The sequence below is a fragment of the Scylla paramamosain genome, chromosome 6 (genome assembly GCF_035594125.1).
Source record: "Scylla paramamosain isolate STU-SP2022 chromosome 6, ASM3559412v1, whole genome shotgun sequence".
In the NCBI taxonomy this organism is placed as follows: Eukaryota; Metazoa; Arthropoda; class Malacostraca; order Decapoda; family Portunidae; genus Scylla; species Scylla paramamosain.
The window spans coordinates 16099428-16171516 of record NC_087156.1 but is presented as its reverse complement, the minus strand read 5'-3'; the positions used below and the strand labels follow the sequence as shown (position 1 = coordinate 16171516).

At 46.9% G+C, this 72089-nt stretch overlaps 1 long non-coding RNA gene across 1 annotated transcript; it reads right to left on the bottom strand.

The window, feature by feature from the left end:
• Window positions 1-15538: 15538 nt before the first annotated feature.
• Window positions 15539-50684, bottom strand: LOC135101106 (uncharacterized). The gene is made up of 3 exons (XR_010269027.1): window positions 50597-50684; window positions 37591-37637; window positions 15539-16923 (listed from the first exon to the last, which is right to left on the bottom strand). It is a non-coding gene; the product is annotated as an uncharacterized LOC135101106 (long non-coding RNA).
• Window positions 50685-72089: the final 21405 nt, after the last annotated feature.

Below are 72089 nucleotides of genomic sequence, written 5' to 3'. Positions count from 1 at the left end.
CACACACACACACACACACACACACACAACAAAATTTCCATACACACACATACACACACATACACACACACACACACACACACACACACACACACACACACACACACACACACACACACACACACACACACACAACAAAATTTCCATGTCCCTCGGGCCATGATCCATCACCATTAAGGGGTTGAAACACACACACACACACACACACACACACACACACACACACACCTGAGTGCCATAAAATTACAATAAAAATACACAAGGTCGAATACTTTTTAAAACTGATACTAATAAAAAAACGTCGAGGTGAACATGATTCTCTCTCTCTCTCTCTCTCTCTCTCTCTCTCTCTCTCTCTCTCTCTCTCTCTCTCTCTCTCTCTCTCTCTCTCTCTCTCTCTCTCTCTCTCTCTCTCTTCATTAGTAACCTGTCCTGAGAGTCGCAGGCCATTATGAACTTTGCGAAGGACGTGTTAATAAGGTGACCCAACATTCCCGGAGTCTCCTGAGGGCTCTTCCTTCCCTTCCTCTATCCCTTTTGAGCCTCGCCTTCCTTTCCTCCATACCTACAAACAATGCCCTGTCCTCCTCCTCCCTTTCAAGGCCTTCTGGTGTTTCCTTCCCCCCTGCAAAGCCTGAGAAGCACCAGTGTGTATAGGAGTAAGAGAAATTGTTATGGAAGTACAGGAGTTGTAAAAAAAATTGAGGTACGCTTTACTGTAACTTATAATTAGGGTAAGTTTATGTTTCATATAGTGATATGGGAGTATTTTTCTTGTCTCTCTCTCTCTCTCTCTCTCTCTCTCTCTCTCTCTCTCTCTCTCTCTCTCTCTCTCTCTCTGTAGGACACATGGAATTATTGGTTCCTTCTTGACTTAACATACATTTTGGGTTTGCTGTTAAGTGGATCGTCTCCTCACGCACCACCCTGACGACAACGTGGTCCTAGTAACTCTTATTATTCCGCCCCCTCCCTCTTCTCTTCCTCCTCCTCCCGCGGCTCGTTAGTCCTGGAGGCTGGTAACATTTGGAGTCCCGGGTGGCTGTGTCCTCCCTCCAGCCTCTCATTAGCACCGGACAGATAACACAAAACTTTCACAAAACAAATGTAGTCAACTTTTTAGAGCCGAGATTAGACGTACTTAGCGCGGCGATCACAGAAATGTACATTCAAGGTGTAATAATTAAAAACTTTCAGCGCGGGGGTTTGAAATATTTAAGTAGGACCTTTGCGGGTATTCATGTGAAGGTAAAATAGGGAATTATAGGCTTGGTATGTACTTAGTTTCTCAGTCGGCGAGGGTCGGTTCTCGAATTATGCGTGGAAAGGGTATAAAAATCACACCTTTTAGTTTTTTCTCTTCTTGTTTTCTTCTTTTCCCGCGTCGCACGGATTGACACCGACTTAATGCTGCGCGTGCTGTGAATTTCTACAACTTTTGACTGAGAAACACTCGGGGAAGTTAAATTAGAGAGAGAGAGAGAGAGAGAGAGAGAGAGAGAGAGAGAGAGAGAGAGAGAGAGAGAGAGAGAGAGAGAGAGAGAGAGAGAGAGAGAGAGAGAGAGAGAGAGAGAGAGAGAGAGAGAGAGAGAGAGAGAGAGAGAGAGAGAGAGAGAGAGAGAGAGAGAGAGAGAGAGAGAGAGAGAGAGAGAGAGAGAGTACAAAAAATAATCACAGACGACCTCGGCCTCAGGGAGATGAGATGCGGCACCGGGACCAAGACGCATAATGTTATTCGTCGCCGTGCACTCCATTAAGGGAACATTATTCAGTAACTCCATGTTTTATGTATGCCGCGGCTGTCATTTCATCACATCGCGGGGAAAGAATCAGCATCAGGTCACCTCCGAGTTTGATATTCAATGTGAATTCTGCCTTTTCTCGTATTTTTGATTAATTTTAATTGTTGCCGTGTTGATTTCTCCTTTATTGTCTCCCCATTCTCTCTTTCAGTTGTATTAGAAAATGTTCCGCTATTCGTTTCTAGAGGACACTAATTCGTTACACAGAACAACGATATATTTTTTTCGTACTTTTATTAATATATTCACATCTTGACTTTCTCTCTTGTATTAATTCAGAACACTTGAAGGAACATTCTGTCATGTATAAAATGGTACGACTCATTTCTTTTCAGAGAGAACACTAACAGTGTTAATTGTCTCAAGTTCCTGAACGTTGTGGCGTTATACCCCGACTACTTTCAACAGGTTCTAACGGGAGTCACTGGTGTTTTAAGGGTGTTTCCATGATTGCAAGGATAGTTCAACAAGGATCCCGTAACGCCATTAGGGAAAACACCCATGAGATTTCAACTTATCACCTCTGCAGCCTTTGAAAGTTGTCCATAAGAGAGAACAATACATTTAAGAATCCCTTCACTTTCTCTACGGTACTCCATTTTCATCCCTATAAGTCTCAATCCAGTTCTATGAGGAAAAGGAGCAGGATATCCCGGAGTGAAAGCTGGGTAGATAGACTGACTGAATTAATGGCACTGCTGCAAGAGAGCAAGGGGATCATATAGCGGGGTCAGATAGTAAGGACAGCACTCAATGTACTCGTACCTGACACAAATAGCTGGCGGGGAGGCTGAGCTAGCTGACGAGGGAGCCAAGAGAGGAGGCTGTCAACGGTGATGGACTGACTGCCTCATCTGTGACTGCCGGGCTGACTGTGTACTATAGTGGTGGTGGTGGTGGTGGAGGCGGTGCATGAAGGCCAAGGAAAACCAGAGGTGATGATGGTGATAATATTGCTGTTGTTGTTAGTAGTGGTGGTGGTGGTGGTGGTGGAGGTGATGATGAGAGCAGCGACGGTATTTACGACGAAAGACGCAGTTCAGGGCCACAAGGGCAGAAGGCGGCGGTGAGGGAGGCCAATTAATGGAACCCTTTTAGTGCCGGTCGACATAAGGAAACACTGGGAGGAGTAAGTGACGTGGAAGTGGCGATGACGGCCCAGATAGCGGACAAGGCAGAGGCGGCGGTGGAGGAAGAGGAGAAGGAGAAGGAGGAGGTGGTGGTGGTGGATGAGGCGGAGGTGATGGCATGTGACGATTACTGGTGAATGGCTCAGGGTGGGTCTTGTCTTCAGTCCCCGCCGCGTCCTTCTGCGTCCTCTAACAAGGTTTCCAGCCGCGTCCTGGACCCTAATGAGCCGCCAGAGCAATGCGTGTTGTGCTCGGGGGACTGGCCAAACTCACAGGCAAATGAGCGGGGGTTATGAGGCGGCGAGGAGGAGAGGAATGAAGGAACCAGGTGTGGCCTTCTCGGGGGTTAATCAACCTGAAAATAACCCTTTATTACTACCAGAGATGTATTTAAGATTTTGTCTGGTATCATTAATGTACCACGAGTACTTGCATAAAAACCCTCGCTTTCCCCGCCCGTCAGATGTTATCTCGCCGCCACCGAGGAAACGTTAGAAAATCTTCCCGTAGTGAGGAAGGGTCGGTCAAAAGTGCCATAACCTCAAAGCGGTGGCGCTGAGGGTGCTGGGGCTGGCGTGGGACCGTCTTAGGTGACACGGGGATTACAAAACCACATGTTGCTGGTGATGCGCGTCTCACACAAAGCACTCTTGTACAGACATGGATGCAACGAACAAAAGAGAAAGGAAGGGAAGAAAGAAGGATTTATAAGGATTTATGGACAATTCATCTCCATGTCACCAACCCCGGCGGCTGTCCCAACACCTGGACGGAACAGGTTCTCGACTTGAGCCTCAATCATGGTTTAAAACACCGCCTCGGAGGGTCACAGGGGCACGCAGCCCTCAGGGGGGGCCATTGCCACTTTTCACACCTTCCCTCATCGTGCTGGTAAACATTTATTGGAGAGAAACCAAGATGTTGTTGCTTATTTTGGCGGAACGTGGAGTTTTACACTTATTTATGTATCAACTCGCACGGGGTCCTTTGCCCTCTGGCGGCCTAGAGGGTAAGGTGCGATTCTAATCTTGTGCGATGTTTAAGTGTGATTGCAGCTGTGTGTGTGTGTATGTGTGTGTGTGTGTGTGTGTGTGTGTGTGTGTGTGTGTGTGTGTGTGTGTGTGTGTGTGTGTGTGTGTGTGTGTGTGTGTGTGTGTGTACTTGCAGACACCTTGTCTCGACAACCCGTCATTCGAAAAAAAACAAAAAAAAACAGTCATCCTGATATATACATAAGTACTCGTACACTGATGGACTGATCATCTGTACATCTTTTCCACAAACTACTACTGTGAAGGAGTCAAGTGAACATGATTTATGGAAAGCATTATATAGAAGAGTATGTACGTATATGACAAAAATATGCGTATGATGAATTTAATGTATTTACGGGGAGATATGTACACAAGAGGACAAAGCTGGCGTAATGTGGGGCACTATTAACGGGAGAGAATACTGGTAGTGGATGAAATATGAGTGCCAGTGTAAACAGCTGACGTGTATTAGTAGCGGAGGGAGTATGTAAGTGTGTAACGATGAATAGAGGTAAGTCAGAGTGACGTTAACCTTACAGTGTTGTTCATTAACGTCCTTGATGTGACAATGGCGCCTCAGGATCACCCGACGAACAAACAAAGTGAACAAATGAGGCGCGTTACCTTCACCGTTTCCGCATCCATTATGAGAACCTCTCGTGGGTTCCTCTCCAGTAGATTCTCCCACACGCCCCCCATTCACTCCCTCCCCCTTCCTCCTCCTCCACCTCCAGCTCCTTATTCTCACAGCTTTCTCTCCACTCCCTTCCTCTCGTCTTCACTGCAAATATCTTTCTACTTCCTACAATATCTTCCTTCTTTCTTGTAACATATTCCTGATCACACCTTCTCCACTCTCATAAATCTTTCCTCTTCCCTCTCTCCTCTCACCTCATTCTCGCCTTCCCCGTACGCGACACTCCCTCTCAACCACCACTCTCTCTGCTCCTTTAACCTCTACATCTCTCCACTCCTTTCTGCTACCCCTGCTTCTCCCCTCCCAGCCCAGGCCTGCAGTGATCCCCGCGCCCTCTCACGATCCTTCATCAGATTGCTATAATAAGACGCCATCATTAGCCATCGTCGCTCCGCCCGCGTGTCTGCAAAATATAGACAAATTCATTTAATGCTTCTCCTCAATGCAGTCTCCGCCATCGTTACCGTCCCTACGCTGTCCCTGCGTCGTCCCTCCTTCAGTTGGTCAGTGGCGTCCCTCTCTCGGCCTTTCCTACACAATGCACGAAGAGGAGGTGGGCATTACAATTCAGTGTATTCTTTCGGGTCACGACCTAAACGCCTTCTGAAAGCCTCTCTTTTGCCACACTCCCTCATTTTCACTCAGGGCTTCTCCCCTTGCACCTTCTCCTCCCTCTACTCTTTTGATTCTCCTTCTTCTCATCCTCCTTCTCCTTTCCCAGATGCTCTTCAACGTGGGCCCTTTATCTGCACTTCAGTCTTATCCCTCGCACCCTCTCCTTGGACATGACTCTCTTATGATGGGTTTCTCTCTCTCTTATCGCCCTTTCATTCTCCCTCTCTCTCCATTCTCCCTCCCTCCCGCCTTCCTTCCCTCCCTCCCTCTCTTCCTCTTCACGACATTTCCATATCTTTCTTTTCTCACAGTCCTTCTCTCCCTCTCTCTCCTCCCACTCAGTCTCCGGCAAATCTCCACACCTTCCTCCTCCTTCTCCTCCTCCTCCTCCTCCTCCTCCTCCACACATGCCGCATCCCTGACACACACTCCCTCACACCCAATGCGTCTCTCTCTCTCTCTCTCTCTCTCTCTCTCTCTCTCTCTCTCTCTCTCTCTCTCTCTCTCTCTCTCTCTCTCTCTCTCTCTCTCTCTCTCTCTCTCTCTCTCATTTCTTATGCTGGAGGACACCTGTGCTTAGTGTATGTCTCTACATCCTTAAGCAAGCAAACATGTGTGTGTGTGTGTGTGTGTGTGTGTGGATGGGGATCCTTCATGGCGGGTTAAATCATTTGCATTGAGGCGCTGCAAGCATTTACATTCAACCTTTTAAGAAAATAAATAAATGTTAAATCTAACTCTGTGTGGTGGTGGTGGTGGTGGTGGTGGTGGTGCGGAATGGAGCTGCTAAATAACATAAACTAGCAGATGTAAACAAGATGGAGATAACGTCTAGGAGGAGAGGTGTTTAGGGAGAGGGAGATGAATGCGTTGCTTTACGTATATGGCTCACACTCCCCGCCCGCCCCCCGGCTATACAAAGGCGACGTCACGAAGCGTTTGTTATGGGCAGCAGCGGCCAGTGTTGTGAGCGTAGGGGGCGGGAGTGTCAGGGTGGCCATATATCGTACACGGGTGTCGGGGCCGCGTGAATGAAGGCGGGAGGTGGAGAGTGGGACGGTGCTAGTGGTGGTGGTGGGGGTGCAGCCTGGGCGGCGAGTGGTGGTGGTGATGGTGGTGAAGTAGGAATGAAATTATACCAGTAACATTATCATAACGCATGCTGCCTTAGAACAGTCACCAGTCGAAAGAATCACTAGGAAAATAAGGAAAGCTGCAATAAGTCACCTATCCTACAAGCGGCAGTCTCTTTAAGTCATGTGTATTTCTGAAGACCACTACACAAGCACTTCCTCAGATTAAGAAAAAAGAAAAACATAAATAAATAAAAGGTAATGCATTCTTAAACCTTCCGCCAGCTTATTTTTACAACATTTAACAGCCTGCAGTGAAGTTATTGTAGATTTTCATTGCTACTTCCAAGGGTCTGCTGTTAGTTTAGCAAGGACTCTGCATCATTAATGGAAGAATACCCTTGTAAACCCGAATAACCATCTCTGTGGATCCTGAAAAAGTCATTATGAGAGACCAAAATGTTTAAGAATATAGGGTAGTCGTGCATTATCATCATCATCACCGGCCTTCATATCACGTGCGTCACCAAATCATCGGGGGCATTAAGATTTAGAGAGAGCTTTTCCTCAAGTTAATCTGAACGGACTGGTGTGAGCGAGGGGCGTGTGACGGAGGGCATGGCGCGGCAGGCAGTGCGGGGCGGCTCTATAGCGAGCGAGGCCACAGTCTGAGAGAAGGGGAGGGATTAGGGGAGTGGTCACTGGGTCATGTTTCAGTCCAGTCGAGTCTAATCACCGTATTGCAAAGCGGGGAGGCATGGGAAGGAGGGGGCGGTGCAACGTCAAGACATTCTGGTCGAGTATTTAACAGAGCAGTTAGGACGGCGGCCCGGAGAAGGGAAGGGACTGGCACGAGGCAGGGCGTGTGATGTGGAGTGGAAGTCCCCTTTGATTGCACTACATGCCAGGCGATTATAGATGGCAGACGACAGATCGCTTATAGGGATGAACTGCTGGCTTTGAAAAAAAAAAAAAACGGGGGGAGCATTAGTGGCTACGAGTCTGCTGGGAGGTTAGACAGGGAACTACAAGGCAGCTTTTCAGCCGCCCGATGTTTGTCTGGCCCGCAGGGAGGGTGTGGGATGGAGGCCAGGCTAGGACTGCTAAGGAAAACAAGGAAGGGGCAGGGAAGGTATGTTTGAGGCAAGGGAATATGGAGTAGGAAGTGGAAGACAAGCAGCGGATTAGGAGAGATAGGGACAAGGTACTGTGTGTGTGTGTGTGTGTGTGTGTGTTGTGTGTGTGTGTGTGTGTGTGTGTGTGTGTGTGTGTGTGTGTGTGTGTGTGTGTGTGTGTGTGTGTGTGTGTGTATTGCAAGGGAGAAGGAAAGAAAAAAAAAAAGTGTGGGGACAGGAATGATGCAAGAACCGGGGTCAGGGTTAAGAGGTAGGTAGGGTAAAAGAAAGCAGGGCAGACAAAGAACGTGATGGGGAGATAAGATAATAAGTTTTGCGAGGATGGCTTGGAATAAACGGCCAGCAGACATAAATGAGTGGATGAGGCTTGGGAAGGTCTTTGCCCGGACTCATGGAGGCTGATGATGGTGGTGGTGGTGGTGGTGGTGAGTGCAGGGCAAGTGTAAGAAGGCAAAGGGCATGGGACAGATTAAGTTGTTAAAGGGAATGAATAAATTAAGAGCGTACAAATAAAGAAATACAACAACGTAAACTCTGAATTTTTTATTTTACTTTTTTTTTTTTTTTGTGGAGAAGAAAAAAAACAAGAATTAGTGAGACCTGAATTCTTCTTCGCTTATTTTCTCTCTTGTCTATAAAACAAAACAAAAAAAATAACACTAATAATAAAGATTCAAATAGGACACTAACAAATAAAAGGATACGATACACAAAATAAATAACAGGTGAGTGAGTGAATAAAATTGATGAACGAGAAAACACCACACCTGAAAATACTGCTAACGACCTTAAGACCTTAACAGAACGCTTTGTTGCAGGTAAAAGATTTTAAAAATGTTTCCATAATCTTTAGAGGTAAAAGAATCAAATAGTAGCAGAACATGAATATAAGAAAAAAAATCACGAGTAATGATATGGTTTTAGATTCACTTCCCGACATCCTGTTTGCACCAAATTACTATGAACAGAAAATGCGTATACATATAAGGAGAGAGAGAGAGAGAGAGAGGGAGAGAGAGAGAGAGAGAGAGAGAGAGAGAGAGAGAGAGAGAGAGAGAGAGAGAGAGAGAGAGAGAGAGAGAGAGAGAGAAATTATCTTAGCCACTACCATGAGAACACTGAGCTTTCAATACTCATTCCATCTCTCTCTCTCTCTCTCTCTCTCTCTCTCTCTCTCTCTCTCTCCTCTCTCTCTCTCTCTCTCTCCTCTCTCTCTCTCTCTCTATCTCTCTCTCTTTCTCAGTAATAAAAAAAAACATCATTAACTTTTACAGATGGCGGCGTTTTATTACTTCACAATATTTTTTTCATTGATAACCTGAGAAATTTACTTGAGAGAGAGAGAGAGAGAGAGAGAGAGAGAGAGAGAGAGAGGAGAGAGAGAGAGGAGAGAGAGAGAGAGAGAGAGAGAGAGAGAGAGAGAGAGAGAGAGAGAGAGAGAGACGCAGGCATAAAATACAAATAGGAATAAAAAAAGTGTGTCAGTTTGAGAAGAGACCGCAAGGCACGACCGACAGAAAAGGAAAATATACCTGGACTTTTATTTATTTTTTTTTTCTTCTACATTCCGCGTGCACCTGTGATCTGGGGCTGATTACAGTATACTCGCACCGGCACAACATCATAACCGAGCCGCCGCCAGCCTCGGCCTCAGCTTGGCGAGAGTAAGACGCCCCCGGGAGCCAGAGAGTGCACCCCGCTACTCTACGTATAACCTGTCTTTGAGGTGAGCCCGCCCAGCCGCCCCAGTTTGTCAGACAACAGGCGATAAGGAAGCTTAAGGTAAATGAAGATTCTGTTAGCGAGGCACGTATGGTCACTCGTCTTCAATTATCGATACAGAGATGAATGCCTCGATTCACTGTAGGGAGATTAGCGGCGGTGGTTTTTGCAGTTTTCTACAGAGAGCCACGGGGTGCAGCTCTGCGGGTTAATTGGTCCAGCCCCGCGTCGAGTCTGTTATCAGCGGCCGCCGGTCCACACACGCTAATTAGTATGTGCAAGATGTGCTCACTCTCAAACCTTAGTCTAAGATTAGGCGAGATTAATGACCATTAACAGTTGGTGTCTACATGACAAATCAACACCGTCGTAAGAGTTTGATAAGTATTGTCGGAGAGGAAAAAAATTTGGTTCACCTGCTGTATTAGGGAGGCGGAGCGGCGAGGGAGGGAGCCGCCCGCCGCGACCTCACACTGTTACACCACAAACACTTTCCTTGTTCCTCGGCGCTCGCTCTGTATCTCTAATTCTTGGCATTAGCAAATCTCAAGGGGAGTACCCAGGCCATTAACAAATGCGTACTAACTTCCACTTTGCCCTCAACATGTCTCTGTGTCGCATTTAGCTCAATTCACGTCTTGTTGTCATTAATTCAGCAGCAACTGGTTCTGGCGAGCGAGACACGCCACGCCTGGCCGCCCGCTCCCTCCCCTGTTTATTACGCTGCACGGCCCGGACACTGCGAACACCTCCTGATGGTAAAGAAAGCTGTTTGCATTTCGCTCATGCCGGCTAGAACACATCCGAATGGGAGTCAATCACAGAGTAGGTTCCTCGTTAGAGCAAATTTCATGAGGCGCTGAGTTACACGACACGAATACAAAGCATCTCATTTGTTTAAAACACACTATCCTCGCTGAAAAGATAATGCAACACTGACATAAAACAAGGAGATAAAAACAATACTATCTCTCTGCTATAAACAGACAGCAAGGAGCTGGTTATCATAACCGAGCCCCGGATATGCTCTGGAAACTAAACAAACCAAGATCGAAGTGCTGATGATGAAGATGTTCAGATACAAACGCCCTCAGATCAAGACATGAAGATGCTACATTAGATAGAGGTTGCGGACTCTCTGAAGCTGCCTGGATGCTGATGCTATCCTCATCTGGCCCAGTCTGCATAATAACAATCCGACCAACAGACTTTCGGTTACGCCTCTATCTTCGACTGCTTGCCACCGTCAGGTAGATAACACGCAGGCGCAGGGAGTCATTAGCGTATACGCCCATACGGATGATAAACACGGCCATAAAATCTCCTTTTCACCGCGTCCCTAATCAGCAGGCGGTTGGCGCAAGGGAGGCGATGCTTATTATGCTAGATTACATTACTGACTTGCCGATGCACGTCCTTACGCCCTTGTGGTGGCCTCTCCACTGCACGAGAGGATGATGATGGGAGGATGCCGAGTCCTTATCGCGTCTCAAACCCGAATGAGACAAGCACAGTGAGAGATCATCGGAACGAATAGCACATTTTTTTTATAATCTCAAGTTTTTGCGGCAGTTTTTCACGTGTATCTTTCCTATGTCCACCAATGTAACAGCAACAGCCGCCTGAGAGACAGAACACTCAAGCAGCTCTCAAGGACGAGACACTGGCGATGTAGTACAAGTTCATATTTTCGAAATGGTGGGATGGTGCAGATGTTACCAGAGGGGCGACCCGCTGACCTTCCTCCACCTGGCGCACAACACGCCGCGCAGGCACCCGAGGGAAGGAGGGAGGAACGACTTCGGCCGGAGGGAAAAGGCGGCCACAGGATAGGAGTGAGGCAGAAAAGATTGTGGTGTGGCGTGTTGTGTTGAGATGTGGTGATTGTGGTGATGATGTTGTGGCGGCAGGGATGATGGTGGTGCAAGGGAGTGGCGGCGGCGCTGAGGTGTGGCGGGACAGGAAAAAGAAGAAGAAAAGAAAGGCACTGAGCTGTAGCACATGGCGGATAAAACTTAAGCCCTAAGCCGGTTTGGTTTAAAGGAAACTTGCTGTGTAAAATAAGTGTGAGCGAATCAGCATCTATAAAGTGATTACCGCCTCCGTCTGAATTGAAAACGCAGAAAATTTCCCCGTCGCACAAAGCAACAGGCGATAAAGGACAGTAAGAATAAGAACAATAATACTAATTCTAATAAAAGTGAAGTATTATCTGAAAAAAAAAAGCTGAAAAAGCATCACAGTACAGTATTCGTGGATGTAAATACTTCTCATTCTGCAGGACTTATTTTGTAGCTACACCAAATCTCATCTAAAGTGGTTTTCAATTCTTTGACTTCATCCATTTCAAATAAGCCTTTTAACTTCAAAATTCGGTGTATAAAATAAATAACAATAAAATACTGCAAATACAAAATCAAATACATAATAATTTTCCTTTCCCTTGTACTTCCTCCATTTTCTAGTGAGGTGAACAATCAAGAGAATAAAGTTTCATGCAGGGACTGCCACGTGTAGGTCTGACGGCTTGTTGCAGCTTCCCTTATTTTCTTGTATTCTTGTGTTATGTTCAGGTGAGCTGAGATGCAGGCGAGAAAGAGGTGAGGCTAAGGTGAGAGCAGGTGGGAGGCGAGTGAGTGGGAAGGAGGCGACCCGTGATGTACAGTGGTCATCCAATTACTGGGCTGGGGTGCGTATCGCTGACAGAAGAAATGGATGCACCGGAGCGCCGCGATAAGTTTGCACCAGGATCTGATTACGGCGTCTTGGAATACCTATCAGATCCCCAGCGGCCTTACGTGTCCTCCAGCAGACCAATGGCTCACCTGACCTTTCCCCGGCCCACCCTTGCGATGACCCACGCTGCAGACGATCATTAACCTGGTGCCCCACGCGTAATCTGGCCCGTCCATCGCTCCCTCTGACCTGCGCTCCGTAGAATCTCTCGAGTCTTCGTCCGCTTTAATACAGTAAAGACTTATCGACGTTCATCTTTATATTACGGGATGAGTAATGCCTCGCTTGCTGATGGTGATGGTGGTGGTGGTGGTGGTGGTGGTGGATACGATACAGCAGGGAATGAAATGGAAGTGCTAATTGTGGTGAGTGAAGTTGTGGGGAAAATAATATTGAAGAGATAGAACAAACTGGCATGGTGAGTAGTGGTACTGGAGGTGGTGGATGTGTATGATGATGATGATGATGATGATGATGATGATGATGATGATGATAATGATGATGATGATGGTGGTGGCGGTGGTGGTGGTGGTGTTGGTGGAAGTGGATGATGAGGATGATGATGAGTAAGAGGAGGAGGAAGAGGAGGAGGAGTAACAGCAGCAGTACCAGCAGCAACAGAAGGGGAAGAAAGAAGAGGAGGAGGAGATGGTGGAGGAAAAGGAGTAGGAGAACCTCAGCAATGATTAAAAGAGATAGAAATGAAGGTTGGAGCAAGAAGATACAAAGGAAAGTGGAGGAGACGTGTGTGTATGTTGGTGTGTGCGTGTGCGTGTGTGTATATACAGACAGGGATGTATTTCAGCAAGGGCGGTCCGCACACTGCCATCCACCACCCGCGTTGCCGTTCCTCTAAAAGCCACAGAAAAAAAAAAAAAAAAAAGAGGGGCATAACCCAAGCCTACACAAAACTCCACTTCCCTTCCGTGGCAGCGCCGCGTAAATCTTGGCCGTGGTAGATAAATGTTATAATTAAATCCGCTCTAAGAGGTGGAGAGCAAACAATGGAATAATACATTGCATCACTTCAGCTTCTTAAATAATATCCCGCTCAAAGTACGTAATTCATATAAGGCATAATTGGTTTAAGTAAATTAGAAAGTCCGATCTACATTTTTCCCTTCAGCCAACACAAGCTGTCCTGTTTTGTGGGCGCAGGTTGTGCTTCTTCTAATTAATTATTAGCATTAGCAATTACCGCAGCGGATCTAGTTTGATTTTTCTCATACATGATGCCTAAAAATTTAATTATATAACATTAGCATTAGCGGTCACTATGCGGGTCTAGTTATATATTTTTTTCACACACAAAATTCCTTAAAACTCAATTAGTTAAAATGACAGAATAAATTAATAAATGTGAAAATTCTCTGTGCAATACTTTTACGTAAATCTTTATGAATGTTTCCAATAATGAAGGTTATGAAAGCTGTCTATCCTGTCTGTGTGCTGGATTCTTCTTGTATTTTTGCGCTTAAATAAGTGGGGAAAAGTATCTTGTTGGCCGCCGTAATAATTCCCGCCCTTCACCCTCGCAGTACCAAGGCATCGCTTATATTTTATACTGAATATCAGCAGGGGATTTTATTGAATTTGAGATGATATCAGGGTTTAGAAGTCACCTCTATCTACTCACCCACTACTATTCTATCTTCATCTAATCGATTCTCATTAACGAGTAATGGATTAATGAAGTTTTGAAATTGCCTTTTGTACTGAAAGGGTTAACATGACTAACATCCATCACTCTGAGAGAGAGAGAAGAAAAAAAGTCTACAATGATGGAGGAAGGCAGATAAGGAGGTCTACTCTGTCCCTGCCACAGGTCGTTCCCCTGGCAAGTGCTTACCCTCGCTGCCTTGCCCCGTTGCCGCGCCGTCTGCTGCGAGCCTCCTTCACCATGTATTAGGTTAACAAACGTATAGGACCAGTTCCATTGTGGCGAATGACTGAATATTACTTACTGAGGTAACGGCAGAGATAAGGACGAGGCTGACGGTGCTGCAGGCGGGGGACGCTCTTCTGCACATGTGTTCGCAGCCAAAGGATCGCCGGTGTGTTCAGGTCATTAGTTCCCGTGTTTTCTTAAGCGGCGTCTTGTTTACACCATCTGGCTTTCCCTATTAGAGTCTCCCCGCGGCCCTGACTCAGACTGGACTCCTGCCTTCTTTGGACTAATAATATTATCAAAGCGACGGACTCCTGTTTTCGAAGTATGAATCACTCGGAGAGCGCCTTTACTTCGTCATTAGCAAGGGCATCATTTCTATTCCTCCAGGTCGAGTGGCTCTTGAACATCCACCTCGGCAAAGGACATCCCATAGGTAAGCCTTACAAGTTGACGTCACGTTTAATATTCCTTTTTGAATAGCGAAGATAAATAAATCCTATCCCTGAGGGTCCCACCAGCGGGGCCTAGAGATGTATCACCCTTCAGCGCTGTACTCCGTCTGGCCGCAGCGGAGGCGGGTGGCTGACAGGCGGCTCTTGTCACTAGTAATTGATATTGCGCAGCGGTAAAGGCATAGAACAATTATTTATAGCAAGGAGTTTGTCAGGCAAGTGTCTATGCTTATTCCCTCCCTCTCTTTCATCCTACCCCACAGTGACGGGGAGGTGTCAAGGGCCAGATGGGGGAGCGGTAGGTAACACCCAGGTAAAAGTGGCAGTCTTTCCTTTCAGCCGCGCGTGCAAACATTACAATTTCCTCGTGATTTATTAAGGGTTATTTCCTTTGGCGTCCTCACCTTCCCGCCTTGTGGTCGATGTCTCCCTGCGTCACAAGAGCCTTCATTTGTGACTTTCATGCGCGCTTTTCACATTCTGAATTATCACGCATATCAGGTGTCCGGAAAATGTTGCCTAACGTTAAGAGTTCGATTACCGGCGGACGTTCCCACAGCCCTGCACGTTGGCATCGTTACGGAGACTGATGACACGGCGATGCTTTCAATATGTGTCGATTTTATTAATAATGTCGATACGTCAAGGTATTCCAGGTGAAGCGACTCGTGTCCGCGGTGATTAGCGCCCCGTCAGGTGAATTGGTAAGTGCGAATATATCTTTGACCATTTGCTATTAGACGCGCCGGCGGGATTAACTGTAAATCAAGACTTTCCATCGTAAATTTAATGGTACAGGCAAGTAAACATGATTAGCACAAAGACCCTCCACTTTTCTTCTTTTTTATTCATATGCATATAAGAAACTGTTAAAAAGACACATTCCCACGCTGATGGCTTGGCAATTATTACCTCTCAAATTTATTTCGTGGAAAATACTGAAAACTTATGGCCATTTCTTTTTTTTTTGACTCTCTCTCTCTCTCTCTCTCTCTCTCTCTCTCTCTCTCTCTCTCTCTCTCTCTCTCTCTCTCTAATTTATTTTTTTACAAATGATGAAAATTCATGCCTATTTTCTTCTTTAATGCGCTCTCTCTCTCTCTCTCTCTCTCTCTCTCTCTCTCTCTCTCTCTCTCTCTCTCTCTCTCTCTCTCTCTCTCTCTCTCTCAAAATAAGACACTGAATCCTTTATTTCAAGTTCTTCAAGCTCTCTGCGGACTCCCTTTGTCTGAGTAATTTATCGTCTTATTCAAGAGTCCAGCGTTACGTAAGTCCGGTGCTTTATGAACACCGCAACGCTCTCGCCGCCACGATGTTCCCCCGATGAGCACGCAGCCTCAAACAAGACGCTCGTCACGCCGCCCCCGCCCCGCGACTATGGCAGGAAGAGCGGCAGGCTGACGCTGGAGGAGGGAGAGAGAGATGAGGGAGGAGCAGGTGGTGAGATGAATGAGTTGACCTCGCCCCCGCAACCTCAATCATGCTCGTGTAAATAATTCATCACTGAGACAAGCTTTTATCCCTGAGCGCCGCCATAATGAACAAGGCACTTCAAAAGGCAGGAGATGAATGCTTGGCTTCGTCTGATGTCGATTTGTATTTATTCCCTTCCTGTATTTTACGTGAAGGCCCTTCCCACAGCGAATTACTTCTTTTCTTTCTTTCTTTCTTTCTTACTGTTTGTCTTCCGCTCGTTCGTTCCTCCCCCACCAGGGCGCAGCATCAGGTTCCGCTGAATAGCTAGGATAAATCTCACGCGGGGAATATATTTAGTGCTAAAATCAGGGATGATTGCAAACACTTCCGTTACGGAGTGCGGCGGGTCACGTTACTTGGAAGGTAAATTAGTGGTGAGACACGACCAAGACACGACTCATAAAGCAACAGGCAAGCGTCAGGCGATGCTAATCCGAGATACGAGGCGAGACACGCGAGGCTCGCCGATCCGTGTAAAGTATTCTGGGTTTCTCACGAAAAAAAAAAAAAATGATCGTTAAAGATGAAGTACGTATATTGAAAAATCTTAAATAAACACTGGAATTGAAGGTTTAAATACAATTAGTCAGGTTCTTGTCCCTCGCCTGAAATTTAAGGCGAGAACCCTGGTGTGATGGGCGACAGCCACACACTGACCCACGTGTCCGTCACCCACTTCCGCGCTGCCGCAGGACCTGGAGAGCTGTGTTTGTCCTGTCAACACACCGTCCCGGGCCACTGACCTGGTGGGCTAGGGACGGCAGGGAGAGGCGGGAGAGGGAGATGATGGTGGATTGTTGGGCGAGGAGGAGGGGGATGAGATGGGTGAAGGAGAGGGAAGGAAAGAGAGGGTTGACGAGAGTCCTGCCTGGAGCCGTGCGTGTGGGGGGTCGTGGGAGAGGAATGCAGACACTAGGACCCCTCACGAGGGAAGCTTATAATGTCCACTTAAGCCGAGGGTCCTACTCTCAGACGCGCGCAGACGTGGTGAGGTGGCACGGGCGGATGGGGGAGACGGGGAGTTACGGATGGAAATTTATTATTACCTGCAGCCAGGGTGTGGAGGTCATGGGAGAGGAATGTGGAGAGGCGCCCCCAGCGGTGTGACTTATCTGGACAAGATGTGTTCCCTGGGTCGCTCCGTCACGAGGGATGTCACCTGAGAAGGATGAAGACGTTAAGGACCCGCTGACCGCCGGGAAAGAAAGCTTATCACTCGCTGTGCGTCTAAAATGGAAGATTAAGCAGAAAACTATTAAATTAACTTATCTCCGATTAAATCAACATGCTGGAGAAAACCTGGGAGGAAATGACGGAGGATTAAAAAGTGAACATGTGACTGTAAATAAGAAAAAAAAAATGTATATATTTTGAAGTTTAGAATCCTTTCCCAGGGGGCAGGCTTAAGCAAGCACATACACACACACACACACACAAACACACACACCTGAACAGACACGAGTTTCCCACACTCAGAAATACGAAAAATATACAATTACAGAGGAAACACAATACAAAGGGTGAAGCGCAGCGCCGCCACAGCTGCATCACCGGGGAGTGGAGGCGAGAGCTCCGTCACAGTCACTTTAAATCACACAAAGTTTTATCCATTAACACAATGAAGATAAATCTGCAGCGTGAGAATAATAAGAAAGCAATTTCTCCACTACGTCAGGTGCGAAAATCAGCTTGTGGACAACAGGGGTGGGTGTGAGAAGCCTCGCGGGGCCGCGGGAGGCACTGCACCTGGTGCTTGTCTGCAGGTGCAGTGGTCTCTTCAAGGCCAAGGCCAGGCGACCTGTCTCTGACCTGCACATAAATGGGGAGTGCTGGCGTGGAGATATTTTATGTCTCTGTAAAGTTGACCTCAAACACTTGATAATGTCTAGTCTATGAAGCTATGCAGTGTCCTTCTTTTAATCATAAAGCAGTGCGACCCAGCCTAAGTCTTGCAAATTAGCACCCAAAACAGACCTGCGAGTACAGGTTATTTCGCTAACGAGAAGATAAAAATAATCAGCTTCTTTAATATATGTATATGAAAAAAAAACTGTCTGCCAAAGTCCAGGTTTTCACCTCAAATAACTGCTAAACCAAACAGCTCACCGCATAAATTCTCCCTGAAATTAGACGCCTGAACAAACTGTTTCGAGGAAGGGTAAGCTGGCGAGGTGTTCATAATGAACCGATTAAGCAATATCAGGATAGAGTCGTTGTCTTGACTTGAGGTTCAGCAACTCGCCTAGTCAACACACAGGGCGACGCGGGATTAATATCAAAGTTTGTCTTTTAAATATGCTTTTGGATGCCACTCCAAACAGCAGGCTGCTTCGAGGGCTGCTCAGTGTTGTTTCACGGCTGGGTGCGCGGTGATGTGCACTCCATCACAAAAAGTATTGAACACTCCTAGATCGATGGCAGAGATTATGAGCGAAAGGAGCGCCGCCACACACTGATGACGCTGATAACCACACGTATATCTTTTATGTTCTCGTCCGGTTTCACATTATTACATGCGCGAAAAGTGAATTTTTTCTTCATTTTTTTTTTTTTTCGAATGTGCGTGGCGGCGAGGTGATCGACTAAGTTGCCAAGGTGCCGCGCGGAGATCTGACACAGAGCCTGACGGATGGCCGCAGTCATGACTGATAAGGAATTACCTGCGGGCGAAGGTCAACTGACACGCTCCTACAGGCAGACAGACAAATGAACATGCAAGCTGGTCCTACGGCCAAGGCTGGTGAGGCAAGGCTGTTTATTTCTTTAACCTCTAGCTGCCATAATTCCCTCCCATCTGATTCCCCGAGACTTTCATGAGTGTGGACGCTGTATTGCATATGCCGTCCCTCCTCCTGCTTCCCCTTGAGAGCACACACCTCCCGTCCCGCCAAGCCAGAATCGCAGCACCGCTACATAACAGCGATGCAAGACAGGACGAGGCACGCGCCACAAGAAAGCAGGTAAGAGCCTCAACAAAAAGTGGTGAACGTCCCGCAACCACAAGGTTTCATGCACAGGAGCCTCCTGATCAGCATAATCAGAAAAAAAGATAACTACTACATCCTTATCAGTTCAAAGAGAACTAAGTGTTAACAACCACGTTCTATCAGTATCAGTAGCATCAGCGACAAATGTGGCAACAGCAGCAGCAGTGACCCGGGCAAAGGGCACAGACGGAGCCCCCACGACACCCACCTGCCGGCCAAATATTATTCTTCGCCTTCACTTAGCATACGTGATGCGCCGCCCCATTGTGTATGTAGATGGCGGCCGAGGCACTCAGCATATCGCTCCCCCAACTTAGCATAAGCAGGATATTCATTTTAATCTTAATACCATTAGCGTTTCCAGAATTTCTTAAAAAAGGCAGAGTAAACCGCCAGCCAGGTCTCTGCGGATAGTGACTCCCTCCACCCGGCGATCCCTGTTTTACACGGCATGCCGCGTGTCCGGGAGGCGTGACCCAAGCCCGGGGCTCCATACCGGGCATTATCACGGAATCGTGACACGCGGGAGACGGTTGGTATCTGGGCGCTACCGAGCACCCAAGATTTCTTTAGGAGGAGCCCTTATCCCCTCCCAGACTCACCCATACAACGTATGGAATACAAAACAGATTCTCGGCATCGGGTCACTGCCCAAAAAAATAAATAAATAAATAAAAAATAAGGGGAGCAGTGATAACACGGAGGGGCAGGTGAAGAATTCCAGTGGTGATCTCTGACCCTGAGATGACTCCCGGGCCAGCTCAGCTCACATCCCAGGGAGGAGAGGCGCCTCCCAAACCATGTCTTCGGCCATGACTTCGCCGTGGAATCGCATCCAAAACATGATCCATTTTTGCTGCAACCATTACATAAACCAAGCTTCCACTTAAGCTCGTTACATTAACTAAGCTGTCTTTAGACAACTACTACATTTCAACCTGATAATACCATTAGGCAAACCATGAACTGAGTCAGAGAGTAACCCCTTAAGTAATCCTACCCAAGGACACAGGCGGCAGAGGGTGTCACGGACGAGTAAGGACTAAGGGCGGCGTGAGAGCGGGTGTGGCTGAGCAGTCACGCCCGCTACCTGGCCTCGGCGAAAGGGTCACCAGCCCCTTGGATTAACTTGATGGATAACTCCCCCTTTCACTCCCATTTTCCCTCCCTTGAATATAACTGGTAACTGTGCGGGAGACAACAAGTGTGATAGGTGACAGCTGGTTGGATGGATTGCGGCCGAGACTAATCCACCAAGCTGAGCTGAATATAATGCAACAAACAACATCCCGCCACCAGCATCAACCTTTGTGGGTGACAATAGTTCCGGAATGTACATGGAAGAAAAAGGAAGAGAAGCATAGGGAAATTATATATATATATATATATATATATATATATATATATATATATATATATATATATATATATATATATATATATATATATATATATATATATATATATATATATATATATATATATATATATATATATATATATATATATATATATATATATATATATATATATATATATATATAAACTCTATTAAAATGCTAGTATTAGTTAATTACACCAGCCAGAAAAAAAGGGAAAGTGCTGGTAGTGAAACCGTTGAGGTTAGGCAATGTATTTTATTTTCCTATAGTCGTGTTGGTCCTCGAGAGTCAGCAGCAGGAATGAAGCCATGATATCTTCCTCTCACGTGCCCTGTTACCGTGTCTAGAAAGATTACACTAATAGAGATTTAGTCTCTATCATATTTAGCCCTAAGGAGTAGCAGGGCGAGTCCATGTAGCCAGGCGTTAGTCAATCACGTCTCGCTATATGGGAAAATAGCATACAGCAATTTCCTACTAATATCTGCCTCGCAGCCCGCTTTCTCTCTTCCATGGCACGATACAGTAAAGTCACTTCCATATACGACTATTTACCGCTTTTCTCGCCTCCGTCTTTCAATAATATCACGTCAGAATCAGAAGGAACGTGCTGGATTTACATGGTGTGTGTGTGTGTGTGTGTGTGTGTGTGTGTGTGTGTGTGTGTGTGTGTGTGGACTTACGTGTGCGTGCGTGCATTTCACCTCCTCCTCCAGCGCCTCATGTCCTCACGCAGCCTCCTTAACAAGTATCCTCGTTGTCTGATGGGAAGACGTCTTTTGTTTCCGCGAGATCATTACTCACCCTCCCATAACCCGCCGTTTCGCGCCTCACCTCGCTGATATATTACACCTCTCTCCGGCGTCAGTTTCTCCCGACGGCGCGTGACGTTCTCCTATGAGGCATATGAATGAGAGGCCGCGAGGGGCGTCACACCTGCCATCTCGCCACGTCACCCGCAGATTTTCCACACGTGTCATCGGCTCCACGCACCCCGTGTGTGTGCCCCTCCGGTGTTTACATGTGTTAAGCGACCCTTTGGAAGGACAGGCGTTGTGGGAAGTAATTTGATGGATTGTCTACGTGTTTTTTTGTTCCCTTAGGTCGGGGAGGAAAGTGTGTCCATAGCCAGAGGTTTCTAATGTCTGCGGAGAGTGAGCTAGACTCCGCTAGGGAGAAAGTGTTCCGACTGGCGAGGTATTCTGGCAGTCTTGGTGAGTCTTGTGGAAAGTAAATCTGGTGTCTCTTCAGTGTTACAGCAGATCTGATGACTTAGTTCGCCGGCTCGTGTGATACTCGTAAGTCGTGGTCAGGACAGATCTCCCTTCCACTAATCTGCATTGATCGGTAACATCCAAGACGGGTTAACTGTGATTGCCTGGAAACTGCGCTGAATTCGGTTCCTAGAATAGTGAGTGAGCGACCCGCCAGACGTACAATGACCAAGAATCACAGATAAGCTTTCCGGGAAGACTTGCATCTTTACTTTTTGCTGCCCTGACCTAACACAAAATACTGCGCCTTCGCTAGTGGGTGGCGGTCCGTACCTGACAACAAAATAAGACAAGTGCCCTCTCACCCCCATTCCCTCCATCCACACACTTACCCGAAACACAGAGGGCCACAGTTTTGCGTCACGCTCCCCTTGACGTGGAAAGTTTCACCATTCATGTACACGCTGCTGCCCAGAGATATCTCGGATCTCCATACAAACGCCAGATCAGATCTTCTACCCGGCAGGAGCGACAGTTGTGTCGGCGGCTTCTTCTGGCCTGGCCACTCCCTTGGTAACGCCATAAAACTGTCCTTTCTTGTGACCCGACTTACGGCAGGTCAGGTCACTGCGCAAACAAAGATAACCTCATGTCATGATACTGATCTATATTGTATGTTGATTCCACGGACACTGCATGACCGTCTTGTTCCTTAATTACAATACATGTTTCCACTAAGGAAGAGAGTGAGGCTGCATCAAAACACTCGGGGAAAGTGTCGATGGGTGAAGCGAACACCACGGAGAAACGTGACACTTCACCCCGGAGCCCAGCCATCTGGAAACATGGAAAAGCAACAGAAGAAAATTACATTAACAAAAACAACACACACGCACAACGTACAATCCTCGACAGCCTCGCAGCGCCTTTGGAGAAACACCGACACCCAAACACTAGATGGCTATTATTGCACGTCCTCGTCTCAAAATTAACCAAAGATATACAACATAATGAGAAAATCGCCAGAAAGCAAAAACATCTCTTCACGACTGACGACAAATAAAATAATACAAAGACACATAATACTTGCTTTTAGAAAACGACAATTCGTGGAAGCAAGACACCACTTACCACCTCTTGACCCCACGCCCGCGAGGCCACGGAGACGCCACGAAGGGTTACCTCCAAAACAGGCCTCATTTGGCACAGGGTCGGGGGTGAACGGCGCCGTGCTGATGAGGGGGTCTGGCCTGAGGGGCGGGGCGGCCCGTGTCAGCCGCAGGTGGTGATAAGAACCAACAATCCAAACAATGGATGAAGGAGGAGGGACGACAAGGAAAGGGCAAGGAGGGAGTGGGGAAGAGAGAGAGAGAGAGAGAGAGAGAGAGAGAGAGAGAGAGAGAGAGAGAGATAAGGAAGGGAAGGTTGTGGAGGAAGGGGATGGAGGGAGATAGGAGAGGGACGAGAAAATGAGCGGAGGTAATCTGCATATTTTTGCCGCCACGCGTCACCTGTCCGAGGCCTAGTGATTGCCTTCGAGATACTTCCTGCCAGGTATCATTTATAAACTACAAATTGTCCATAAGGAAGGTAAATATATTTATACGAGGATTCGCTTATTTTATGAAGGCCTCTCGTGCTAACTTGAAGGAGCTCGGCCAGGTGTCGGGCAAAGGTAAGTCTTCCCCCACCTTCCTCCACTCCTCCATCACAACCACCCTCCTCCTTCCTCCCCCACTCAGGGCAGTCCATTACCCGCGGGATGCCACAAGGAGGCTCACGAAAATATCCTCTTGCGTGCTCCTAAAATAAACAATGTAAAATATCGCCTGCATATAATTTTGCTGACGGACATATTACTCCCAAACGTGTTTCACTCATCACTCCACGCCGACTGCCGCGGTGCTCCTGAAGGGGGGAAAGGAACACGCCTGTCTCTTCAAGTTCCAAAAATTATAAGTGCAATAAACAAATAAATCCAAAAAAATAAAGAAATATAAACGATTATTCGACCGGTTCCTTCACTTCCGCCATCGCAAAGGGAAGCCTCGCACACCCATACACTATAAAACCTCCCTCATTTCCCATTAAGTAGCAGTTCAACGCAGTTTCTACATTATACCAACACAATGGACGCTGGAAACGTGAGCCGCCATCTACATATGACACAACGAGCAAGACTGACGGGACGGAATGAATAATTAGGGGAATTACTATACACGAAGGTCGGGACGAGACGAGACCTTTCCGAGTGTTGTATTTGGGTGAGGACGGGGTAATGGATGAGAGGGTGGCGGCGCAGCAAGGGTTGGGATAAGGAGAGGAGTGGGCAGGCTAGGAGGTCCAATGTTTGGGGAAGGTCGAAGGAGCGCAGGAGGGGAAAGAACCTAACAGAAACAAGAGGTTGGAGGGCGGGGAGGTGGTGCAAGATGTGGGCGTGCAGGTGGAGAGGGTGAGGGAGGGAAGGAATGTCTGTATGGGTGTAGGGTGGAGTGTGAAATAAGAGGGGAGGGTGAGGAGGGAGGAGGGAAGGAAAGAAGGGAGGGAGGTGAGGTGCTGGAGATTCTTACGGCGAGCTTGACAGATACAAATGTTAGTATGGAGAAGGATTGTGTATATTCGATTTGCAGCACCTCTCTCTCTCTCTCTCTCTCTCTCTCTCTCTCTCTCTCTGGCATGGACAATTTCCTTCCTTCCCTGAGGCTTCAATGCTAAACTGGGAAGCTGACCTATAGGCGCAAGCAGGCTGAGTGTGTATGTGTGTGTGTGTGTGTGTGGAGAGCATCTCGACACACCGGTATTCTCAGGTCGCGCCGTTAGCGAGTCCGTCAGTTTGAGGACGAGACTGGTTTGCGTGGTGGTGGTGGTGGTGGTGGTGGTGGTTGCAGAGGTAATGGTGATGGTGGTAATGGCGGTGAAAGTAGTTGTTGTAGAAGTAACAGTAGTGGCAGTGGTAAAAGTGACTGCGGTGGTGGTAGTAATAGTAATGATGGTGGTGATAGTGGTAGTGGTGGTGGTTGAGTAGTGGTAATATTGGCGGTAATGGTGGTCTCCCTGGTGGTAATGGTAGTAGTAATCATGGTTGCATAGAGGTAACGATGGCTGTGGTGGTGATGGTCGTAGTGTTAAAGATAGTAAAGGTAGTAGTGGTAATGATAATGGCAATGGTGGTGATGGTGGTGGTGGTGGTGGTGGTGGTGGCATTGATTATGGCGACGCTAAGAATATCAAGCAACGTCCTTATCAAGGTAGCTGTGTTGTGTTCCCAGCCTGCTCAATTATTCTTACTTAGAAAGGTAACTGATGTCTAATTCCCTGGCCATGCAACTTAATCTCTCTCTCTCTCTCTCTCTCTCTCTCTCTCTCTCTCTCTCTCTCTCTCTCTCTTTCTCTCTCTCTCTGGTAATGTGTCTTAGTGAGTCTACTAATCATTCGGTGTGCCCAGTTCCACGGTTCGTATCCTGGTGGGAGCAGCATGCATCTATCAATTCATTAGACGGGACAGCAGAGGCGGGTGAAGTGCAGACAAACATAGGACACCAGTTGGACGATAAACTGCGGCCTAATTAACGAGGAGAGCAATGAGTTTTTAGATGCACGAGGCAGTTCACAACTCTTGATACTTCTGAAACTTTGAAATTTAACCTGTAGGAAGGTGGAGAAGTAGGAAAATTAAGAAATGTAGGTATGTAGGTGTTCTTTTTATATATTGTGTTGTTTAATAAGCTTTTAGAGTAGCAAATAAAAGAATCATGAGCGTTAGGAATGAGAAGATTAACAGCTAAGGATGCGGATTTAAACCACCGAGGCAAAGCTCCACACGACCTACCAGTATTACTTTATATTAGAAAGAAGTACATTAGACGCTAATTAATTGCATTCATGTCCGTCTCATTGCCTTTCAAACGCGTCTCTCCCTTCGTTCTTCATTCCAGTCACGTCATCATCCCCGTCCTGTCAGCTGTTCTATCTTATCCTTGCCTCTAAGTATTCATGGTTAGTCTGATGTCACTTCCTGATTCTCCCGATGCATATATCTTTCAGTGTATCCGGACTTTCTTTCTAACTTTCTCTCCTCCCAAGTTATTTTCTTTATTTCGCGCGTTCTCTCTTTCCTCTCCCGTCTTCCTCTTCCTCTTTCTCTTTCTTCTCTCTTTCTGGTTCATTTACATTTTCTCGTTTCACCTTCACTATATTTTTTTTTCTCCCTTTCAATCTGATCACCTGCACTCCACCCTTCTTTCCTCCCTTCCGCCTCCTATTCTTGTGTCTCTTACATTGGTTCTGCTTTTATTCCCTCCCTCTCTCTCTCTCTCTCTCTCTCTCTCTCTCTCTCTCTCTCTCTCTCTCTCTCTCTCTCTCTCTGCGCGGCTACACCTCATTTCCATTACCTCCTGCCTGCCTCGGTGACCTCTGACCCCACCTGCCCTTTCGCCTCCGCCACTCGTCCTCGCTGACCCACTGGTATCGAAGCAGTCCGGTTTAGCTTAATATAGCTCGCTTCTATTACCATAAACTAGGCATATATTTTGGCCTGATGGACGGGTAGGCCGGCGTCTATAAGGCTATCAGCTGCATGGAAGGCCGCTATCGCCGGGAGTCCACGCGGAGAGTTATGGAAGATGGACCTGGAAGCGTATAAAGCTCCTACGATGATTACCTTGCCAATGCTCCTTCTCCTTGCTCGCCTCTCACATCTGCCGCCGTCCTGCCTCTCCCTATGTTTATTCCAACTGCTCTCTCTCTCTCTCTCTCTCTCTCTCTCTCTCTCTCTCTCTCTCTCTCTCTCTCTCTCTCTCTCTCTCTCTCTCACCCGTGTCCTCGCCACAGGCCGGTCATAAGTCTGCGCCTGCTATCACCTCAGCTATATCAGTGCGGACTAGGCAGCGGCGCCACAAATCACCGGGAATGCAAGAGCAGTTGGTGCTTAGAGGCCGCAGCGGCTTATATCTGCACTAACCTAAACTGTTATTAATGGGTGCTCGTTACTTTCTTCTCTTCACTGATACCGCGCCGCCAATTTCCAACAACTTAAGGAAGTCATGCCATCGTAGCCATCGGTCAATGCGCTCGACGAAATGCTATGAAGTCTTTTACTGTTCACCGGAGAGGAGAAAGGAGGTGGCCAGGCGTCGGGTGTGTGTGGCAATGGTCTTCAGGCGAGCCTCGGTCTATCTGGCGGGAGGATAAGATGCAAGTTTCCAGAGAGAGACGCCGACAGTGTCTCTCTAAAGCATGTAAATCACCCCCTCGGCGCAACAGCACCGCCTGGTTATTAAAGTGGTGATGGTACTAAAGTGGCTATGTTTATTGGGCACGCGCAGAGGACGGCAGGGATGAGTGGCGTGGCAGGCTGCCCGCGTGGTGGTGGCCTGGCCGGGCGGGCTGGTATTGGCCCTGTGTTCTTTAAGGTGCTGGTTAAGCTGTCTCGTAACATTTCCCTATTGGCGGGTGACGCGCTAATGGTTGGAAACAAGTGTTGTGCCAAGGAAAAAAAGACGCCAATTTCTAATTTCTGAAAGACGAAATGGAAAGGACTGGTCGTCTCGAGTATCATTCCACGTATGAATATCCGAGTGTAAATTTTCATGAAGCATAAAGTGCCTGGGTGAAAGTAGGATAGAGAGAGAATCTATTCTTGATATTGTTTGAACGAGGGACAGAGAGATATGTGGCAGCATTCCAAGCCAACATGGCACACGCACATAAATAAATCTCTTGGTGCTCTCTGTGTTTACTCAAGGGTTTTCTGGAAACACTAAAAGGCATCAGAGAATTAAGAGGTAAAACTCGCTACCAACATATAAGGTTTCCGTCCCCAGGGCAATATAAACATGCTGAAGGATTACTATTTTTGCAGAGACCACAAGATTTCCATCAGCGGGACCTCGTTGCATAATAGAGGTCACTAAGTTCACATGCAAGATGCAGGTCGCCATAGGACACGAGGGTCGAAAGTCAAGCAACTAATTAACAAGGCCATAAGTTAGTGAAATCAGGTTATTGGTGTGACCCTCCGACACAAACTCTAGAGAGCCTCGAGGCGAGTGTGTCACGACGATTGCTTGAGGTCACCCAAGGTCACGCAGCCCAAACACTTTACGAGTCTGGAGGGTCAGAAAATGCAGGTCAACAACACACACACACACACACACACACACACACACACACACACACATATGCGTTCTCTATCACATGCAATTGATTAGGTCCACGCCTCGCGCATCATATAGGGCGGCGCACGCAGGTGAGAGGTCACGTACACTAGTCACGCAACACAAGTCAGCACAACAATAACACACACACACACACACACACACACACACACACACACACACACACACACACACACACACACACACACACACACACACACACACACTGTCCGTGGCAATGAAGGTCCGTAGATTTGCACAATTTTGTTCCTTCCTGCTGGGAGAAAACGGGGATGGGGTACTGCATTAAACATCCCGTACATCGCGTTTTCTTTTTCCCTGGCGCGTTTTCCTCACTTCCCTCCGCACCTTTCGTCTTCCTCTTTTCCGTCACAATTTAATCTTCCGCTTTACTTGTTTTTGTGTCATATTTGAGTAATAGCAACAGGTGACTGGTTTGTCTGTCTGTTGTAGTCTATCTATTTATTTGCGTCTGTCTGTCTGGTGGTCTGTCTGCATCCCTCCGTCCGTCCCTTCGTTTTTTTATTATTTATTTTTGTTTTTTGTCTGTTTTTCCGTCTATCTGTCCGCCTGTTTATCTTCTTGGTTGGCTGCCTGTCTGTCTGTCTATCCATCTATTTGGCTGGCTGTCTGTTTGTACGCCTATCTATCTTTGCATACCTATTCCTGTTCTGTCTGTCTGTCCGTCTCTCTCTCTCTCTCTCTCTCTCTCTCTCTCTCTCTCTCTCTCTCCTCTCTCCTCGTCTCTCTCTCTCTCTCTCTCTCTCTCTCTCTCTCTCTAACACCTTGGACACACCACTACCGCGTCTTCGGGCTGCGTTGGATGCAAGACGAGTCACTCCAGGAAATCTTGAAAGACAAACGTACACCTGTCGCGGGTCAGAAGGTTAAGGTCGAGTCCAGGGAATATCACATTTCGTTGCCTCAAGACTAACGACGTAATATCCTTTCTGAGAAGCATACGTACCGTCCCTAAGCACCCTTGGCCGGCGGGTAGTTATGCTTATTTAAGATACATTTACGAGAGCAATATCAGGCTACCTTATGAATATAAATTGAGGTTGTTATTTAGAATTCACTTTCTTTCTCTTTCTCTCTTTCTTGGATTGTTATTTTCTTGCCGAGTAGCATTACGTGAAACTCACTTTTATTTCTTACGCTTTATGAATAACGAGTCTCTTGCTTCCTTGTGTGTGTGTGTGTGTGTGTGTGTGTGTGTGTGTGTGTGTGTGTGTGTGTTTGTGTGTGTGTGTGTATCTGGCTGGCTGGCTGGGTGTCTGCTTTTGGTTGTATGTCTATCTTTCTCTCTCTCTCTGTCTGTCTTCCCCCCTACCCTCTCTCTCTCTCTCTCTCTCTCTCTCTCTCTCTCTCTCTCTCTCTCTCTCTCTCTCTCTCTCTCTCTGGCTGGCTGGCTGGCTGGCTGGGTGTCTGCTTTTGGATGTCTGTCTATCTTTCTGTCTGTCTTCTCTCCCCCCCCCCCCCCCCCCCCCTCTCTCTCTCTCTCTCTCTCTCTCTCTCTCTCTCTCTCTTGGGTGTGAAGAGATGGACGCTCCTCTCACCACGCTCCTATCGACAAATCCGTCTCTCTTCGCCTCGTGCTTCCATTTCTCATGCAGCGGCCATGAACACAACACTTGGCAAGGAACTTTGGTTTACCCTTGTAACCATTCTCACTCGAGCGTCATACTCCTCCTCCTCTTCCTCCTCCTCCTCCTCCTTCTCCTCTTCCCCTCCTATTCTACGACCCCTCCTTCCTCCTTCCTCCTCCTCCTCCCCTTCCACCTTCACTTCCCACCAGCACTTCCACCCTCACCGCCGCTGCCTCCGGACTTCCACCTCTCGTCCCCTAGTCGACCGCTAGAGACGAGCTCTTCCCCTGCCCCCCTCCCTGTTCTCCTCCACTTCCTCCTCCTCCTCCTCTTCCTCCTCCTTGTCCTCATCTATCACCAGCGCCATTACATCCACTATCTAAAACTGCCATAGTGAAGCGTTTGAATGCATGTATTGTTGTGTTTCAATGGAGCTGCAAGGATTTCTATGCAAGTGAGTTATTTGGATCTGAAGGAGAACGAGTATTTTGTTATTAATGGTAATGATTGTAGGGGGAAATAGTAGTAGTAGTAGTAGTAGTAGTAGTAGTAGTAGTAGTAGTAGTAGTAATAGTAGTAGTAGTAGTAGTAGTAGTAGTAGTAGTAGTCGCCGTCGTAGAACTTGTTGTTATTGTCGTTGTTGTTGTAGAAGCAGCAGCAGTAATAGTAGTAGTAACAGTGGTAGTAGTAACAGTAGTGATAGTAACAGTGGTAGTAGTAGTAGTAGTAGTAGTAGTAGTAGTAGTAGTAGTAGTAGTGGGGGGTGGTGATGGTGGAAACAGTAGTGGTAAATCAACAATTGTGATACATTATCAACAAAACTACTGATCAGCTGCAACCACTCCTATCACTACTACTACTACTACTACTACTACTACTACCATCACCACTACCATAAAAATTACAAGAACGGAAGTCACCACCAAGAACAATAACAACATCCACCACAGCACTCGGCCACCTCTCACCCCTCACAGTCCCGTGTTCCCACAGAACCAATTGTGAGGTGCCCGGGGCGGTGGGGACAGCGAGGTGAAGGTTAGGGGGCCGAGCTGCACCAGGACATGCAACTCACCTGCCCCCTCCCCCGCCATTCACCTGTGCAATATGCCAGTTCACGCTTTCTGTAGAGACAAAGGCTGGGGAGTAATTCCACATGAGGGACAAAAAAGTCTTTAGTGTTACCCATTATAATGAAGGTATTGTCTAATAAGTAATTTCGCTTGGAGTTGTAAAGACAGACATGTCAACATATTTACCAAGGCTGCGTAATAATGTCACGGGAGAGAAAATCATCTGGTATTAATAAGTAGTTATGAAAGTATGACCTGGTAAAGGAAATTACGTTAGAACATATATTCAGAATAAAGTAAGACAGGTTGAGGAGTAATTATCACGACAGGAGAGCTGGAAGGAGAAAATGTGTTTAGCAATCCTTAGTTATAACATCTCGGCCTTATAAATTAGCAATATGGGAAACTGTTTGGCAATACAAACATAGGGCGGGGAACACCATGAAGATGCTGAAGTGAAGGGCGGAGGGTTAGGAAAAACATGTTTAGCAATTCGTGGCAATAACAGCAATAAGGTAAAGGTGATACCACCGTTCAGATTCCCAGCGTCACCTGCGCATAGTTTTGTAGTGACCGTGGTACAGTGATGAAATAATTACAAAGGACTAACTCATTTTGCGCTACACAGAAGTAAAAAGATAAATAGCAAAGGTTAGGAGGGGAAATCACATGGAGGGAGGAACATTCAACAAAAAAGAAGGAAGGACGGAGTAAAGGAAGTGAATCAGAAAAAATGACAAAAAAGGGAGAAGGACAGGACAACACACACAGACACCAGTATAAAGAAAAAAAAAGTGGGGAAGGGAAAGCGCTAAACAAAACGAAAGTCAAGGCGGGAGGTGAGGTCGGCCACGCATCGCTGCTACCTCCTACACTGGCCTCACATTAGTAGCCAGAAGTTCAATGTGTCGCAAACTCAAAACATTACGATCTAAACGTGTCGCAAGCTTCGCACGGGCGCACAGTATTCCTTGACATTTGGCAGGGCTCATGCATAACAGCGGCGCGCGCGCGGTAATGATAACCTTTCGAGATCAGAAATAAACACCTGAGCATTCTCGAGGAGGCGGCGGCGATGGCTCCCCCAGCTGGGCTCCTTACGAGAACCCTTCCTCGTCGGTAAGGTCAGCCAGTTCTGTATTTGTGTTCTTCAGAAGTTTCTCCACGCATGCCTCTCCTCCCCCCCCCCCCACACGTCCCTCCAGCTCGGATAAAACCACAATTAATCAACACGAACCTCTACCTTTGCTCTTTGGGTCCGGCAGGTGAGCGCAGCGCAGGGGGTAACATGGCCCAACTGTGTACCGTTCCAGGTGCGGCCCGGACAGGTCAGCGGCGCTAATGAAATACTCGGAGGGTGGAGGTGCACTCAACAAAAGGTAAAGGAGGAAAAAGCGTGTTCAGAACGTGTTCACTAATTGTCCGTAAAATCTCGTTCTTGTCTACGTGACGGGTGTCGAACCGAGGTGCTCCGTGGTGCCCGAAAAAGAAAAGGGGAATATCTCCTGCCACTTCAACGCGCCGTCTTTTTATTTGGCTATTTTTTTATTGTTATTATTTTCCCAGCGCGGATAGCCAGCCATCAGCGCGCGAATAAGGAGAGGGAGAGACTTCAGTGATGGAAGGTAAGCATAATGCACTTCGCTTTTATCGATTTTACACAGACACATTATCCCTTACTTGAAGCCAGCTTAATGACACACACACACACACACACACACACACACACACACACACACACACACACACACACACACACATCTTTCCCTCACACTTTCAGATGCAGAGGCATACATTCTTGAGGCTCATTCGCGGCTCGGCATCTCTATAAAAACTCGGAGCCTCGCAGATCGACTTCTTCCCCAACACGCGCATCGCAGCTTCTTGCTTTCGTGTTGCTATTGATTAATCAACTCCCCGAAAGTCACGAGTCGACTAGTTTTTATTTTACATGACATAACTACTTTTTTTCTATTTTTCCTCCGCCTCCTGTTTCTTCTCCATGATCATTATTATTACAAGCCTTTCCTTTTATTTCACCATCACCACCACCGGTATTACCTCTTCCTCCTCCTCCTCCTCCTCCTCCTCCTCCTCCTCCTCCTCCTCGTCTTCCTCCTCCTCCTCCTCCTTCTCCTCCTTCTCCTTGCCTACTCTTCCTCCTATCATCAAAATATTCCTTCTTTCACTCCTCTTATTTACTCTTCACTTGAGACCTCTCACTGCCTTTATATCTTAATACTTGTCTGATCTTTTGTACTCTTTCGTTCACTTCTTCCTCACAAAGCCCTTCAATCTGCTCTCCTTCTCTAAACATTTCGACTCAGACGCGGATTTAAGAAAGTTATTGGCCATTAAAATAACTCGAAAATAAAGAGCTGAGCGATGGACCAGGAAAACCCCAAGGGAACTAAACCAGTCCGCGGAGAGGCACAGGAAGTTTACTCATTTGCTCGTGCCATTGCGTTATATCCACACACTCCACTTCTTACTGCCGCCATCCCTCGCAATCGACAAAGTTAAGTCGTTTTTCACGCGTACCTTCCGAAGAGAAAATCCTCCTGGAAGCAGCCGATGCCTCAATAAGTGCCCGGTGTTGCCTTAGCAGCTTCATCCGCCAGACTCTTTCAGGAAATTCTTTTTGTGAAAACAGTCGTCCATTAAATTTATCAGTAATTCTAAGAATTTTCCCGCTGTCTAACTGGACACCGACAAAACTTGCTCGCCCTCTCCCTCTCTCTCGCGTGTTTTTTTTTTCTTTCAACAGTTTCGAGATCATTGAACCAGCTAATGATAGAGACTTCCTCCCGCGCCGATCTGGACTTCACCTAAAAAAGTAGCAATATGTATTACTCATGTTCAAGTTTTCTTATTTCTCAAAGGACGCAGAATGTAAACGTGATTAACTTTAACCCCCTGCAGAGCCTCCTACAGGGCAACTCTGACTCTGAAGTGCACACACACACACACACACACACACACACACACACACACACACACACACACACACACACACACACACACACACACACACACAAGAAAGTGTTTATTTTGATGCGAGTAACATTAACAATTATCTGTGTGTTGCAGCGTACAGAAGTTTGTTGGTATTTACGTTTTGAAATGTGACAACATAATTCAAGTCTCAAGTACCACATCCATGCCGCGTTACCCTTTATTTTCTCCCTCTCAAGCAAGAAAAAGAAGAGAGAGAGAGGAAAAAACATTGATCGGTGTGTCAGAAATGATCAACCGCTCGTCCGCATTGCTTCGGTTGGTTTTCAAAAGGTCTGGGGTCGTGGAGTGGCGCGGCCTCAAGTGGGGATGGTCACGGCCGGGGCAAAGGCGCTGTGCTCCTGACCAGGCAGTGACCCACGCAGCGCGCCGGACACTCACACGCCCCGCAGTGCTCCACATGTGCTTTTGTCAACTTAAGGATAATCTAAAGGAGGATGTCCATGACTTTTCCTCCATTACACACAAAGTATAGTGCACTTAATTCTGTTTTTGTATCTCTGTCTCTCTCGAGTGGCTACAACACGCACAGAAAAACAGACACTTCTTTGGGCTGCGGCGGCTCGCGTTGACCGATCACTCAAGGCTACTATCATCAAAACCAAATAAGGCGCGCACAAGGGCAGTATATTTACCCTGGTTAGCTTATCTTGCTGTAATATTTCGCTCAGCTTCTCCTCACCTGGGAGGTAATATGCTCGATAACTCTCCTCGTATCATTTATGAATGAGGTCGAATTGTGCCTTGGTCGTGGTCGCCGCCAGGTCAGGTCGTCCCTCGCCCGACGGCCGCGAACAAAGCTACTTCCTTCTCCTCCTCCTCCTCCTCCTCCTCCTCCTCCTCCTCCTCCTCCTCCTCCTCCGCCTGCTCCACCTCCTCCTCTTCTTCATCCTGCTTTGGCTTTACCCTCGCCGCTCAACCCGAGGCCTTTCCTTCCTCTGAATGGAGAAGAACTTTTGATACGAGCACAATTCGATACGATCCACTCATCTTGAGGCCACGGACAGCTATACGAGAGAGGCAAAGTTACTGTGGCAAAATCCTAGAGAGGGTGACTCTTATATCACCGCCAGGGTCGCCACAACGGCCAGTACTGTTGCGGAATAGCTGACCACGGATGTGTTCTTGCTCTTTTTTTTTTTTTCGAGTGCTGGTTTTTGCGAGCGTGGAGGCCCTGCCCTGGAACGTGACGCGGTGAGCCTATCACGTGTGTTGCACCGCGGCGAGTGACCGGCTCTTCCAGGGGTTTGCTCTCTCTCTCTCTCTCTCTCTCTCTCTCTCTCTCTCTCTCTCTCTCTGAATCAGATTTATAGCGATAAAATGTTTCCTCGCGCGTGTGGGGATTAAATACATAAAGAAAGATTAATACAATTTCGTGTTACACACACACACACACACACACACACACACACACACACACACACACACACACACACACACACACACACACACACACACACACACACACACACAACAACAACAACAACAGAAAAAATACACTGTCCTCTACATTCTTAGCTGGGAGGGTCAACAGGTAACAAGTCCGGGCGTCGCTTTGTCTCCCAGCAGTCAGCGTCACGCCTCACGGAAGCGGCCCGTTCCTCCTCGCGACGTGCATTGCGACTCAATAAGCGCTGCATTATCCATGAGGGCGATTCAAACGTAAAGTGTGGCCAAGGCATAACGCGTTCACGATCTTACCACACAGCAAACAGGAAAGGAATAACAAAAAATAAATCAACACACACAATAACTCATGTCCCTCCCAAGTCTCCCTGAAGGTAAGACCCTGAAATAACCCTTTTTTCTCTCTTTTTTTTTTTCTCTCTCTCTCCTCACTTATATCCTCCCAACACAAAGCTACCAGTTCAGCTATGCGGGAGGCCACACTGCTGAACAAGGAGCAGCACCGGAGTCGCCACAGAGAGCACTCCGGAACAGCCTTGAGTGCGGCCCGCCGGTGCGAGTTGGATCACAGGCCGAGTCAATGCGGCGGGAATTACTCAGGGTCACCTCCGAATCGGGCCACTTCTCTGTAACCCACAATTACCCTGCTGGCGGTAGCAGTGCTGGCGATGCACACGACTTGGGTTTCTTGCCAGGTGAGCATGGCCTTGGGGGGGAAACCTGGATCACGTTTGCGTGTAATTAGTTGGAGGAGCTGCGCAGGTGAGGTATGAGTGTCCTAGTTTCTCCCTTTCATTCCCGCTCCCTCACGGATGCTTGATACGGTGCTCCGACTTCTTGAGTGACTGCCTGACGACGCGTGCTCATGCACACACACACGCTCCTACACAGTATACATACATGCATACGTAAATAGACAGACAGGCAAAAAACGCACAGACAGACAGGTACACACACACACACACACACACACACACACACACACACACACACACACACACACACACACACACACACACACACACACACACTCACACACACACACACACATATTACGGTTGCCTTTCACTGCATCAGGATTGCATCTAAGAGTGGAATGTGGGCAAAGAGTTTGTCTTCCTTTCACCGTTCACATTTAATAGCTGAAAATTGCACCTTTATTGACTTCGAAATGAGGAGAGGAAAATAAGAGATCCTGGCGAAACACTCCACGCCGAGGCTGAGCCATCCCAGGCCGCCCCGTAGCTCACGCCGCCACTACAAGTGTTCCTTACTCCCAGCCATACAGACACCCCTCCAAGGGCATTTGAGTGTTTTAGATGGCCTAGTGAAACCGCCTTACGGGCCACGTAGGAAGGAAATATGTATTTATAGGTGTGAACCAACTACATTCTCGTTAACGATTTGCTGGTGATAGTTTTACTTTGGAAATTTTTATTTATTTATTTTTTTCATTGCGAAAACATAATATACTTTAGAGATGTCGTTATGCAGTAAAGTGTCTCCCTGGGAGAGAGTGTCGGTGCACGGGATGGAGAGCCACCCCTGCCGGCAGCCTCGGCTGTCCGCTCCGCCCTCCGCTCCTCAAATATTGCCTCGTGTGTAACTCAAGCACCGCAATGCACGCTTTTTGCTGGGCTGAATGTGCTGTTAAATATGTTAGGTGCTGAGTTATTTCCTATTGGCTTAACATCTGATGGTGTTCGGCATACTTCTTTTTCCTGGCTGTAATAAATCACGCCACAATAACATACAAGGCGGCGCAACTCAACTCTCAGCGAGCCGGGCCTTGTAATTTCACAGAAATTGTACTTTCATGTAAAGATTAAATTCCAGTGGTCCACAGCGCTTTATATATATATATATATATATATATATATATATATATATATATATATATATATATATATATATATATATATATATATATATATATATATATATATATATATATATATATATATATATATATATATATATATATATATATATATATATATATATAATATAGAGCTTGCGTAGATAACTGAGTGACCTTCAATTAAAAGCCTTTCTGACTGTGCAAACACAGCGGCCAAAAATCCTGTTAAAGGAGACTGAAAAATGTGGAGGTGTGCGAGACAAAGTGGTCAGGCTGCGGGTCTCCTCTTTTTTGGGGTCGGGGGCAAGTCTGCCTCCTGATGTCGGGACTGTCAGTCGTGGGCGATGTGTCACGTCAGCAGGTGTCAGGGGTGTCTGCAGGAAGGACCTACTCTTGGTCACTCTTCTGTCCTCTCGCTCCTCAATTCACTTCACTTTAGCTCACTTCACTCGTCACCTTTCAGCGGTGTTTTAATTTCCTTGTTCTTTACCAGAGGTATTTTATCCCCACAACTACTTGCCGTGTAAATAAACAGAAAAACACCGAGCGGAGACGAAAAGCTATGAAAGCAGCAGGGAGCGCGAAAGAAGCAGCCGGCTGGTGTCCAGGGAGGAGGAGGAGGAGGAGGAGCCGGTGCGTCGTGAGGGAGTCGCGGGGAGCGTGACGAGTCTGCACATTTATTGCGGTGAATACACTTTATTGGGTTCATTTATCGAGCAGGTTATGAAGACTCCTTCCTTCCTCTTAACAAAACACACGGCCGACCATCCCTGCCCCGCACCCAGCACTGGCCCACGACACATTACACCAGCAGCGCCCTTCGCTTCCTTCCAAACCTTACGAAAGACAATAAAGAAAAAAAGAGCGTAATTACTAGGCGTTATTATTGAGTCTTCACATACCACTCTGAAACAAGAGATCGGGTAATGTGACGCAGGAAAAAAGAAGACTCGTTCTTTTTCAGATCACCACGTGGGGAAGGAAGGGGCAGGTGGAGTCCACGGCTTAAACAAGGACACACACACACACACACACACACACACACACACACACACACACACACACGCGCGCGCGCGCACAACTGGTAAAGGTGAGTCATAAGAATGAGTAGCAGCATCTTACCTTGCATGAGGGAAGATCACGCCTCCCCCTCACTGGCCTCTGTGGCTCTGAGGAAGAGGGAGAGAAAAAATAGAAACACAAGCAAACGCATTCTTGGAACATTCAATAAACTCCGTCAGTATACTAAATTACACTAGTTGGCTTACTTTCGATGTTACACGTGTTCTACATTTACTAATCAACAGGTAATAATCGTGTTACAAATCATGATAATTTTTGATCTTCCTCCACATATTACTTTGGTCATTTAGGTGAGTCTGTAATTAAATGAAAGTTTACATGCAGCGTCTTCAGATACATGGAGTAAAGCAGAGGCACAGTTTAAAGGCGGCATAACAAGAAGGTACCGCTGACATGAGTAAGGAAGCAAAGACAAAGGGAACAAGCGTGAGGGGAAATACCCGAGGCAGCTCTAAAGCCACCATTGTTCCTCTCCATTTCCAGCGCCTTTAGTCACTCCTCCTATTAAGCCGCGTGTTTCAAATTGCCATAATTGCGCGGCGAGTGACTGGCGAGGATCAAGGCAGACTGTGAGAGGCGATGCAGTGGAGTTCGTCCAAAGATTTCGGGTATCATTTTTACACTACGTTTATGGAGTGACTGCGTGTTTTGTTTTCCCTTTATTCTTTCCGTGGCATTGATATTTTTCATGGCCTTTATGGGGATTCATTCAGTCATCCTTCACTTCCTAGAAAACTGAATAAGGCTGAGAAAATAAGGAACGTAGGTGAATGTTATCTATCTTCTTCTTTTATACAAGTCACAATGGCCGGCCAAGGACAGAAAACGCTATAAAAACTGGTCACTTACGATTCCGCTCCCTAAAAATGAGACCGCAGAACCGAGGATGTATACAGTGAAATAAATAAGTAGATAATAAGTATGACCATTCATATTTCTATGTTCCTAAACCACTTTCTGTAATGTACTCAACTATCTCCCATTCTCTTAAAAAAAAAAAAAAAAAAAAAAAAAAAAAAATGATAGGAAAAGTACATAAGCTAATAAATACACAGTGAAATATATAAGCATACAGTTAGCATATGGCCAACACTCCTCCCTCGCGGCAGACAGCACAGGATATCAAAGGAGTCCTGCGCCACCTGTGTCCTGACGCCCGCCAACACACGCCCTCCGTATGGCAAGACTGACAGGAGCTCTATCATATTAGTGGACTCCGCCACGCCTGACCCCTGACCCGCCCACCTCCTCCTCTCTTTACTTCCCTTCGTGCCTCCCTCCCTCCCCCACCCCCTTCCTTCCTTTAACTCACTCCTTCCTCTTTTACCCTCACGGCGACCAACCAACCCCACACTTCTCCCCCATCCCCCCATCGCCTTTTTCCCCAATGCTCCTGACAGTCCCCCCTCCTCCTTTTCCTCCTTCCCTTCCTCCTCCTCTTGCTCCTTCTCCTCTTTCTCCTTCTCCTTTTCCTTCCTTCCACTCTCGCTGGTTTCCTTTAATGCACCTCACTCTGTATTCATTTCTTTCTTAAACTTCAAACAAGTTTATATTGGTGCTTGAATGCATGTACCCACGGTGGTAATATTATGTTGAGTCAGGAATCAGTTCTAATAGAGATATCTTGGTATTACCAGCATTAAATGTAATTACTATTTCTTTCACATCTTGCTTTCAGTCGCTGTTCATTTCTTTTCCTTGTTTCAAGTTTCTCATTTGCGCAAGTTTTCTTCAAGGGAGAAAAGTATCGTGACACAAGAACATAACATAAGAAGATAAGGAAAACTGCAAGAAGCCGGCAGGCCTACACGTGGCAGTCTCTAAAAAAAAAAAAAAAAAGGGCAAAGAACATTCTTTCCTTTTCCTCAAATTTGCTGCAGTGCTTCTCCAAGATTTTACTGTTTTTATCCCTAAGAATGAATGATAAGTATTTAATGATTATTCAACACAGCGTTTCAGAAATCTCACAACTTATGAATCCGTTAATTATCTGTCCAATAATTTTTTTGTCAGGAGTTGCAATAAAATCTACACCGAGCAGCAGCACGGCATCACTTGGAAACAATGAGTTAACTATGTAACTTCTTCAGTTGTGTGGTGCTTGCAAACATCAGACTTCACCTTTCGCGGACGTCTTCCTTCCTCCACCTTTTCCTTTCTTCCTTCCTCGCCCTGGTCTCCCCTGCCTCTCCCTTCCTTCTTTCCCATCCTGTTTCCTTTGGTCTATTACCTCTGCGGCTCCAAAGTTCCTCCTCTTCCCTCCTCCCCCCTTGTAAGTAGCGTGTGAATAAGTCACCCCCTCCCTGCTCCCTCCTCCTGCCTCGCCCCTTACTTCCCCACACCGGAAACCAAGAGGTAAGGTTGACGGCTACCAACACGCCAAAAATCCTACTCGTTTGCCTTCGCTGCCTCTTCCGATAAAACACGACGACTATAAAGCGATAAAGCGTCCCCGTAAGACACGACAACTGACTGAAAACACTCGAGAATAAACACCCAAGAACCACGTCACGGCGGTACAGAGGTAAAATTTTCCAAGCGCCATCTCAGGTCTGGAAGACTTCCGCAGGTAACGTCATTAAGGTGAGTAAAACGTCACGGGGTCACCGTGCAGGTGGTGGTGGCGGCCTGGACATCTGCCTCACCTTCCCCTTCCATCCTCGCTAAGACGGGTGTTGTGGCTCGAGACTCCGAGGTCGTGAGTGCAGGGAGGGAGCAGTGGGCGGTGACCGGACCAGCGCAGGGCAGGGCGTGTGTGGGAGTGACCGGTGCCAGTGAGGTGGGAGGTCAGGACGCGTGCCCTGTGTGGTGTGGTGTGGTGTGACGGACGAGCACCTGCAGTGTGTGAGGTGACGAGTATGTGTGTGTGTGTGTGTGTGTGTGTGTGTGTGTGTGTGTGTGTGTGTGTGTGTGTGTGTGTGTGTGTGTGTGTGTGCGTGTGTGTGTGTGTGTGTGTGTGTGTGTGTTCAAGATCAAAATTTTTATAGTTATTGGAATTCAATACAGGGAAAGAAAATTACTTTATACAGGGTGATAGGCATGGTGTGTGTGTGTGTGTGTGTGTGTGTGTCCTAAGCCACCATGACTTGGTATATGGCTTAATCGCCCCCCATGTAAGGGTAAGCCTCTGTCCTTTACTGAAATCATGGTTATTGGAATATGATGATGGTGATAATGATGATGATGATGATGTGCATGTATGTGCCACGTATGTGAGCTGGAGTGTGGAATTGTGTGGGTGGCGAGGGAGCAGCGGCGCATGACACCTCAGGTAATTACACCGTGGGAGAGGTGGGGGTCCAGCGGTGGTCAGCTCCTCTGCCAGTTCCTCCCTTCTTCCTTCCACTTTACCTTCGTGTTTCCTGTCTTCCCCCCCAACTTCCCTTCCGTCTGTTCCGACTGCAATGACTGGCATTACGCATTTATCTTTACTTAGACCATATTTTATTTTTTGAGTAGTTTTCCTGGTGCAATATTCCTCCAGTCCTTTCACTTTTTTTTTTTTTTTTATCAATGCATATCTTTTCGTTCATCGCGTGTTTGTGAATATATCGAAGCGCATATAAAAGTTTGATTCTGCAAAATGTTTTTCCTTCTTTATTGCTGTTGATTTTATATATGCAACCTAGCATCTCGGTATATCACTAATACTATTTTTTCCCATGCATTCCTTCAATAATGTTAACAGTCTCCTAATGTTCAGATAAGTAGATAAGATAATTTTCACAAGAGGTTCCTACACCGTCCGGGGCTCATAACTATCAATAATAGGCAAACACGAGAATTCACCATCCATTACTTTACGCATTTCTAAGGCGAGGAAACGAGGTGATGGAGGATGGAAGAGGTAGAGGTGGGATGGGAGGGACTGTGAGAGGGTGGGAGAAGGGTAGCGGTGGGTGGATAGCCGTGCCTCATCTTTCTCCCGAACTGATTGTTTTTATATATCAGGGAGGTCGACCAAGGAAAAGATAAAGAAAAAAAGCTTTTGTAATAACGTTCCCTAAAAGAAAATAGGACAACCGAGAGAGAGAAGCCGATTTATTTTCTGAGGTGTTTTGATACTTCTCTTTCGAATCAGTTCAAGTCGTAGGCAAGAAAAAAAATCAGAAACAGGAAGTAATTGTTTGCCAAATGTACACAGGCCCAAACGAGAATATTCCCGTTAGCGGATGACTGTGGGGAGGAAAGCTGTTTTAAAGTTTCTGCTGATTTCCCATGAGACGGCTGGACACGAGGAAGAGCGTGTTAGATTGGGAGGACAAGACGGAAAGCAACATGCCCGATGTCAGTAACCTCTAATAAAGTACAAGCAACACATCGTTGCATTCCTTGCTTTTAACACGAACACTGATATTTTCAACACAAGTGAAAGCCTCCAGCACCAGCAGCAGAGAGGGCAAGTCTTGTTTACTGTGGATCCAGTTATCGTGTCCCTAACGCCCTGTTCCCGCCGAGTCTGGCCCGGCAGGTGATGGTATCGCGGCCCTGAGTGGCGGGGAAAGGAGGATCTTCAGTACGCTAAGTGGGCGAAGGGCACGACCTGACCCATCTTCGCTAAACAGTCGTGCACAAACACCACTGATGGCAGGATGTGTCTCGTGTGGCGGAGACATGACAGGTCTCTTGTCATCACGCCTTGCTTTGCATCTAACCCCGGCCTTAGACCTACAGTCTACTCAGAAAGACTGAGAGACAGACGAGTAGACAAAAGCTTTATAACAGAAAAACACGTTTATAGAGACAGACAATGGCTGTCATTACAACTACACATGGCTGTGCGTTGCCGCACAAACCATACAATCACCACACATTAACTTTCACCTTCCTCGGACTGAACTCTTGCCCAACCAACTTTCGTTGGCGTCTATTAAGCCCTCTGTCATTTCTGTACCTTCACCAGTAATTCAGATAATTTTATATTCTCTCTCACCATACTGTATCTCTGAATTATGTTCCATATAATGGAGTACAATGCTGCATATATAACAGACACTGTATTTATAAAATATGGGTGTATTACACGCTTAACATACAGGATGTACAGTATTGAACAGTATAGTATATCGTCAGAAAACTGAGCATACACTTCACAGAACAGAGATGAAGTCTTTTTTTCTTGTCACACTCAAGTCGGAAAGCAGCAGCATTACTCCATGACAGTGGTGGCCTGTCTGGGGAAGACAGCGTCCACACAAGGTGACCATCCCTAGCCAACTGTAACCATAAACCGAGTGCAGAGCTAAAGTCACGAAGAAAAATTGTGGACTTCGGTGTATTCTTGTATTCCCCCTTTCGCCTTACCTGGTAATCGAAGAAATTGCCACCAAACCTGAGCAAAGAGCGTGGGAGATCGTGACCAAAAATTCCCACAGAACCTGGTTGTCTGGTAGACGAGGGAAGCCGGTGTGCCCCCGCGGCCCGCGCCACGTTTCCTTCCCGTCGTCCACTTCCACAATCTAACGTCAAAAAAGTGACGGTCTGACTCTCAGTATTTCCACCCCAGAATTTTCATAGGCTAACAGTTATAAAAGATCATGTTTGCAACAACGCAGGTATGGATGAGAACCGTCCTGTCCCGGTAACAAGAAGACTAGGCAAAGGAGTTCAGAGAGGCGGGGCTAGTAGCTCAGTGCTCGTACCGGAAGTTCTGTCCAAACCTCGGTAACCCATCCGGACGAGGGTGGAAGAAGAAAGAAAAAAGAGGAGAAGCAACAAACTTTCGACTTTGTGGGCGGGGTCAAGGGAAAACTGTCTGAAGCAGTGAATCACAAGTCAAGAGTTGAACTCCAAATTACGGCTTTATGCTGCCGCTGCTGCTGCTTAGCGCCGTCACCGACTCCGCTTTGTATCCGCCGATCCGTCACTGTCCGGAAGGAAGGAGAAACTTAAATTTTTACTGCACGTTATCGACAGATATCACCGCAGGCAACGCCACTGTAAAGTTTCGCCATAAAAGGGCAGAGCTGCCTTTATGGCCACTACTCTACTTGGCGGACTTCCGGTAGCCGCAAGAGCCAGCCGGTCAAGGCTTTGCGGAAAGTTGGAAACCTGCTGACCTGCGACGAGAGCGTGGGAACACCCGGCCAAATTATTCCCTCAAATCTGGGAACCTGCAGATAGAGGGTCACCTGCAAGACCGCAAGATGACCGCGGTCCCAGGCTGGTGCGGCGCCGCAAGAACGACCTGGAAAGTGCATTACCGCAAAGCTGCGAACTCTGGGCCGGTGCAGTGCGGGGGCGTCGCCTTACCCGGACCCGTCGGCCGCCTCTACATTAAGTGGAAGCTCCTTGACCCGTGGCGTGGGAGGCGGTCCGTGCTGGGTCATCTGGGTCTGCCCCGCACAACCCGCCGGTAAGCACACGTAGGGAGCAACGTGAGAGTCAACGAGGACGCGGCGGCAGACAGTTGTTGGGTGACGGGCAAACCCTCCCCTACACCCGCCGTGATTGTGCAGGTGCTGCATGTAGCACTGCACGATGAGAGAGAGAGAGAGAGAGAGAGAGAGAGAGAGAGAGAGAGAGAGAGAGAGAGAGAGAGAGAGAGAGAGAGAGAGAGAGAGAGAGAGAGAGAGAGAGAGAGAGAGAGAGAGATAACGGTGCCATAAATAAATTTAAAAAATCTTGAAAATAAGAGTATCATTGACAGTTATCGGACATTACTTTAATATGCCTCAGGTCTGAGAAAGTGCCGCCGCGGGGGACGAGGCGACACACTCACGGTCCTCTCTAAGCACTCTGTAGTTTCTCCCATAATCAACACTTGCCTGCCGCGGTGATCCACTAATGATTGTATGAGTGCGAAACGACAGGAGACAGATGACACGAGACCACCTGAACTGATGATAATGACAATGATGATGATGATGATGATGATGATGATGACGGTAAAAAAAATAAATCAATCAAAAGCGTCAAAGAACAAGTTACAAATAACTCACACTCATCATTACATTCTCTCACACATATCCCAGTAAATCCAAATAACATTCATTCATCCAATCACTCATTCATTCATCCCCGAGGTGGCCAGGCTACGCAAACCAACACCACCACAACTGTTCTTTCATTTACCACATGATACTGATCGAAAACTTCTACAGAATTAATGAACTCCTTACAATGCCCACTAACAACACTGTTTTATACATCTGCCCATCGCTCAGGTAGTAAACTTTATATTCTTTGGTATTTCAGGCAAAAACGGTAAGGCTGAGCGAATAAATAGTGTTAGTATCTGCTTGAGGCACATTTCCGAGCAGCCTGGTCCGTTACCAAGGCAGGAGAGTCTACAACCACTCTCTCATAAAGAACGATATCGAAAATAGACACTACAAAAAAAGAACAACATAGGTCAACATTACCACACTTTTGTTCGTCGACGCTTCTTACCTAATGATTCCTGTCGCCTCGAGAGAAGGTACGAGGAATGTGTAACGAACCATTTTCATGAGTATAATTTCTTCCCGCTCTCGTCTGGTCAGTTGCCACAACACAAACAGTTGAGTGACGGCAGCATCTCACGCCACCTCGCCGCCAGCTGGCAGGGAAGGGAGCGAGGCGAGAGCAGCCACGCACTGCAGGAAGTGACGGGGTGATTAAGTACTGTGACTATGAGGCTCTTGCAGGCCAATTTAGGTGCAGAGGCGTCATGCAATTTCCTGATGTTTATTCTCAATCGGTCCCTTACCTCTGATGATGTAAAAGCCCCTCTCTGGTCCATTAACTAGTAATTTTACAATCTATACGCAGAAAAACCTGCTTATACAAGTATTCATTAATTTTCATTGATCTTCTAATAAGAGTAGGATTTATGTTATCACAGCAGTTATTAATGTTTAAATTTTTTTTACTATTTTATTTGAAATTTGTTATACTTATCATCTTTTATACAGAATAAGCTCTAAACAAAACCAGAATGATGAAACATGTGAACTAAAATGCCTTGGCTATCTCTGCTTTTGTACTTCATCTTTCTTTGGACGAGTCTCGTGATTAATTTCGGTACACTTATTTTGTTAACTGAGGATTGTTTGGGTATTTGCAACGTTTTCTGAATATTAAGAAACACTACAAAAATATAACTACCAAACAATTTTATTTGCATGGCAACATACTGTAGTTTCAGACTCAGACACAATCAAAAAAAATAATTCCAGGGGACGAGGAATGTGTATCAATTCGGTCTATCGTGTCGGGGAGATTGTGAGAAGTGCCAGCCTACCCCGGCGGCCTGTCGTGCCATCTCCACCATTGTTTCTTCCGCGGTGACACGTAGGGCGTCACACGAGACCGTCATCACACGCGGGGCTTTTTCTCAGAAGGTCCAGTGAATCCAGGAAGAGATATGCACATTACTAGGACGTCTGTATCTCTCGTAAGGCCCAGAGGTGGTCCTGATCCCGCCTACCTGACACAGCTAACGACGGGTTCTGTTTTCCATCACAATATGATCACGCAACTATTGATTTTTCCTCCGTTTCACGATAACTGAAACTTATAAAACATTACATCAGTTCTTTCTATCTCATTTCCGTATAGAACTAGATAACATAACAACGATTCTTCTTTGTTATATTTGTCTGAAACTATACGCAAAATCATTGAAATTGCCCCGCATATAGTTCGGGTTTTAAGAATTACGCTTCTTACTTCCAGTGTTTGTGGGAATGTGGAAAAGAAACTTGCAATGAGCGTGACGATGACTCCCGCACGTGGTAACAGTCTGGTGCTCGCGTCCCTTGCCTGCATCGAGGAGAAGGAGAAGGAAAGGAAAGAAAGAAGGACGGAAGGAAGGAAGGAAGGAAGGAAGGAAGGAAGGAAGGAAAGAAGGAAAGAAACAGAAGAATAAGAAAGAAGATGAGGGAAAGAAAGAGCAAATTGAGGGAGGGGGTGCAGGGAGAGGACGAGAGCGCAGTTTCCTTGGCCTCAAGACTGCAGTAGACGAGCAACATTAATCTCCCAAATTCCACCATCGGCCCTAATTCCCGGCGGCCGACAGTTGTGGGACGTGGGTGGTTGCTGCCGCCTGATGGTCATCTTCCGACGTTTGCTCAGGAGGCTTCCGGTCACGGGCAGCGCGAGTCACATTTGGCGGGTGAGCGGCGCAATGTTGGCCTCGCACGTAATGACTTCTAGTACCGAACTTTTTCATCGCATTTTTAGCCCCGTCAGTGTGGAGCCAATATCCAGGTGGCCGACAACTGGGGCGCTGGGGTGTCTCTTTTCCGTAATCATTGTAATGGAAACGAGGAGGATGTACTGCACCCTCTGCTATTCCTCCCTCTCCTTCTCCTTCCCTTCACTGTTATTACTTTTGCTTCTCGATTATTGATGAAAAAAAAGCCCCGCGAGACGTCACGCGATATACGAAGGAGAACAAAAAAACACTGGAAAATGGATATTGCCATATGTGCCTTCAAGGTTGGCCTCGGGGTGAGAGGTGGTGTCGGGACTCAGGGTTGGACGGTCGGGCATCAGTAAACCCCAGCAGATAATTGTACACCGAGCAGAACACCTATTCACACCCGTGACGGAGGGCGGCGCTGAGGGCAAGTGCGCCAAAATAGAAATGAAATACCATGCACGCTCGCCAAGATTTAAGATTCAAGCTAATTGAGACGCAAACATTTTTGGCGATGACACGGACAGCCAACTTTGCACACCTTTGTCTCACACTTCTGACGCTTATACGCCTCGTGCGGTAATCACAGCCAGCTAGATTATACGGTGAGATCTGAACGGGTATACCCTGCTAGCTACTCATCCTGTGAGACGAAGAGAGATCGGAAATAAAATCTATAAGGAAAAATTCAGGTGATTCGGTGATCAAATTCCGTTATACCTGAAGAGCCCTTATCACCAAACACTGAAGAGTGGTGTAGTAAAATAATCTATATATGTTTAGCAATATATCCTGTGACAGCCACGTCCTTGAGAGAGGGATGTCGAATCGCTAAGTACTTGTTTATGTGGGCAAGTGAAATTTGTGAAGAGGTGAGAAGCATCTCTCTCACTCCCTCGCTCTCCCTCCCGCCGGTGTGGGTGGAACCATCTTTTCCTCCAGCATTTTATTTTCTTTACAGGTTTTGTATACTTTGGTGTTAATGGATTTATACTCTTCACATTTTCGGCGTCGTGTTACCAAGTGATATTTTCCTGCGTTTTTCAAACCCCCTAACCCACCAACCGCCCACCCCTCTCCCTCCACCGGCAACACTCACCCAGGTGTTCCATTAATCCTTGTTCTTAATATCTCAAAGTCACTGGTCTGTACTTTCCCCCTCAATTTTCTTCTATTTTTTTTCCCTCCCCCACTCGTTTAATTTTATTGTTTGCGCCCGTCTTTCACTCCGCCGGTCACTTCTCGATCTGCTGCCGCCGTGAGACTCCTTGCAGCCGTTAGCAGGACACCCTCGGCAGCGTCATCACCTTTCGAATTTCCACAAGGTTATCGTCTATCCAGAATCATATGATAAAAACTACATCAGTAAAAATTTGCCAGTGTCCTATCTCGCTCCCTCTGTAGCGATGCTGAACGAAGCTATTCGGAAAAGTAGCCGGCAAGGCCACAAACCGCATGCCTGAACTGTGCGGTTTGACTTTCTCAGACAACTTCCTCACTTCCGGTCACTCGGCCGGAAGGAAGCTATTATATCATCGCGGCGGCATCCTCGTCCACGCCGCGCCGTCTACCGGAACATCTTGCCGACCATTTCTATGTGGGTGCGAATCATTCTCGTTTACAAGAATCCCACAACGAAGGAAAAACGTGCAGGCAGCGGAGTGCAAGTCACAGCGTGTAATTAAGCAATGCGTCCGACGTGCGGTGAGGCCGACAGGTGGGCGAAGCGGCGGCTGCTACGGGCAGACTGTGTCGCGGGTGACTCACAGTATCATATGGCACGCAGCGGGGCAGTCAGGCGGAGCGGGAGACGAAGAGGGAGAGAGGGGAACACATTATCTAGAGACGTGCTGCTCGGCCGGTCCTGTCCACTTCATTTTTTTTTCCTCTCGTACCACGTACCATTAGTACTACAAATTGTACCTGCGAGTGCAGCGAGACATTACAGGGAGAACAAGCATCTGTCGGCCGTTGTAAGTTAAAGACCAGATAAGCCGCTCTCGTCGCGCTGAGGTGAATGACGCCAAACAACGGGTCTGAGGGTCCAGCAGGCGTGCGGGTCGACCGGAGGACGGCTGACCCTTGGATGGGCGCCGTCGTCACCACCTCCAGTACCCACACACCTGCTGCCCACGTGCCCTTCACTGCGGCGCCCACCTGACTCCTCGCTAGACTCATTCTACCTCCATACCTCACTTCATACAATGTTTCTCTTGTATTACATTAATAACAAGCAAATACACGCCTATATCGCTTTCTACCTTTGCACATCGTCAATTACTTAAACATGCCAGTTCTCCTACTCAGTCTTACAAAACTGACTCCCCAAAAAATCTTTCAAAATCACATTGTCTGAATTTATTTTACTTATAGCAACCCGTTCTCTGTTCCATCTTCTATTCTTCTACATCGCCAAAATTAACGCTTTTCTACTCTCCTCTACTGTTCCATATTGCTGATGACACATATCTGCTCCCCTCTAGTCCTCTATAATAATCTTGACACTCATCTCCTTGCCTTGCTCCATCTTCCATAACACCCACGACACTTTTTAACTTTTCCATTCCCATCCAACACCCGTGACACCTTTGTACCTCCTTTTTACTTTCTCACAACGCTCATAACACTTACCTGCTTCCCATCTCTCACCCCCCTAACCCTTTCACTTAGGTCGCATCTCTTATTAATATGGATTTTGGTTGCACTGTTTATTCTTCGTCTTATCTTCATTATTACAAAGAAGTTCAATTGAAATTATTATACTTCATTGTTTATTCTACTGAAAAAAAATAAAGGAGCAATAATGGCGTGAAGGGAGGAAAGGACAGGGGGAAGGGAGAGAGGGACAGGAAAGGAAGGAGAGAGAGAGAGAGAGAGAGAGAGAGAGAGAGAGAGAGAGAGAGAGAGAGAGAGAGAGAGAGAGTAGAGGGATGGAGAGAGGAGAAGGAAGCGGGGGTGATAAGGGAAGGGAGTAGGTGAAGGGGAGACTGGGAGGAGGGGAGGAATGGAGGGAGTGGAAGAGAGGGTGATCGAGGGAGGGATGGAGGGAAGGAGCGGGTAGGTAGGTGGGTGGGTGGGTGGGGAACGTCTGGGGCAAGTAAAGAGCAAACAACACTGAGAGCAGCAGGAGTGCAACAGCGATGAGGTAATTGCCTGAAATACAGAACGAAACCTTTTAAAATAGAAGCAAATAACAGAGAGAGAGAGAGAGAGAGAGAGAGAGAGAGAGAGAGAGAGAGAGAGAGAGAGAGAGAGAGAGAGAAATGACAAACACAAAACCACCTTTAATCAGACTAAGTGACCGCAGCTCTCCTGTACCAACCACAGATGGAGGAAGGCAGTGACGACACACACACACACACACACACACACACACACACACACACACCGCTACAAAAATAAGCTCTCTACATTTACTTCCTGGCAAAGCATCTGTGGTAATAAAAAGATAAAGCTACGGAATTGTAGACTGAAAGTTCATGTTCCTGCTTATATGCAGCTTTTTTTTTTTTCCCGAGCATCATGAAAGTCCATCCACTCAGCGGGGAGGAGACCTGGCGTGCTTGAGCCTCCGTTATAACAAGTCCTAATGCTGCGATTCAAATCAGAAACAAAAATATATGTATAAAAAAACAGACCTAAGTAAACAGGCATTCTAAAGCAGAGGATTATACACGAATACACGCAGACTAAAGCACCAACAGAGGCCTTGATTTGATAAAGCAAAGCAAACATGGCAAGAGCCTTGTCACCATCCCTGCCTAGTCACTGGACATGCGGCGAGGTGAGGCGAGGCGAGGCTGTTCTAAATGTCATTCCTTTCCTGCTACCCTTCCTCACTCCACATCATCACCACCACTCACCCCACCATCACCACCATCTCAAACACCCCTCGACGCACACCGTGGTCAGTACACTCACCAGGGAAGCAGATGTATGAGTAGATCAAGGACACAATTAAGCACACAGTCTAGTTAGTAACCGACTCGCCGGGCACGCGGTACTGATTGCCAGCTTGACTCTTTCTCGTCCGCTTCTGCATCATCGCGGGATTAAGGGGCGAAGGAGAATAACCTGCTAAAGTTTTCAACAGTTTATGTGAATGTTTTAGATCAATGAATTTATACTGTGAGTCACTTTCTGAATGGTGAGATTTAGTGCTACAAAATATTTCGGCGTTGATCGGTGGCGTCTTCTCTCTGACACATGGTGGGGATGATTCATTGGTCAGCGGTGCGGGCAAATCAGCGTGCGAGGCGGGAACTATGCTCGCACCGCCACACGCTCGTGAGGCAATCATGACACCTCTTTTTATTGTTTGGTTTTACGATCTTACGTACGTACACCTGTTCCTTTTTTTTTTTTTTTCATTGTTTAGTTTATGATCCTACGTCTCCATGTGTTGCTGTAGCGCCAGATGCTGTGTCTTGGCTGCGGCCTGTGTCAATACTCCTTCAAACCTGACCAGCACACGAGGCTTCACATGAAGCACCAACATATTTGGCAATAGTTTATATGTATGTAAAAGTGAATAGCGTGTGAGGTACGTTTTGCTTATCCAAGCCGAACCCTATTTGCTCAGTAAATTAACGTATTTGCTCACAAAATAAATAAAAATAAGAATTCAACCACCATCAGAGGTAAGCCTTTTATCTCGACATAATACTTTTACTGCGAGGACTCTGAAATAATGCTTTCTAACGATATTCAATAAACTTTTATTTCTTTTAGCTTGCCGAAACCTACCGTTTCCTCCATCCTTGACACAAGCCCTCCAGCCTGCCCGCAAAAGGTTCAGCTCTGAAATTCTGAATATTAATATAAACATTTTTGAGCGTTGTGCTATCAAAGATCACAGTCACCTGGGAAGCGGGGAACCGCAATGCGGACCCGCCTGGAGTGGTGACAAGCCTAGGGCGCCGTGGAGGGAAGGAGAGAGGGAGAAGTGGAGCGCTAGCCGTCCATCTAGTTAGAGGAGAATGATTTGCGGGTTATCATCTCCATCATCGGCAAGGCGTAATGATCCCTGATTGCTCCCTCCCCCGCTGGTGCCATATTGGGTCAGGACTAAACGCTCCAACATCTCGATTGAGTTTTTGTCAGCCAAACCCACTTGCAGCCGCCGTGAAATTTCGGCAGGATTCCACTTCGCCACGGTTACTTGCGGCACAAAATCTTGACTGGGATAAGAGTTCGAATGAAGAGAAAATACAACCAGCGAGGGAACAAGCCAGCCAGGCCGACCTCGAGGCGAAGCTTGGGACAGCGCGGGTAGTCTGCACTGGCCGGGCTTGTCAAGGGTGACTGTGGGATCTGATAAGAGTGACCTACCTGACCTGATCTGTTCACGTGGCCAACATTACCTCCCGACACCCGCTGATGGAGCCTCGATACCAGACGGCGCGGGGGTATTACGCTAGCAGATATTAATGAATTTATGGGTAAGAGTTTGTGACGGAACACCACAAGACCTTTTGATGCGAGGAGATGCCGGCCTGGAGAACCGAACCCGACGCGCCGCAACCTGATAGCCCTTGGTGTTACTGTTGCTATTGTTGTTGTTGTATGGTGATGCTGATAGGTGATATAAAGAATAAAATGAAATGTACTATAACTCAAACTACCCTTTATTTTCTCTTTTGATTAACGGCAATACAGCGAATTTAGATTTTTCTCTCTTTTTTTTTTTTTTTCTTATGAGTTTGTAGCTCTTGATCAGTCTCTCACTCATACGCGAAGGTAAACAGTTCCAAGAAATTATATCTAATGTATGAACGATATGATTCGAAGCACTCGAAGCATTAGTGGTTCGCGCAGACTGTTCCGTCCAGCGTTCGCAGGAAGATTTGTGGGTTCGGTAAGAATTATTGCCAAGGCGAACTGTTGGTGAATAAAGCAAGTCAGAAAGCCAATGAACAATCCAAATGTTTATTCTTTCACTTCTGGTCTATATTTGTACACTTAATCTATATTATAATGATGAAAAAAATAATAATGATGACGGTAATAATGTCAATAAAAATAATAAATATGAACAGACGTAGTTTTAATGAATATAATGTGATGGAACTCAAAATAATCATAAGTTAATGGTGTAACCAATGCATCATGACAGACACATTCTCTCCTGCCTAAGTTTCGCCCATCATTCATCAAGGCAATTTATTCACTTCCACATTAATTATCTTTACATCCGTGCAGTGCGAATCACGCCTCTCTGTTTGCGGTTTATTCCTATTATTAGTATTTCGCTTGTGAGTTTCCCCTCCTCTGACTCGCCTCGCTCAGCTAAATCCCATCCTCTCTTCGTCTTTCTTCTCTCTCTCTCTCTCTCTCTCTCTCTCTCTCTCTCTCTCTCTCTCTCTCTCTCTCTCTCTCTCTCTCTCTCTCTCTCTCTCTCTCTCTTTCTGGTATTCAAGTCGTTTCATCACTCATTAGAACTCTCTCCTTTCCACACACACATACACACACACACGCACACACACACACACACAAAGCGACGCAATCATGCACGGAAAAAAAACCGAACATTTAAGACAGGCGCATTGAGTTATTCCGGCATTGTACAACGTCAACTATCTGATTCCCCTGACCCTTCACTCCTGACCCCCTGACCCCGCCATCACGTGCGTCACATTACCAGGGGACGGACTGACCTTCCCCCGCCCCATAGTGCACGCGATGCCGACCACAAGAAACCTATTTAGGACATTATGACGGAAGAAAAATCGAAGGTTATCAGGGCGAGGAATCAAACGCCGCGACTCTCCCCGCCGCCATGGTGATAAACTGGTCCTTCGTGCCCTCCGCCAGATAACCCGGAGGAGGATGAGACGATCTGCCCCGGACACACAATGGCAGGATTTATCTAGGTTTTTTGTTTTGTTTGTCTGCCTGTCTCTCTCTCTCTCTCTCTCTCTCTCTCTCTCTCTCTCTCTCTCTCTCTCTCTCTCTCTCTCTCTCTCTCTCTCTCTCTCTCTCCTGATCGATGAGTCTGTCTTTCCTATCAGTGTATAATGATTCTATACTATCAGTATAGTATAGAATATACTATACTGATATATACACTATACTATACTATCAGTGTATAATGATTCTATATAATGATCTATACTTTCTATGGACCTGATGGGGTTTCTCCTATTGTTCTCCGAAACTGTGCCTCCGTGCTTGCACCTTGCCCAGTCAAACTCTTTCAGCTCTGTCTGTCAACATCTACCTTTCCTTCTTGCTGGAAGTTTGCCTACATTCAGCCTGTTCCTAAAAAGGGTGACCGTTGTAATTCCTCAAACTACCGTCCTATTACTTTAATTTCCTGCCTATCTAAATTTTTCTAATCTATCCTCAACAGGAAGATTCTTAAACATCTATCATTTCACAACCTTCTATCTGATCGCCAGTATGGGTTCCGTCAAGGCCGCTCTACTGGTGATCTTCTGGCTTTCCTTACTGAGTCTTGGTCATCCTCTTTTAGAGATTTTAGTGAAACTTTTGCTGTTGCCTTGGACATATCAAAAGCTTTTTATAGAGTCTGGCACAAAGCTTTGATTTCCAAACTACCCTCCTACGGCTTCTATCCTTCTCTCTGTAACTTCATCTCAAGTTTCCGATCTGACCGTTCTATTGCTGCTGTGTTAGACGGTCAATGTTCTTCTCCTAAATCTATTAACAGTGGTGTCCCTCAGGGTTCTGTCCTGTCACCCACTCTCTTCTTATTATTCATTAATGATCTTCTAAACCAAACTTCTTGTCCTATCAACTCCTACGCTGATGATACCACCCTGCACTTTTCTACGTCTTTTCATAGACGTCCAACCCTTCAGGAAGTAAACATTTCACGCAGGGAAGCCACAGAACGCTTGATTTCTGATCTTTCTAAAATTTCTGATTGGGGCAGAGCAAACTTGGTATTGTTCAATGTCTCAAAAACTCAATTCCTCCATCTATCAACTCGACACAACCTTCCAGACAACTATCCCCTCTTCTTCAATGACACTCAACTGTCCCCCTCTTTTACATCTGTCCTTTACTAATCTGAACTGGAAACTTCACATCTCATCTCTAGCTAAAACAGCTTCTATGAAGTTAGGTGTTCTGAGACGTCTCCGCCAGTTTTTCTCACCCAGCCCCCAGCTGCTAACTCTGTACAAGGGCCTTATCCGTTCATGTATGGAATATGCTTCACATGTCTGGGGGGGGTTCCACTCATACTGCTCTTCTAGACAGGGTGGAATCAAAAGCTTTTCGTCTCATCAACTCCTCTCCTCTAACTGACTGTCTTCAGCCTCTCTCATCGCCGCAATGTTGCATCTCTAGCTGTCTTCTACCGCTATTTTCATGCTAACTGCTCTTCTGATCTTGCTAACTGCATGCCTCCCCTCCTCCCACGGCCTCGCTGCATAAGACTTTCTTCTCTCACCCCTATTCTGTCCACTTCTCTAACGCAAGAGTTAACCAGTATTCTCAATCATTCATCTCTTTCTCTGGTAAACTCTGGAACTCCCTGGCTGCTTCTGTATTTCCACCTTCCTATGACTTGAATTCCTTCAAGAGGGAGGTTTCAAGACGCTTATCCTTCAATTTTTGACTACCGCTTTGGACTCTTTTTATGGGACTGGCATTTCAGTGGGCATTTTTTTATCGGATTTTTGTTGCCCTTGGTCAGTGTCCTTTCTACATAAAAAAAAAAAAAACTCTCTCTCTCTCTCTCTCTCTCTCTCTCTCTCTCTCTCTCTTATTTCACGGGATGACACAGCACATTTTTTTCTTGGCACTGGCGAAGCGTGAGGCGCGGGGGAGCCAGGTAATGAGGCGGCTGACAGGTGGGGCGGCGCGAACCCTCATTACGCGTGACTGATAGGTGTCCGGTCACTCTGGACTCCGATTGGTGCCTCTGATAAACGCCCGCGGAACTTTACGAGGCACCTGATGAACACCACGGCAATCCTGTGTGGCTTGCCGCTTCGCCCGAGGCCTCGCGACTGACCGCTGTGTCTCTGGGTCAGTGAATATATAACAAGTTGCCACTCTAGTCGATATTGCAAAGATGGGGATGATAGATAACTCATGTGATTATGGTAAGTTTGGTCGTGTGTCAAATTTGTTCTGGATTCGATGTTAAGATATCTGTGTGTTTCTGTGGACTCTAATGTAAAGGTGAGAATGATAACTTAACGAGTGATTACGGAAAATTTGAACCTATGTTTTTTTTTTTATTCCATCAAGTAAGTACGTGTAAAATATATCTAACTGTGTTCGGTGTTGAAATTTGCGTGTGTGGTTTTGTTCTCCATATTGCAAAGAGGGAGATAAAAACATGTGTAACTGCAGTGAAATCTGTCACTTGTTTTTGTATTACATCAAGTAGGTATGTGAATATATGACTACTTGTGTTCGGTGTTAAGATATTTGTTGGGTTTCATTGCAAAGAAGGGAATGAAAGCATGTCTTATACCTAATTGCGGCGAAACTGGTCACTTGCTTTCTACTTCACCAGGAAGAGACGCTTAAATATAACTACCTATATTCGATGATAAGAAATGTGTGGGGTTTAAGTCATAAATATCTGAGAGTAATTGGATATAACTCACGGCCATGGGGGTTTTAAATATTGATTCTCAATCCCCAGGGGACCTTAAATTACGGACGTATTTATTATCTAGTGCGGGAGCCACGGTGGCCTGATATATTTGGCGGCAGGACTCAACTGTAGCGGTAGTCTGGGCGGCCTCCTCTCCCGCCCCTCTGGTACATGACGTCAGCGGCTTTCCTAAGACCATTATTTTCTTTCCTTCTTCCCGGCAGTTTTGTTTTCCTATTATGCTACTAAAGATGGTGAGTTTATGCGTGAGTTACTTGATGATATGTATTTATTGTGGTGTTTCTTATACATATGCTCTCCCCTTATTTTAATGTTTTCTTTTTCTGTATTTCAAGTTTTTTTTTTTATAATTTAAGATGTATGATTTCATTACCATTACGTGACAGGTTAGGTGACTAAAAATTGTACCTGTTACGAATAAATAATTCTACTGTATGGTATTCTAATTGCCTGACCTGTCGTATTGTGTTGATGTTTGCGTATGTGCCGTGTTTGCCTCTCCAGGTTTGCTTCCAGTCTCTCCCTAACTGTTCTGCAGCTCCTTCGTCTGAATCAAGGTATGGTTAGTCCGGAGAGTTTGCTGCACCTCATGCCTGAGTTTAGGTGTGTGTGTGTGTGTGTGTGTGTGTGTGTGTGTGTGTGTGTTCATAATTTTCTACTCCATACACAAAATTTCCCCAACGCTACACTTGCACCACTGACAAAGAACAGATGCCCACACACAATGCCCATCTCCACCTACCACCCTGCATTACTGTAATACACAAATACCTACACCACCCACTCACCCACTCACCCACCAACCAACCTCGCAACCAACCCTAACCATTTCACTCCATCTAACCTCCCTCCCACCCACCAGCCGAGTCTCCTACCCTCATGCCCACACCCACTTTATCCAGCACCCTAACCTGCCCGCCCCACACGCTGCCCTGCCCTCATCCCGGCCCCGAATAATGATAATAATGATCAGGCAACGTACGTCCCTGTTCATTACGGACCGCTATCATTATGCAAATCTCTCCCAGGCTAACCCTCAAGAGCAGGTCAGAATCCATATGTTCCTGAGCGAGTATTTCAACCTGACGGGGATTGTTGTGGCTCATCGCGAGCAACAGGCGAGGCTAATGCGAGGCGAGGCAGCGAACGTCACGTCTCCGCAGGTAAACCCGATGGGGAGGACGAAGGAGGTGGTGACGACGAGATGAGATTTGGTTTGGCGATAGATATATACGGTATATAGAATGAGAAAGTGAAATGGGTGAACACAGTAGAAAAGGGGATTTATTAAAGTATTGATGCTTGGAAAAGGGAAAAAATGAGAGAGGGGAGGATGGAAAAAAAAAAAGAGATAGTGAATGCAGTTACAAATATCAAGAGAGAGAAGAAGGAATGCAGTGCTAGAGAGAGAGAGAGAGAGAGAGAGAGAGAGAGAGAGAGAGAGAGAGAGAGAGAGAGAGAGAGAGAGAGAGAGAGAGAGAGAGAAGGCTGGCTCCCTCCATAAAACTTTCAATTACTCCTCTACACACAAGCTACATTCACAAATTACAATGGTCTGCCCCACTGATCGGTATTCGGCCGTATTGAGCGCAGGCCGCCGCAGAGACTATAACCCTCCGGAAACATGCACACCTCCCGCCGGCGGAGAATAGAAAATGCAAATATCCACAGAATCAAGGCTCGTCGGTGGGTGTTGGCTGTGGCCCCTGCAGGACACGCCGCCCCTCACACCACACACCACACACCGCACACCACACGCCCCGCCCTCACCTCACCCACGTATCGCCCAATGGTATCCCAAGTCCTTATGCCGACCCACTAACGCTATCACAGTGGTGGTGGTGGTGGTGGTGGTGAAGGAAAGGGAACTGGTCCTCCCTCTACAGCAGCAGATCAAGTAAGCCGACACGAGAGAGAGAGAGAGAGAGAGAGAGAGAGAGAGAGAGAGAGAGAGAGAGAGAGAGAGAGAGAGAGAGAGAGAGAGAGAGAGAGAGAGAGAGAGAGAGACTGATCCAACAAAAACTTGCGGCAGAAAGAAAAGATAGAAAAAAAAGAGGGTCGAGATGAAAAAAAAAGGAGAGAGAGAGAGAGAGAGAGAGAGAGAGAGAGAGAGAGAGAGAGAGAGAGAGAGAGAGAGAGAGAGAGAGAGAGAGAGGAGGCGGGAGGAGGGAGGGAGGCGGCGGAGTGTGGAGCATCGGCAGCCGGGGAGGAACATGGTGACAAATCCTGTACAACTGGATAGGAGACAATGCTGCTCCGCGGGGTTTTATAGACGTCGGCTGCGGAGATTGTCGGCAGGTATGATAATCGCCCCTCAGCTAGGCCGGGCGGCGGAGGCTCTCTCTTATCAGGTGCGGCCGCTACAGCAGTATTTTGAGAAGCTTGTGGAGACGAAACCGGGCCTCTCTATACCCTGTTACGGCACGCTGGGATACATGCAAGGCCGCCGACGAGGGAGTTTAATCTCTGGTGTCGAAGTGTCAGCGCTGTCCTCACTATTCGTTTGCGGTTTCTCATTGCTGCTTTCTTTCTCTCTTTTCTCCTCAGCGAAGCGTGATTCATTCAACTGAAATATGATTGTATAAGAAAACTCAGAATTTCTTCACGAGTGAATCTTAAAGTGGGGATTATGTAAAGTTTCCTTATCTTGTACACTTGACTTGTGCACTATACGAGATATCAGCAGTTTTGAGCTTCTTCATATTGTTGTAATTTCCTACTTCTCTTCAACGAAACGTGATTAACAAGGCTGAGAAATGTTGGTGCCTCAAAAACGACAAATAATTTACGAGGGAGCAATAGGAGCAAAATGTTCATCGTGTGTGTATCTTGTACCAGCTATCTACAGCCTGCGACACAACCTGCTGCCCCAGACACGCCTGACACCGCCCGCTACCTGCCGCACCTGACACCAGTTAAGAGAGGCTCAACCATCCAGTATAAAATTTCCCCGATACATATTATGAATAAGTATCTTTGATAAACTTTCATAATATTTATCACCCGCAAATAACTTTACTTCTCGGCCGTTACCATTGTAAATAGTGAGCGGCAGAGTCTTCCCTTATAAGATTCGTTGACACTCTTTGTGTAATATAACTTGTTAACTTTCATAATGTTTATCTCAGTTTTGTACTCTTCCTCGCAGTCAACCGCCGAGTAAGGTCTGGGTTAATGAAACATTAATTATAATCAACATGAATTCCTGATGGCTATGATACCTATGATATTTACTTTAATTCATCAAAGTGTTGCACATGGCCTCATACCTTCTTATGGCTAATGTTGTGTGATTAAATTCATCCACTTTTGTTTATTTTCTCCTTGGCGCAATGTAACGGCTGTAACTTCTTCCTTGGTATAGAGCGGTGCAGAGGCTAGAGTGCGGACCCACCACTCCGTACGTACACTTATAATACTAAATAATACCAACAACGCATCTCGGCGGATGAGTGAGGGCCAGTAATCAAAGCGAATGTAGTGTAGGAAGAAAGCAGGTGTGTTGGATGGATACAAAAACTGTGAATTGAGTTAAGACGCTGCAACGCAAGTAAAGCTGGAAAGAGCGAGAGGGATTTCCGGATGTGGGAGAATCTAATAGTCCTTTAAGCTAAAAAGTATTAGATAGAAGCATTTAACTTAACTTTAACGTGGTGTTTAGCAAAAGGCGCTGCGTACACAGGATGCACCGAGGTTACCAAGGCGGAGGGAAGACGAGGCAGCGTTTACATTCCCCCCACGTGCTTTGCCTAGAGACCAGCGGCGACCTAAATATTCCTAACATAAACAGAGACTCGGGAGAAAGCCCTGATGGCGCTAGGTCGATCAGGACACTGTAGGAGGGTAATCGGAGTGGATAATATACCGATTATCTCTATTTGCCGACTTAATACCAAGTGTATATTAACCAAAGCTCAGGTTAAGCGCCGCCACCAGGGGACTGAAGGCAGGCCATTGCATGCTCATTCCAACCAGCCACCCTTGCACTGCGCTCACCATCCACTCGGCATTAAAAAGATGACTCCTGTTACTTGTCTCCATTCCTTATATTCACTTTGTGACGGACACATCACCGCAGCAACAACACGACCAGGAAAAACAGGGAAAATAAAGAACCTAACTGTCCTTCCCTACCAAGCAGCCTCTTCCTCCTCTCAGCACCTCGTCACCCCCCACTAGGACCCTACTGGCCCCTCCTGCTTGGATAGTCATTCGCTGTAGCCATTCACCTTTCCTCGGCTCTTTCTTCTCTTTCTTCCCACCCACTCACTTCCCGTTCGCCTCATCCCTATGCACCTTTCTCCGCATGGCCTCTGCACCTTCTCCTCACCGTGCCCTCACCACCCACCCCCAACAATTCCCTTCACTTCACTCCTTCGCCTCTGAATTACAGGCTATTTACGTTTTCCTTCAGTTTGCTAAGATTGTCCATAACTTACCGCTTCATGTTCGCTCTTTATGGGAAATAAGTCTCGCTTTCACTCTCAATGAAGGCAAAAAGAGCGAGCACTTCACAAAACTTGCAAGGTAGAGAGCAGCTTCAGGTTATTTAAATAATGTTTACCTGATCACCTCTGTCATAAAGCACCTGTCTGCCTTGTAACTCTTGCGTAACTGCACGTATTTCTCTCGCACTCACTAATTCTCCAGGTATAACCAATTACCTTCAGCGCTCGTTGTCATGAAGAAATGCTGGCAGGAAACTTGAAATGCGCCAGTGTTAGTGGATTACCCAAAAAACATGTTTGTTTTCTCTTATTATTCTTCCCTATCTAATGCGAAAGGGACATAAACAAATAGCATATTAATAGAAAATCACGGAGTTATGAACAAAGGAAAGTAGTCTATCAGTGCTCTCTTTGCAGATTGATCCAGCACCATGCAATGTGTATACGATTCAGCTCTGGATGAATGGACTGCAATAATTCCTGATATATGAATTACTTCCTGCTTTCAGACTATTCTCCTGACCAAATATCAGGATGGAACTTTTCTCGAAGACAGCGATGGTATGTAGTTCCATTACTAGTTCTAGTTGGTGTGGAGCAGAAAAAATACAGATTTCCAAAGCTAAAATAATTTCCAAGAGAAACTGGAGTCGTTTTTGCAGGTGAATAGCACTGCTCCATTAAATCATGTTTTCCTGAATGAAGAAGAGATAGCAGGGAGAGGCGGTACAGGAAGGATAGGAAAAGTTGAAGAGTTAGAATCATGAGGGAACTTGTATTTGTGGCGAGTGGCTGAGGTGGTGGTGGTGGTGGCGGTGACGGTGGTGGTATTGGTGATGGTGGAAGTGGTGGTGGGAGTAGATGTGATGCTGCCGAGTGACCAGAGGGCCGAGCACACAACCTCACTGCGTATGATGAATAATGATGCACACGTAACGAAGTGGTAGCATGGTAAACACACACACACACACACACACACACACACACACACACACACACACACACACACACACTTTCAACAACAGCAGCAGTAGGAGCAGTAGCAGCATAACCACCAAAGCAATCCCACGATCGTCCTCGCAATCATGATAGTCGCTGCTCAGTCGGAGGAAGCTAGTCACTTGGTACTGGGGCGGATGGTACTCAGGTCATATGGGCCTCACGCCAGATCATCCTGAAGACAGATCGGCCACATTTAATTTTCCACGAGTATCCTGTTACTGGTGAACAAGGTACACTATCAAGTAACAGCCTCCAGCGCCAGTATTATGTTAAACACTGCTCTAGAGCCGACCGGGGAAACAGGGATGGAGGAGAGAGTTGATTTTATACGAGGCTTCCCGGTACTGAATGACGGAACACCTCAGGTCACTATTGCTGGTTGTCACGCACTCCGAGTGAGACGCGGCACTTTCTTATCACGTGCATCTCCCGAGTAAATAAATATTCTTTTGAAATACACAGTGAACTTTAAGGGGGAAAATCCAGCGTCTAGTTCCGTCAACACTCAGTCTTTAGGGAGTGGCAGAGGTGACTTCGTGATGAGCTCTTGACGACAAATCTTCATTCAGGAAGTGTCCACATGATCACAGCCCCTGAAGTCTCATCATGTAAGCCACACACACACACACACACACACACACACACACACACACACACACACACACACACACACACACACACACACACACACACACACACACACACACACACACAAACACAAATAAGTTTCATGAGACATTACAAAGATTTAAACCTCAGAGCTCCAAGGAAACTCAACGCTTTAAATGGCCATATCGTTAAATTACCCTTCTATATAATTTTTCTCTCACCTTGTTGGCAGTGTTGATAATAACAACAAGACGCGTATAATAATATCCCTCACACTTAAAAGGTTATCTTCGTAAGGACGCGGTTGTTGCCTTAGCCCCGGCGACCCCGACGGGTGGGGGACGGCAGGACCCTGGCTGGGACCCGTGTGTCCCGCCGGGGTCACGGTCTTGGGTCACGTGAGAAGAGATTGCATCACCCTTCATGCAGGGAAGGGCCAGAGGGCGAGACCCGGACTTGATCCCTAAAACTAAATATTCCCCAACTTAACTTGGACCAACGACTTCTCGCCGCTTTGAAAAGGTGAGAATCAAGTCAACCCAGAAATTCAAATTGAAAACGATTTTCTTTCATCCTGTCTCTCTCTCTCTCTCTCTCTCTCTCTCTCTCTCTCTCTCTCTCTCTCTCTCTCCTCTCTCTCTCTCTCTCCTCTCTCTCTCTCTCTCTCTCTCTCTCTCTCTCTCTCTCTCTCTCTCTCTCTCTCTCTCTCTCAAGTGTTCTTTATTAATCATGCATTACCAAGTTTTAATATTCTTCCGTTGGTTTTTTTTTCTTTTCTCTAAACAAAACAAAATTTACTCGTACACAATAATATTAACGCTGCCACAAAATGCGGAACGAAACTGATTTGGCTTCATGAACAATTCTTTTAAGGCTTGTTAAATATAGCGCACGCATGAAATTTCGTCATATAAACTTTTACGGTGTCAATCAAGAAAAAAAAAAAAAAAAAACACCGCTCACTCGACATTGCCATAACAGCATGAAAAAAGGAGGATGGAGCGGCTGTTGTTGTTGATATTGTTGGTAGTGGTGGTGGTGATGGTGGTGGTGGTGATTGTAGTGGCGCGGCGGAATGCACACTGAGCCTCTGTGACACATCTTGACAGGCGCTGAAGGAAAACCAGCCGCCGACCATTAGCACGAAAAAAAAATACCGCTGTTTTCTTGTCTTCTTACAACAATACTCGTGCCGCGGAAAGAAAAGTTACATAAAATTAAGAATATTTTCACAGACACAAAAACAAAGATCATCGTTTTCACGGCAAGGTATTTTCTTGTTTTCCACCGAGCCGAGGAGGAAGGGGCGGCGGGGAAAGCGACGAAAACTGCCTGCCAGTGAAATGCGCACCTGTTTGAGAGAAAAATAAGACTGACGCTGTTCTGAAGGCGAAATATATTTTTAGCGTAACCAAAGTAATGTTTTCACGAGGTTCCACAGCTGGAAAGATACTGCAAACACTGGGGGAGGCAGAGGGCAGCCTTGGAGCACCCCGCCCGTCACCCGCTGCGGATCAATCACCGACAAGGAAGCAAGATAATCAACCAGACTCCCAGAAAGTTTTTTTTTTTTCTTCAGATTCCCTCATTTACTTTAGAGAATCAATGGAGACAGGCGTGACAGGCAATATATCTGACAGGTAACCAATTCCCTCACTACACAATGACTTCTTTTATTGGCGGCGTGCACGTATTTCTTCTGTCGCCAGCACAGGAAGCAGAAAAGATCTCGCGTTTGTTAAGGGAGATGGAGGTGATTCCTATTAACCCAGAACACATGAAAAGAAATGAATTGAGAAGGAGACTAAATAGAAGGAGAAAGTGCGTACATGAGCATCGTGATGGTGGCAGAGTAAGTACGCAGCAGGGATACTTAGAGAGAGAGAGAGAGAGAGAGAGAGAGGAGAGAGAGAGAGAGAGAGAGAGAGAGAGAGAGAGAGAGAGAGAGAGAGAGAGAGAGAGAGAGAGAGAGAGAGAGAGAGAGAGAGAGAGAGAGAGAGAGAGAGAGAGAGAGAGAGAGAAACTTACAAGGGCAGGCCGGTGATGTTGGGTGTGAGTGTGGGTCTTATACAGAGCGGCGTCTGCCCTTCCACAAAGACTGGCATTGGTGTGGGTGGAGGCGGAGGGGCGAGGAGGTGTTCCAAGGGTAGGGGCGGCGGGCTGGAGGGCGGGCGAGGGCGAATGGGCGGGCGGGTGGAATGAAGGGTCCTACACTGCTCGGGATGAATGAGCGAGTAGGAGAAGGAAGAGAAGGAGGAGGAGGAGGAGAAGGAGGAGGAGGAGGAGGAGGAGGAGGAGGAGGAGGAGGAGTTCTCTAAGGAGTGCGAGAATGGTATCAAGAGAAACGGGGTATTTACGTGCACTTTACCTGGCCGGGGGTCACGGCGCGCGGTCACCTGGCCAGGCAGAGGATTGTGCGAGTGTTGATTTAGGAGGAGGAAAGCCACTTTGTGCGAGAAAGACGATAGGGCACCCCGGTAATGTTCGGTGGAGGCGCGCAAGTATCAGTATAATATTTTCCTACGCTTTCAGTAATTTTCACTTTAAAATCTGGAAACTTACGATCTAATTGACCCAAAAACCACCAGGCAAAGAGTGAAAACAGTTTTACACAGGCGGCAAAAGGCAAAGGGGAAAGGTGGTGGTGGTGGTGGTGGTGGTGGTAGTGGTGGTGGTAGTAGTAATGGTGGTGGTGGTGATGGTGATGGTGGTGGTGGTGCTGAGTGCACGTCCTCCTCACAGAACCTGCTGGACGTGGCTGCAAGGCTCCAGAAATTAGCTTCGCGGCCTTGAGGGGCAGTGTGACTCGGGCCGCGCCGGGAAGAAAGTTATGAGGGAGCGGGAGCAGCTAACGAGAGGCGTGACACCCGACGGCAGCTGGAATTTAATTACCTGAACCGAGAGAGAGAGAGAGAGAGAGAGAGAGAGAGAGAGAGAGAGAGAGAGAGAGAGAGAGAGTAACAATCATATCTCGAGAAAAAAAATAAAATAAAAAAGTGACACAAAAAGAAACTGGGACTCTAAAGAAATATGATGTAACCTGGTGACCAATCGAATCCCAAAGATCCCTTGTCTCACCTCCAGCCTCTTGATCTTCCCTCCGTGACCCCTCTTCCTCCCCCGCCCCCGCCCCCGCCCCCTTCGTCCAGTCCTCTCCCTCACCCTCCTGCACGCTCCATCTCTCCTCTCGGACTCTCCCTCCCAAAGTGACCCTTTCTGACCCTCTCTCCATCTTCTCTTTGCCATCTCTCTCTCTCTCTCTCTCTCTCTCTCTCTCTCTCTCTCTCTCTCTCTCTCTGGTTTTTCTCTCACGTTTTCCTGGCTTTTCCTCCTCCGTCTCCATATTGGTCCTTTCCTTCCTTTCCTGTCCCTCTATGCATCTTTTACTGTCCCTTTTAACCTCTTTCTCTTTACCTCTTTTGCCTTTTCTCTATTTCATACTGTTTATTTTGCTTTCTCACTCTTTCTCTATACCCTTTTACCACTTTCTCTCTTCCAAAACCCCTAGGCTCCTCTTTGGCTTTTCCTCTCTATCCACCTGCTAACTCTCCCCGCCTCTTCCTCCTTTCTTCACTCCTTCACTCCCTCCTCCCGCCTTCACCAGGGGAGTGGCCTGCATAACACGAGCCAGCCAGCCCCGAGTCCTCTGGCCGCCCCCACCGCCGGCCCACCCATAAACCTCGCCTCAGAAATTCCTCCAGTGAGGCGTGTTTTTTATATACAGCGTGAAAGATATAAAGGTGGGCGTGTGGGCGTGAGGGAGGGGTCAGGGGTCACGGGGAGGGTGGCCGAGGGTGGGGCGGAGGGGAGCGGCTATATATTTGGCACCACTGAAAGGCTCGGCATGGGCGGTGTGCATGGGCGGGTAGCTTAATGGTGTGTTGGACATGGGACACTCCAGGAACTCCCTCCTTCTCCTGTCCCTTTTCCTTCAGCCTCCAGCTTTTTTCCCAATACTGTGTACCCTGAAATGAAATCAGTCAACCTGTATGTTTTTTTTTTTTTTTTCTCTCTCCTTGCTTTCATACGCACATAAACATTTAATTTTCTTTGTTTTTCCCTCTATTTGTCCCCTTATGTCCTTTCCTCCATTTTCTATCTTTTTTTTTTTTCAAAACTGCATGTACCCAGAAAAGAAATTAGTCCACCTTTATTTTTTTTGTTCCTCCTTCTCATCTTCATACGTAAATACACACATCCAGGTCTTTAATTCTCTTCCTCCTGCTCTGATAGATAGATCCCTTCCTTCCACATGCAACCTTTTTTTTCCCCCCAACAATATGTACCCAGAGAAGACGTCAAGCAAGCTCTTTTTTTTTTTTTTTCCTCACTTCATCTCACCCCTCATACACACAAACACATCCACGTCTCATTTTCTTTACTCCCCCTTTCTCCCTCCCACTACCACCACAAGACTTGATCAAGAACTCTCACCCATATTTTTTCCCGGTATCAGCGCCCTTTCATTTCCACTTAAACACTTACACCTCCACCCTAGGCCAGGAATCGCCTCTTTTTCTCCTTCCCTCTCGCCCCCTTCCAACACCCGGCTCGCCCCCGCCCACGATAACAGCCGAGCTTTCGAGAATCCACCGACACGAGCCTCGGGATGTGACGCAACGCTCCCTGGATGACGCACATCCTCCCGCACCTTGAAGGGATGGCAAAAATTTCCTCATAATTGCGCTGCACACTCAAGTAATGGGGACGATATGCGAAGAGGTGTAATCTCGCAATCGCACGTGCCATTATTCCTGATTTAGGTGACACTCCATTAACACTTTCCAATAGGTTCTCGCACTAAAGGCAAGTGGTTCTAAGTACTTTGATTATTCCCCCAAAACGTCGCGGTAATTGAGATTAGTGTGACGTATAACCCGAGGCCGATGCAGCGCCTTCATAAAAAGTCAAATTGATGCTGCGTGCACTTGGGGCTTGTGACTATGGGGAGGAGCGGGGCCCAGCCTGGCTCTCCACGCGCAGGGAGGAAGGCCCCTGCAACACTTCCTTCTCCTCCTCCTCCCTCTCCCCCTCACGGTCATGACAATACACGCTTAATGATAATCTGTAATATGACAACCTCATAAACTTTGCCGGAAGAAATCTTAAATTCCTGGCGAACATTATTTTCACTGCAGTACGGCGCAGAGAAAGAGAGAGAGAGAGAGAGAGGATGAGACACAGGGAGAGGGAGAGAGAGAAAAAAATCCATGTGAGGCGAACAAAAATAGAGATCTCGTCGTGGTCGCCATAAGTCAAGGATGAATATATTAGCTGTGACATCGCCGCGACATCCCCGTTCCTCATCCCGTGAATTACATGGCCGTAAACTTCTAAATCTTTATATTGGAGGCTGCCGCAGACCAGCCAATAGAGAGAGAGAGTCCGCACGTCGACCGCTCATAATAGCCTCGCGTATAATCCAGAATGAACACACACCACTCGGGAGGCGCGGGAAGGGAATGGAGAGCCGGGAAAGGCTAGGAGGGGGACGTACATCATCCCTGTACAGAGCCCCGGAGAGCACGACAAGGCCAGCGCCGGTGTGAGGCTCCGGTGCCCGCAGGAGGTAAAGGCTTCTGAGTTAAGTTACCTGAAAATTATCACGAGCCGACGGATGATCTAGTTGAGGCGGAGACCCGAGGAAAGGGTGGAAGAGAAACAGCGTCAGTAATGTCTTCACCATCAGGATGCTACATGGTATCGCCGCCGCCCCGCCGTTTCTGTATCTACACCGCGATGATGCCTCGGGTAATTTAACGATTCTTTTTTTGTCTTCATTTTTCCTGCAGGAGTAAAGATCAACAGCAACAATGCAGCTCCTTTTGAGTGCGATCAGCTGGCAGTGCGAGTTGGCAAGATGGGCTGGTGAGATGCGCAGGCGAGATGTGTTTATGGGTTGCGGTGCTGAGATATGGCCGTGAGTTGTGTTTGGGAGATGAGTTGGCAAGATGGGCTGGCGTGGCTGCAGGAGGAGAAGGAAGAAGAGGGCACTACTGGGATCCTGAGGGCTGAGTGGGGGGAATGAAACTACCGGAGCGGCCCCTATTCGTCTCCTCCGCGGCCCCTTCAGCGTCCTATCATCCAAGCATTACGCTCGTCCACTCCACTCATTAACTCACTCACTCCCCATTTCTCGGGTCTTTCTGTCGCTGCGTGCAGTGCCGAGTCGCGCCCTTTCACCTGTCCGGCATTCGCACCTTCACTTCGCTTGAATTCCGCTATATTACGTATGACCGCGGCTAGAGCACGGGATGGTGTGGCGGGTCACGGCAACACTACCTGCTTTCTTCGCATCTTTAAGGGACGCGCTCGCAGACGAAGGGGCGAGTAACTTTAGCTGGCGTTCACACATATATTGCCAGTGACGACAGCAGGCTTTCGAGCAGACATCTCCTCCTCCCACCACCACCGGTCTACATTAGCATATATTCAATAGGAACAACGCCTCTGAAACATTAATAACTTGGGATGGAAAAGTGAGGCAGGAGGGGGGTGGGTGGTATGGGTGAGGAGAGGAGTGGTGAGGGGCGGTGAGGGGCGGGACGCGCAAGATGGCCCCTCTAAGCAAGGTGAGGAAGGCGTCCAGGATCAGGGATGACAAGCAGCAGGCAGGTTACTTGAGTGTGCAACAACAGCTACATCCCGCCCTTGCTGTTGGTGTGCGTGTATCGGTGTGTGTGTGTGTGTGTGTGTGTGTGTGTGTGTGTGTGTGTGTGTGTGTGTGTGTGTGTGTGTGTGTGTGTGTGTGTGTGTGTGTGTGTGTGTGTGTGTGTGTGTGTGTGTGTGTGTGTCTGTGTGTGTGTGTGTGTGTGTGTGTGTGTGTGTGTGTGTGTGTGTGTGTGTGTGTGTGTGTGTGTGTGTGTGTGCTGATTTGTTAGTAACCAGCCACGATCTTTCTGATAAAATATTGGAAGAGAAATATTTTTTTTCAGAATCATGCATATATTTTTTTTCATATTCTACAAATGTCATTTCTACCATCAATAATATCCAAAGATCAAACAATCCTCCAGCGTTTTCAATTAGAACAACAAACTTCAGCAAAATAGTAGAATGGAAAACTGAACATCGAAAGGTCAGGCCAGAACAGGACACAAGGCAAGCTCGGGACTGACACTTCGCACACAGCACCAAACACCTAATTAAGGGAGGTCAGCGGAGTGACTCATGGTGGCGCTGTGACTGGTGATCTCACTGTCTGGACCAATAAAGAAGGTCACTTCGTCTGTACAGGAGAGAAGACTAAGGTATGAAGGAAAAGGCTGAAGACTGAGGAAAGAATGTAGATGATAAGTGAAACAGCAAATAAAGGATGGAGACAAGGTAGAGAAAGAGAAAAGTATTTTCTTTTAGATAATACATAAGGTAAAGAGTGAGACAAGAAGGATAACCACTCAGAGATGGAAAACGAACTCAAGCCAGAGAGACAACAGGAGAGACGTTTACATGAACTGGGAAGTATCAGAACTGGAACAGACGAAGAGCTGACAAAGATGACTGGAAATTTGGAGAAAGCTGACGGCCACATTTGTTCTGGAGCGAACGTGCAGTGCCCCTAGTGATGATGATGATGATGATGATGATGATGGTGAGGATGATTTTTTTTTTCCTTATGTAAGAGGAGCACTGGTCTAAGGCAACAAAATATGAAGAAAAAAAAAAAAGGTCCCTACTGAGGAGTGGATCCCCAAAGAAGTCAAAAAGATTATCAGAAATTAGAGAAGTGTCTTAGAATTTGATGATGACTGCGATGATAAAGTTGAGAAGTAGAACAAGAGGAAGACATGCTGGTGTTATCATTATCATTATTATTTCTATTTTATTTATCTATTTATTTTTTTAAGGGAGGAACGCCACGTGTACTGAGCCGCCGCATCAAGACTCGCCCGGGGCCGCGTCTCTGCCAGGGAGGAATGGCTATGAGTTGCATGTTTTCCAGCTTAAGGAGTTTCAATTAAATTTTTCGTACACCATAAAAATATGATGGTAATTGATACTTGAGCCAAAGATGCTAATTTTAATGCTGTACCTAAGTGTTGGTGGTCTTGTGTTGCAGCCTCCTTCCTGGATTTTCTTCCTACTTTGCCTTCTCTCCTTTTTTTTTTTTTTTTTTTTTTATCTCCTTACTAGTTTTCTTATTCTTGTTAATATTTTGTTCTTGTCTCGCTATTCTTCTTCATATTATTATTAACATTATGATTTATTGTTCTTTTTTCTCTCACTATTCCTGTTCCAACTGTTGTTGCTGTTATAACCGGCTGCTGCTGCTGCTGCAGCTGCTTCTGCTATTCTTACCACTCCTCTTCCTCCTTGTCCTCCTTCTCCTACCAGAGCTGCTCCACAAGACGCTCCAGTCTTATCTCATTCAACAACACTGTATCATGCACAAAACATCCCTTATTTGCCGGCTGTGTTTCCCCTGCGACTTTCCCGTCAGACGGCAGCTGGGAACAAGCAACGCGCGTCAACATGTTCGCTAACTCTCTGTCACTCTTGTGTTGACTCGTTGTGGAGTCCCTCAAACCAGCCCCCGCCTCCTCCAACATTCATGCTCCTAAACGGTCCCTTCCCTTTCCCTCCCCTCCCCCTGAGCCTAAAGACCATTGTTATTAGTGATGTTGTTTCTGCTTCAGCTGCTTTACATGCACCTATATTTTTATGCACATATATAACGGCCGTCGCTACGCCCACTCCTCCGCGATGATAAGAGAGAACGGCAGCTTCCCGCGCTCAACACCTGCATTCAATATCCGAGTAACACGCAGGGCATTTTTATTAGCGTCTGATTTCTAGGAACTGGGATGGAGGAAGCCTTCCAGCAACGTCCCCGTCCCTCCACATCCTCCTCCACCCCTCCATCTCTCCAGTACTCGATCTCCAGGAAGCAGAAGGTAGCATCGACCTGCGCAGTCTCCCATGGAGGAGCTCCTAAGCAGAAGACAAGAACAGGAGGACGTCATCACTCTCTCTCTCCCGCCCTTGTGTACTTAGGGTTGTGTACGTTCAACAGCCTCACTTGGCACTGCCTCAGTCAAGGTATGACTCGCACTCCCAGGCCTCACACGCTTCCATGATTCCAGTGACGCTGCAACTGCGGCCACGCGCGACCAGTCCCTCCCTCCTGCTTCTCCTCCTCCACCTATTACTACCTTCTTTACTCCCGCACTTCTCCTGCGTCGTGGTACTTTTCCCCTCTCTCCTCTCTCCCTTCCTCTAATTTTACCCCCTGCCTCCCTCCCTCCCTCTCTTGTTAACCTTTACCTCATCCGAATAAGCACATAACCTTGGGCGCCTGACACGCACAACTGCTCTCCTTTACATACTTCTTAGTCAAACAATTAGCGCTGATATATTCGAAGAAAATGTTCCACAAATTTACAAGTATTAGGGTTGACTAACAGATATGTAGAGCAAATTATTCGGTGATTTTAGTTTAGTTGGAAGAATACCTTGAATTACTGAAGTGATTAGTTGTTATCATACATAATTATATTAAGAGGATCGTGGGGCTTGATAGTAAATGTGCAAGATGACAGAGCCTCATGGAGGGAGGAGAATTACTGGATGAGAGCAGTGCAGAGGAGGCGGTGGTGAGCTCCTGCAGGCTGATGTCATGTACACACACACACACACACACACACACACACACACACACACACACACACACACACACACACACACACACACACACACACACACACACACACACACACACACACACACATATGCACACAGATGTTTGCTAATTCCT